At 38.6% G+C, this 72089-nt stretch overlaps 1 protein-coding gene and 2 pseudogenes across 1 annotated transcript; 2 read left to right on the top strand and 1 right to left on the bottom strand.

Annotated features, from left to right (window-relative positions):
- Positions 1-5232: 5232 nt before the first annotated feature.
- On the bottom strand, positions 5233-27957 carry CRISP1 (cysteine rich secretory protein 1). The gene is made up of 9 exons (XM_036415141.1): positions 27864-27957; positions 24871-24943; positions 24300-24375; positions 21197-21325; positions 17955-18045; positions 16714-16862; positions 9076-9173; positions 7014-7102; positions 5233-5363 (listed from the first exon to the last, which is right to left on the bottom strand). Exons 1-9 carry the CDS (start codon positions 27955-27957, stop codon positions 5233-5235), a joined length of 930 nt encoding a protein of 309 aa, XP_036271034.1.
- A 12009-nt stretch (positions 27958-39966) lies between these two features.
- LOC118705956 lies at positions 39967-40796 on the top strand (annotated as a pseudogene).
- A 14599-nt stretch (positions 40797-55395) lies between these two features.
- On the top strand, positions 55396-62096 carry LOC118706002 (annotated as a pseudogene).
- The last annotated feature ends 9993 nt before the right edge of the window (positions 62097-72089 follow it).

Raw genomic sequence — 72089 nt, 5'->3', positions numbered from 1 at the left:
CTTCAACTCCACTAGACCAGAGCCTGGGAGACCATCCTGCCCAGGGGAACACCACGGGCATTCCCAGTCCAAAATTCCTGTATCATGAAGACCCAACGTTTAGTATATTGAAAGTGAATAGAATGTAATAAACACTCAGTAAACACCATTGCTATTATTATCATCATTGTTGTTGCTGTTTAATTAATCTTACTACCTTCATGTTGCTGGCTGATGGAGTTCTTTCTTGACAATATTACTTAAGGTAGCAGGTTTTTTTTTTTGTTTGTTTTGTTTTTTTGACAGTTAGTGATTTGGTGAGGAATGTATTTTATGGGATCCTGGCTAATTTTGCCTGTTGCCAGAAAAACTGTTAATCTTTCTTTAGATAGTAATTATATATAGCATTTGTAGACCTATAGGTGATATTAACTTAGTTTACAGTGAAAACAGTTATATACAGCACTTTTGAGTTTATGATTTCTCAGTATGTTAATTTCCACATCTCCTGCACTAGTTTTGAGGATTCTTGAACCTCCATCTGTCATTACACAAGTCCACAGAGGAGTGCAGTGGGTATTCTATGATTCATATTTTTAAATTTATACTTGTATGTGTAAAAATGTATACTTTGAAGCATTTTTATTGGGCAATGTGAACTTTAGTGGGAGATGGCTTAATATTGCACTTTGACTGACGGACTCCCCTTCCTTGACTCATTTCCTGCCCCTTATGAGTGTTTCCTTTATTTTGCAAATAAATTTGTATTATATTTCAGTTCTTATCTAAAGGTGTGTGCCAACATCCATTGTAAGAGAATAATTACAAATACAAGTCTCACGTGTCTTTAATTCAGTCTATACCTTTGCACTGTCCTCTGTGAGTGTACACTGTTCTGACAACATCCTGGCATTTTGTGCAGCATTTTCACCATATTCTACAGGGAAAGAATAATAACCCAGCACGTGGTCTTACTAAACTTTACACAATAAAACTCTGTGCTTTCCCCGCCCCCCTAAAACTCCAAAGCTAGCAATACCCTTAATTATATAAAATAAATTGTAAATAATGAGATTACCCTTAAATATTCTCATTGGAAGAAAAACATTTAAGGTAATGTATCAGCCACAGAATTCACAAAATCAAACTTTGGTATTAACTTTTAGGCACAGCTGCTCTTTCAAAGAGTTGCAGGAAATGCTTCCAGGATTTAGACCCGGGTTAGAAGGCCATTCCAGCCATGTATTCGCAGTTTTACTTGGGGCATGTTATTTAATCTCCTTGTTTCTCTGTCTCTGCATTTCCAAGTGTGACCCGTTATTCATATCCAAACTGTGTTCCAGAGTTTTAATGAAATCCCCATGCCATATACAATTGTGAAGGCTAAATCTTGCAGTTTGTGCACAGTTAATAAATGACAGTTTTGATTAGGAGCAAGTATAGTGTCAGGCATTTTGATTGAAAATGGTGAATAATAAAAAATGAATAGTGAACACAAAACGCCACGATATTACAAATTCTGTATGCTATCACTTCCTTTATCCTCCAGGAAACTCTATAAGAGAGGTACTATTATCTCCAGTTGAAAATGAGGAAGCTGAGGTAAATATGTTATCAGGTAGATGGCAGCAGCAGCTGTTCTACGCATAAAGTGAAAGGAAGAACTCTGCAGGCAGAGGACACCTACACTCTTCACCACTCTCATCTTCTCCTTGTACATCCACTTAAAGGACTACTGTTTATTGCCAGCGGAGCGTGGAGGTCTTTTGTTTTGTTTTGAACTATAAACTATTATGCAAATAATTTAGCAACTGTTCAAGTAATTTTAGGCTATTAATCTTAAATTTCCTTGGCCTCCGAAGTTTAATTAACGTACATACACTGCCATCTTGTGGTCATTTCCTAGAATTATTTTTTTCATGTGAATGACTTCTCTAAGCCATGAGATGGATTAATGTAACTGACCCAGGAACAGAGAAAAAATAACATGATTTTGCAGCTTTTAATGACTTCATGCCAAAATACATATTTCTATCAATGCTGTATGTAACTGAAGGAATACAACTGACACCGCACACCTACGCAAGGCATAAGGTCTCCTGGCAAAGGGGATACTATTGCACACACTGGTAAGGGAATCTTGTCTGTTACAGCCAGATTGCCAAATGCTTAGAACGTTAATGTTTCTGGCTCTCTCAAAGATAGCTGCATCCAAGTACGCTGTGATGCATGCCATAGGTCCCTTCTGCACTTTCCCACCCTTGCCCCCCGCAACTGGAAGTCCCAACCAGCTCTGTTGTCTGATCTCTCTAAAAACTGTCTTACCGGTGGCCATACACTTCCCTGGTGCAGTATACCACTGCATAATGACTTGGAACACATATAATGTAAAATTATCCCTATAATGAGTTTAATTTGCATTGATTCCTTCATAGAGGTGCATATTTTCCCCTTGTGGTGAGAAATTTCAAGATCCACCATACAGTTTCAAATACACCATACAGTAGCAGCATTCATGATAATCATCATGTTGTACATGACATCCCCAGTACTTATCTATCTTATAATTTTTATATTTTGGCCACCTTTCTCCTATTCCCATCTCATGCCTCTGGTAAACACAGATTGGATCTCTTTTTCTATACGTTTCATTTCTGTTTGTTTGTAGTTTAGGTTCCACAAATAAGTGAGACTGAATGGTATTTTATCTTTCTACATCTGTCTTATTTCACTTAGCGTGATGGCCTCGAGAGCCCTCCACATTGTGGCAAATGACAGGATATCCCCTTTAATGGCTAAGCTGTAACCCATTGCATAAATATTTCACATTTTTCTTTACCATTTATCTATAAATGGATATAGGCTTCCCCCAAAATGTGCCCCTCCCCAATGTTTGGCTATTGTAAATAATTTTGCAATGAACAAGGGTGTGCATATAACTTTTTCATGTCATGGGTTTTTTGTGTGTTTTTTTTTGGATAAATATCCATAAGTGAATTTTTTAGGGATTTTTCTTCTTTATATAAACTTTCAGAAAATAACAGCACAGTTATAGAAAATATCCTGAAACTGAAAACAAAATACCAGGTACCAGGCTCTCTGGGTAACTATACAATATATTTCACCAATTTCTTTAATGTTCACATTTAGTGGTATTTACATGTTATGAAACTAGTGGCCTGGGGCACAAAATTCATACATGGCGGGGAGGGGGTGTTCCTCAGCCCAGCCTGCACCCTCTCCAATCTGGGACCCCTCGAAGGATATCCAAGTGCTGGTTTATAGGGATTGGGCTTAAACAGGCAGTCAGACATCCCTCTCACAATCTGGGACTGTTGGCTCCTAACCGCTCACGTGCCTGCCTGCCCACCTGCCTGATTGCCCCTAACCAGTCTGTCTGCCGGCCTGCTCACCCTCAATTGACCCCCACTTTTGGCCTGCTTGCACCCAAATGCCCCCCCTTCGAGACTGATCACCTCCAACTGCCCTCTGTGCCAGTCTGCTCACCCCCAACTGCACCCCCTGTTGGCCTGCTTGCCTCCACCTCCTCTCCCCACTGGCCTGCTCACTCCCAACTGACCCCCTACTGGACTGCTCTCTCCAAATTGCCCCCCCCACTGTCCTGATCACTTCCAACTGACCCCCATTGATGGCCTGCTCACTTCAACTGGCAACCTGCTGGTTTGCTTAACCCCAATGGCCCCACTCCCCACCAGTCTGATCACCCACAACTGCCATCCTATCCTGGCCTGATCATCCACAACTACCCACCCCTCTTGGCCTCTAGCCACCTCTGCCTCGGCCCCACCACCATGCTTTGTCCAGAAGAACATCCAGAATGTCTCCTGAAAGGTCTCCCAGTCTAATTAGCATGTTTTCCTTTTATTAGTATAGATAGAGGCCTGGTGTACAGGTGGAGGCCAGCTGATTTGCCCTGAAGAGTGTCCCCAATCAGGGTGGAGGTTCCTGGGCCCTGTGGTGGTTTGCATGCTGGCCACAATCCCTGTAAACCAGCTAGGTTGGCCTGGCCAGCCTGAGTGAGGAGCTGAGCGCTGTTTTCAAGCTGGCCATAACCGGTTCAGGGTGGGGGGGTTTCGCTGGGGTACCTGGCCAGCCAGGTTGAGGGCTTGAGAGCTGTTTTCAGGCTGGCCACACCCCCTTCAGGGTGTGGGTCCCCACTGGGGTGCTTGGGCAGCCTGGGTGAAGGGTTGATGGCTGTTTGCTGGCTGGCCATGCCCCCTAGCAACCCAAGCCCCCAGCCACTCCTTTGTTTCTTTTATTTTTCCCCCCAACACCTCCTTGAATGGAGGCCAGGGCCAGCTGGAAGCAGGTATCTGGGATTTATTTATCTTCTATAATTGAAACTTTGTAGCATTGAGTGGAGGTTAGGGCTGGCCAGGGCGGGCGGGAAACTTGGCTTCCTCCATTGCCTGGGGCAACCCAAGCCTCCTGCTCGCTCAAGCTCCATAGCCACTGCCATCTTAGTTGGTTTAATTTGCATATTTTATCTGATTGGCAGGTGGACGTAGCGGAGGTACAGTCAATTTGCATGCTTCTCTTCTATTAGATAGGATGAGGAAGACAATGTCCTCCATATTTTATGAATTATACTTTGTATATAATCAATGCTGAATCCATATTTTGTTCAACTAAGGGCACATAGGTTTTTTTCCTGCTTTGCAAATGTGTAGTTAAAGCAGTGAAACAATAAACCACCTGCAATTAGGCAATATTTACCTTGCAATTAATAAGCCTGGACTCTGTTTGCTTTGTAAATTACTTTAATGATTGATTTAATATACAATAGAAGTAAAGTTGCAAAGCGAAGAATTATTAGTTCATGTACATTTGCAGGGAAGACAAACACCAGACTTATTGGAGATGTGAGAAAGCAGGGGAAGGAATAAAACAGAAAAAGAGGAACCCAGTTATACCATCAGGTGAATTTTGTCAACCTACAAACACTAACTTGCGTGATTTAAATATGGGGCAGGTGTTAAACTGGACTTTTCACTCCAGGAGTAAGAAACAAAACAATGTTCCTTCAGGGTGTAGCAGGACAGGAGTGGTTGGCATTGGTGAAAATATCTGAGGCCCGTGTATGATTAATGAAAATTAGGATCTCAAGCATAATTAAAACCCAACAAAATTCAGCAACTGCTACTGAAGCAATGTAAGGTGGAAGATACAATGCAGCGGACATTTCATGAACAGCATATTACAGTTGTAACTCACCAGGGTTACAGTTATAAGTCACCATTTGATCTCAGTGGTACAAGTGCAAGTGGCTTTGCATTGTAGTCTGACTGACAGGACTTTACATCCAGGAACCACTTTCTGTATATGGCAGTTAGTGTATTCATCATAATAGATGCAGGGGTTAGCTGAAAGGAAAAAAGGGAATGCTATTTTCAACAATCACAGGCAGTGAGGAATGAGGTCATCTCCTTAAAGACATAAACATAAAATTGACCAACAATAGCTCATTAATATTGATTATGATGCACTAATAAAATTAGAATAGAAAACAGGTAATGAATTCAATGAGGTCAGTCATTAAAGAAAACAAGGTGAAAGTCTCCTCTGATATCAAACAGGTTGTTTTAATCACTATGTTTTGGTCAGGCATATCTGAACAGATTGGAGATGAGTCTTTTTGAGATCATCAACATTATAAACTATAAATAATAAAGTTTTATTTATGTGTTGTCTTCTGATGATATGATGCTCTACCATTTGATAGGTAAGGCACTGCTTTGGGTTATTAAAATTAATATACACCCATATGTGCTAGAGTTTATTTCTGGGCTCTCTATTCTATTTCATTGGCCTTTGTCTGTTGAATCAGCACCACTCTGATTACCATAGCTCTATATAAGCTTTGAAACCAGAAAGTGTAAGTTATTTAGCATTGTCAGTGAGGAAAAAAAATACATAAATGGTCAAAGTAAAAATTATATAAAATGAGCACATAGAATAGCAAAATTTTTCAAATTATTTCTTTACCCAGATATTTTCTTATATAACAAGTCAGTGGCCTCTCTACTATGAACAAGCACATATGTATATCAATATTTCTTGAAATCAGTTATCCAACATTATCTCACTGTCTTCTGCCATGTAGTATCTTAGAGAAATATGAAGTGAGAGATGTGTTTTTCTTTTAATGTAACATGTTTTTTCTTTGACTTCTTTAAATTGTTTTTACTACTCTTATTTCTTTTATTCTTTACTCTCCCTGGTTGTATTGAGATATAATTGATATATAACATTGTGTTCATTTCAAGTGTACAACATAATATTATGATGTGTGTATACTAGTATACTATGAAATGATTAACAGTAGTTTAGTTAGTATTCATAACCTTACAGAGTTATACATTTTTTTTCTTCTGATGAGAACTGTTAGGATTTACTCCCTTAGTAATTTTCAAATATACAATACAACATTTTTAACTATAGGCAAAATGCTGCACATTACATGTCCATAATTTATTCTTCTTTTAACTGGAATTTTATACCTTTTAATCACCTTAACTCATTCTTTCTGCACCCTATCTCATAGCTTCTGAATAACACTGATCTGTTATGAATTTGGACTGTTTAGATTCCACATATCAGTGAGGTAATATAGTATTCATCCTTCTCTATCTGACTCACCTCATCTACACTAATAGAAGAGAAACATGCAAATTGACCGTCACTTTGCAATACCCACCAGCCAATCAGGAGTGAGTATGCAAATTAACTGACAAAGATGGTAGTGGCCCCTCTCTCCAGCTGCTCCAGGTCTATGGGCAGCATGCATGCAAGCATGAAGAGGACGGGTGGGGTGGGACCCCTGCCATTCAGAGGAGGGCAGGGGATGGAGGGAACTACAAAACTTTGGTATATTGGCTTGTATCCTGCAACTTTACTAAATTCAATTGTGAATCCCAGCAGATTTTGGTAGAATTGTTAAAATTTTCTATATCTGCAACTAAATTGACTCAAATCAATAGCCAATATTAAGAAAACTGGAATGTAAAACTTACTGCAAAGTTTGTTTTCACAGTCATGTGGACAATCTCCACATGTAACTCCCTGCTCATAAGGTTTATCCATTAAATCAGGTTCATTTCCCCTTAAGAAAAAAAAAAAGTGGTCTAATAAATTTGAAGTTTAGAAAATACATATATAATGTACTCACTATTTACAATCAATTTTAAAGACATTTTTTAAAACCACATGTATATAACAATGATGATCTTTTAGATTAATTTTATATTATTAGACTTTGTAAGTTACACAATGAAAATTTACCTCTTTAAATGTGCAACAGGCAACTCTGGTGTCCTAAGAATATTTTGAGACAGTTTGTACCTTTTGAACAGTCAAGTGCTAAGTAGGATGACTTTAGAGCCATTTTTATTAGGAAATTTTTCTTTATATCCCTAAGTACTTGATAAATAGTCACATGAAAGTAGATGGTTCTTAACAATGTTAAAAGTTTTAAGTGAGTGGAGTTGATCTAAATTTGTCTTGCACTATGTTATAAGAAAATTGATACATGTTACTGTCTTTTATAGATACATATGAAGTATTATGCAAAGTAAAAGTACACCATATTTTACTCAACCTAAAGTGTTGGAGGACAGAGTAGGTAAGACTTTCCAGTCCTGAGATAACTTTAAATTATAGAGAAGACAGGTTTGCCTTCAGATATCTTAAGAAAACAATGTGGATTATAGTTGAATCATACAATAAATAAAGTAAATGTTTTGGCTGAAAGAACATTCTATCTAATATTTTTTTTCTCCTTGATCTGTATATTATTAAAAAAATACCATATAAAATATATTTATTGCTTAATTAAATAAGTGATCATGTCAGATATACCATGAAATCTTTTTGCTAATACACCATGAAATCTTTTTGCTAATAAAATTTTTCAATCACAACTCCATGCTTTCTACTACTTTTTGTATTGTCAGCAGTTCACCACAGACCACCAACCCCTTCAAAGATTTAGCACAATTTATGGCTTTGAAATGTAAGCAGATAATTATTTATCTCATCATTAATTACATAGATTAAAAAAAATCACAACAAATACTAACTACTAAAATAAAGATGTAATGAGACAAGAAATAAATCACATGGATTTATATGAATATTAGAGGCTCAGGGCACGAATTCGTGCACAGATGGGGTCCCTCAGCCTAGCCATTTATCAGGACCATCTCACCTAGTCCTAATCAGGTTCAATGGGGCCCAGGGAGAAACCACGGGAGGTTGGCCAGCCAACTGGAGATAGACCCTTGGAGTGGTCCAGAGCATGTCTGGCCCTCTGGCCTAGTCCTAATGGGTAGGACCCCAGCAGCAAGCTAACCTACCAGTTGGAGAGTCTGTCCCTTGGTGGCCAGTGTACATCATAGCAATGGTCCAGCAGTCGACCCAACAGTAGACCAATCAGCCAGGGACATAAATATATTGTTTATTATATAGGATGTTATAGAAATTGATTCCATAGTGATTTTGGAGACCTCATTTAAAGTGTAAAGGTGATAGCACATGATCAGCTAAATCATTTTCATGGGTTCATATTAATCATCTTTTTATTGTGCTAAAATACCATGGGACAAAGCAGCACACCTGCCCTTCACTGAAGCAATCAAATTATTTCTTCTAGGAATTGGCACTCACACTGTGGGTAAAATATAAACTTAATTTTTTAAGAAAAGATATATATCACATATATCAACATTTATAATAAAAAAGCTAAAGGCAAGAACATTTGGCTTTTTCTGTTTATTCTTAATCCTCCATTGTATTTCTGCCTTTGCATTATACAATTACTCTGCATTGTTGAAGTAAATCACCTATTTTTTACCATCAGCTAGCTCAATAACACATAGCTGGACTACTTGTAATATTTCTGAATTTAAGTATTCTATTAGTGATAAATAGATCTATTTAGAAAAATAAGATGTAAGAAAAAGTGTGTGCGTGTAAAGTTTTAGAAATAGCTAAATAACTGAAATGTAATATTTATTTGATTTTTATTCTCTCTTTGAGAGAATAAATCTATGTGAACCCAGATTGTAGAATACATACTCATGGCAATAATGACAAACATAAAGATATTGAGGTGACAATCTTTGGCAGCATGGTGACACATCACAGCCAATGAGGTAAGAGGAAGCCCAAACCATCTGTAAATATAAAGAGATTATGTTAGTAAAAATTAATATTTTCTAAATGATTTTAATATGAATATTGTTATGTATGATTTCAAATGAACATTTTTGCTATTAGGATACTTTCAGCATAGCTATTTAGAAAGTCATACAAATAGGAAGATTCTCATGTATCTAGTAGTTGGTAAGAGATGGCTGACATTTTGTTTTCTCACTTGGGTCAGAGGAACTAGAAATGACCTTATTTGCAAGGTTCTAATCTTCTAAGTGCTGCCCCAAGGAATATTTTTTCTCTCTCATTATTTAGAGCTCAGATAATAAACTATGCCATTATTCAGTTCCCAGACATGAAAAGACATAGGAAAAAATGGATCCAGCTCATTATAGCTGAAGGAGAACTGCAAACCTACTGACACCTGGAGCAAAGAACTATGCATGAGGAAATAACATGCAAAGTACCAATAAGAATGAGAAATTGTGGAAATTAAGACATTTGAAAACAGCTATGCATTTTGGAAAATGGAAAAAAAAAATCAGAGACATAGTCTCAGGCATGATACTTGCTTAGAAAAATAACATGAGATCTCTAAGGTTCACCCTGGATTGATCCTCAGTCTCAAAATGTACCCTGTTAATTAATCGAGGTCATTTCTACAAATTGGCAAAGACTGGGAAGAGTTGCTTTTTGTTCAAATGTCCTTTTTTTTGACAACAACAAAGAAATAAAAAATTATATAAAGAAAAATGTGTCCCACTCAAAGAAACAGAAGATATCACAAAAACCGTGAATACACACAGGCATTAGACTTACTATACATAGACTTTAAAACAACTGTCTTAAATGTGCTTAAAGAGCTAAAGAAAAACACAAAAAAGAACCAAAATAAACCATGGAAACAATATATTAATGATATATTTTAAAAATTAGAATGTCAACAAAGATTAACAACCTTTTCAAGGAACCAAAGAAAAATTCTAGAGCGGAAAATAGCATAATTAAATTCAAAATACTTACTAGAGGTGATCAATAATAGATTTGAACAGGCAGAAGAAAGCATTGACCAACTATGAGACAGATCATTTGAAATTATCATATTTGACAGAGGCTAGGGGGTTTGTGGAACCTCATCAAGTAGATCCATATACATTTTGGGAATGCAGGCAGGATTCAAAAATAAATATATAATAATAATAGTGACTCTTTCTTGTAATAATAATTTGTTGCATAAGCAGGGTGCTGGAATTATAAATGAACACTTTTTGTATGCAATTGGTTATCAGTTTAAAACAGATTATTATACTTTTAGAATATTATTTATCATTCACATGGCAGCCAAATAGAAAATATCTATAATGAACGCACAAAAGGAAATGAGGAGGGTATCAATATGTGCCACTATAAAAAGTCCACTAAATAAACAAACAAAAAAAGATGGTAATGGAGAGAATGAGGGACAAAAAAGAAACAAAAACAAAAACAAAAACAAAAACAAAAACAAAACAAAAAAACAGTTTCCAAATTATAAGAAATAAAACTCTAGCCAATAACAATGGAATATACATTTTGTCAAGTACTGGAAAAAAATCTCCAAGATAGACTATCAGTTAGACTTTAAAACTAATTTTAATATATTTAAGGTCTTAAATATAACTATGTATTTTTTATCACAAAGAAATGAAACTAAAAATAAAAGCTGAAATACTGGAAAATTTACTAATATTTGTATAGTAAAAACACAATTTTACAAGTGTGTAAAAGAGAAATTAAATGAGAAATTAGAAAACATATTTGGACAAAGAATAAAAATTCAACATACTATAACTTAGGGTTAAAGCAGAAAAAAACAGTGCTAAGATATATTTATAGTTCTAAATGGTCACATTAAAGAATAAGATCTAAAATCAATAATATAAAGTTTTAGTTTAAGAAACTATAAAAATGTAAGTTAAACCCAAGCTAGCTGAAGGAAATAACAGGTTAAAGTATAGATAAACAAAATAAAGAATAAGAAAATCAATAATGCCAAAAGTATTAATATTCAAAGAGACCAATATAATTGATAAATTAGCTAGGTTAACTAGGGGAAAATAGAATAATGAAATAAATTACATAATAAATATCAGATAAAGATAAACAAAATAAAGAAGATAAAAGCAATAGAGAAAATCAATGTTTCTAAGAGGTGATTCTTCAAAAAGATAAACTACAATACAAAAGTTCTTAACAAAATAAAAGAGTTCTGGGTCTGATTAATTCACTAGTGAATTACACCAAATATTGAAAGAATAACGAATACCAATAATTTTTAAAGTCATCTAAAAGTTTCAAGATGAAAAAATACTTTTTAACAACTGCTATGAAACCAGTTTTATTCTAATCCTGAAGACTGGCACAGACACTACACAAAAGAATAAGCTACAGTCTTGGGCAGTGTGGCTCAATTGTTTGAGCATTGTCCTATGCACTGAAGGGTCAGAGTTTTGATTCTCTGACAGCCAGTTAAGATGCATGCCCAGGTGGCAGGTTTGTTCCCTGGTCAGGGTGCACACTGGAGTCAACTGATCAATGTTTCTTTTTCACATCAACATTTCTCTCTCTTTCTCTCCCTTTCCCCATCTCTCTCTCAAGTCAATTTAAAGAAGAAAGTAAGTTACAACTCAATATCACATATGAACCCAATATCCTCAACAAATTAAAGTCAGAATCATACTAAAAGTAACACTATTATGTTTAAAAAATTTTTTTCTTGAAATACTAATGCTTATTGGACATAAAAGGCTAATTATTCTGAATCTACAATCTAGTATTAGATTTATTTTGCATATTATAAAAAAAGAATTATACACTGTGACAAAGGAGGATTTATTCCTCCAAAATAAGGATGGTTTCACACATCAAAATAAGTCAATGTAGACTACAACATTAATACAATGATGAGAAAAAGACACATGGTTACATCAATTGAAACAGGCATTTTATAAAATTCAACATCTTCTCATGATAAAAAATGTTCAACAGCTAAAATCAGTTTGGCTCAGTGGATAGAACGTCAGACTGTAGACTGAAATGTCCCAGGTTTGATTCTAATCAAGTGCATGTACCTTGGGTGCAGGCACATCCCCAGTGGGGGGTATGCAGGAGGTAGCTGATCCATGTTTCTCTCTCATTGATGTTTCTAACTCTCTATCTCTCTTCTTCCTTTCTATAAAAAATCAATAAAATATTTTTTTAAAAAGTGTTCAACAAACTAGTAAGAAAAAACTATTATAACATAGTAAAAGCCACATATGTAAATCTCTCTGCTAACATCAGAATCAATGGGAAAGGTGGAATTATTCCTCTAAGATCAGCCACAAAAACAAAAAAACAAAAACAGTGCTGACTTTTGCAACTGCTATGAAATATGGTGCTGGAAATTCTAGCCAGAGCAAAAAGACAAGGAAAAAAAATCCAATTAGGAAAGAAAGAGTAAAATTATCTGTTTGTAGGTGACAAATTTTATATGTAGGAAACCCTGACAATGCCACAAAAAAAATCATTGTAATTGATAAACAAATTCAGCAAATCTGCAGAGTACAACATTAGCAGAGAAAAATTAATTGTGTTTTCATAAACTTGCAGTAAGTAATCTAAAAAAAAAATTAAGAGAATAATTTTATTTAAAATAGCAGCAAAAAATACAATACTTACAAGGATGAGCAAAAGAAAGTATTGATATATAACCATAATAAAGAATGCTACCATGAGCAAAAGAATAACAGCAAAATAAACTGTGTTTTGCATACTTACAATTATAAACCTACTTTTGTCCATTCCAGTATAAATAACCCTAAATTGGTAAAAGATTTGTGCACTGAGAATTAGAAAACATAGCTGTAGATATTAAAGAAGACTCAAATGATTAAAAAAAAAATACCCAATATTCATGGGCTGGAGGACCTCATATTTTTAACATAATAATATTACTCTAAGCATTCTACAGATTGAATGCATTCTCTCTCAAAATCCCAATGCATTTTCGTTCCACAAAAGAAAAAAAAATTCATCCTAAAGCAGAAGAAAGTTGAAGGTCATATACTTTTTGATTCCAAAACTTAGTAAAAGCTACAGTAATAAAATTGTGGTACTGGCATAATGGTAGACATATAGCCCTATGAAATAGAATAGAGACCCCAGAAATAAACCCTCACATATATGGTTAAATGATTTCCAATGAGGGTGTCAAGACCACTCAGTGGGGAAATAAAAGGCTTACCACAAATAATATTGGGGCAATAAATATCCACATGGAAGCAAAAAAGTTCAACTCTACCTTACACCACATAAAACAGTAACTCAGAATGGATCACTGAACTATATATGAAAGAGGGAAATATAAATCCCTTAGAAAGTAACAAAAAGGAAAAACTTCATGAAATAGAATTTGGCAATCATTTCTTGATACTGCACTAAAGCACAAGCAAGAAAAAAAAAGAGATAAATTGGACTTTATAAAAATTTGGAACATAAATAGGACACCATCATCAGAGAAATATGCAATTCATGCAATAGAAATTTATATTTGAAAAGTATAAACTTGATAAGGAGTAGGTATCTTACAACTAAATAACAAACAGACAACAACAAAAACGCTGATTAAAAAACAAAGGATTTGAGTAGACATTCCTTCAAAAAAGATATATAGATATCTGGCAAACAAATGAAAAGGTATTTAACATCTCCAATCTTTAGCAAAATGCACAACAATGCCACAGTGAAATACCACTTCAGACCTACTACTCCGTTTCCCCGAAAATAAGACAGTGTCTTATATTAATTTTTGCTCCCAAAGATGCACTAGGTCTTATTTTCAGGGATGTCTTATTTTTCCATGAAGAAGAATATGGTACACATTTATTGTTAAAAGAAAATAAAGGAAATGTATTACCTGTATACGGTAAGGTAGTATCGTAGTTGTCAACACAAACCAGACAAACTGAATCCTACAGTATCAAGAATTTACTCATTTATTCAATGATAAGCATGTCATCATCTTCTGGAACATCATCATAACAATCTAATTCCTGAATTTCCTGGTGAATTTCTTGTGACTCCATTTCTTTCAGAATCAATGGACCAAATCTCTCATGTTTAGCCTGGGGGTGTGTATGGTGTGTGTGTGTCTTATTTTCCGGGGGATGCCTTATATTTAGCTCAGAAGGAAACCTTATATTTAGCTCAGTAGGTCTTATTTTTGGAGGATGTCTTATTTTCGGGGAAACACGCTATATATTGTAAAATATAACAAACAAAACGCAGCACTAATAAAAAAGCAACATAAAGTACCAGAGGCCTCGTGCATGAAATTCATGCATTCAAGGGGGTCCCTCAGCCCAGCCTGTGCCTTCTCACAATCTGAGAGCCCTCAGGGAATGTCCAATTGATAGCTTAGGCTCACTCTCCATACACTCTTAGCACTGCTGCAGAGCGAGGAGAGGCTACCACCACTGCAGCTGTGCTTGCCAGCCTTAAGCCGGCTTCTGGCTTGGCAGGCCTTCCCTGGTTAGAGTGCACTGACCACTTAGGAGCATCTGCCCTCTCGTGGTTAGTGCACATCAAAGCAACAGGTCATTGGGCTGTTTGGTCGATTTGCATACTAGCCTTTTATTATATAGGATAAGAAGTGTGTGTGTTAGGTATTGAATGTTACATCTCCATATTCATATTCCAAAGTGTTAATCCAGAAGTATGGCTCTATTCGGAGAAGCCTCTGAGGAATTAACTTAGGTTAAATGGGGTTCTAAGGGAGGGGCCATGATAGAATAGGACTAGAGGCTTGGTGTGTAAAATCCATGCATAGGTAGGGGTCCCTAGGCCTGGCCTGCAATCAGGGATGATCAGGGACTTCAGCCTATCAGCTGGGGCCTTTCTTCCAGCTTCCAGGCAGGGCTTTGCTTTGTTCCTGCTGGTCAGCGCACATAATAGCAAATAGAGAACTCCTGGTTGGTCAAACTCTCGAGGGAACAGTTTTCATATTGATCTTTTATTTTATAGGATTAGTGTCCTTCTAATAAAAGGCACCAGAGAGCTCCTTCTCCCCACTCCCACCTCTCTCCAGGTATGCACAGAAGAAAGACCATGTGGCATCTAGTAAGAAGATGACCTCATATAACCCAGGAAGAGAGCTCTCACAGAAACTGACTATACTCCAGATGTTCAGAAACTTAAAGCTTCCAGGAATGTGAGATAATAATTTTGTGTTGTTTAACCCACCCAGCCTGTAATGGCTTGTTATGGCAGCCTAAACAAACCAATGCAGTATGGATGTGAACGATTTGAAAATTTCATTGATGTAAGAAATGTAAAAATTTAAAGCTGCTGTGGAAGACAGTATTCCAGTTTTTTAACTAATGAAACTATTAGGATTACCATATGATCCAGCAATTCTACATCCAGGTATATTCCCCAAAATAACTGAAAGCCGATATGAAGCGATATCTGTATACCAATGTTTATAGCCACATTATTCTCAATAGTCAAAAGGTAGAAACAACCCAATTATCTATTGATGGATGAATGGATAAACAGCAAGGTGGTATTACATATAATGAGAATATTTTTCAGCATTAATATGTTGAAACACATGCTCTAAAATTAATGAATTGAGCATGTTAAGTTAAATGAAATAAGGCAGACATTAAAAGACAAGTTTTGTGTGATTGTAACTAAGTGAGGTATCTAGACCTGTCAAATTTAAAGAGACAAAAAAGTAGACTGGTGGCTTCCAGAGGAAGGGAGTGGGAGGAATGGGAAGTTATTATATGATGGGTACTGAATTTTAGTTTGGAAAGATAAAAAGTCTGGACATGGATAGGAGTGATAGCTGCAAAATAATTTTAATGTAGTTAATGCCAGTGAATATTAATGGCACTCAATTTTAAAATGACACTTTTAGTAATATAGATATAACTAGAGACCTGGTACATGAATTTATGCACATTGAGAAAAAAATAATTAAAAGAAATATTTTAGAGGCCAGAGAGGGACCACAGAGGCTGGCTCCAGGAATCCCATCTTTTCCAGTCCTGATTGGCTGGCCAGCAGCAGCAAGCTAACCTACCAGTCAAAGTGTCTGCCCCACAATGGTCAGTACTCCTCATAGAGATTGATCAAGCGGTACACTGAAAGGTTGACTGATCGGTCGGGCACTAAGCATATTAGGCATATATATAAATTATTTTACCACAATAAAAATCAACTGGAAACAAGGAGATTCTCTATATTGTTACAATTATTTTCATTCTTTACAAATATAACTTATACATTACATTGATATATTAATATTGATGTTTTACTTCCCAGGACATCAGTTATGCAAAGAAGGAAAAATCATCTCTAAGTTCTTTATTAACGGAATCACATTTTCTTGAGTTGAAACTTATAAGAGGAATTAGTAGGTCAAGTATAAGTTTGAAAAAAGTGGGTAGAATGATTGCCCTTGGTTAACATTCACATATTTTCACACATTATCATAGTTGCTTAAGCAATATGCACATTTGCCAGTTCACAAGTTACCTGAGTGTAATGATAAACTGATTTTTTCTCATCTGTTTTTGGCCAATCACCATATTGAAAATAATAAGACTCATTGTACCAGATTTGAATCACATCTGTCCATGAGATAAGACTAGAAGTCAAATATGTATTTTCTCCACAAAAAGTATCTGAAAGAAGGGAAACGGGTTGGGTCATACTTTAAAATTTTGAAAGTACTTTACAAAAATGACTTCTTTATTTTATAAATGGGTTGCTGGCTATCTAAGCAATATCTTATAAGAGAAGGTGAGCTTAGTGGCATCTCTGCTGGCAATCTTCTTTCTCTTAGATGAGTATATTATACTTCTGGTGCTCAGGTCTGGTGAAACATTGACAGCAGGAGATGACATGCAAGGCTGAGAAATCAAACCAATCAATGTTCCAGTCTTTGTCACCTCCAAGCTGATAAGAAGGGTGAAATCAGTCAGAGCAGACTATGAGTTATAACAGGTCCTATGGTTTGAGAGGATCCACACAAAAATATTTATCATGTAAGGTCCTTGAAATAAGTACTTACTCAGTTAGCTATCCCACTTGTGAGGTGAGTTCTAATAAAATATGGCGTTCTAGAGGGATCTCCACTGCTCTGGGGGAAGGGAAGACTCGCATTGCTAATTCACTGCTCAACAATATTAGACAAATACGACCAATAACTTACAAAAATGGAGGTTTCATTAGTATTTTTAAAATTTTGTGATAAACAAATATCTCATAAATATTATTAATCTCTGCATTGGCTTTCCTAGAAACTAACAGTGACTCACCTACTAAATATGCCATGAGATAGATTCATGTTTGAGTACCTACAATTATTCTTCTGGGAAGCTCCAGAGAGAAGAACATAACTTCTGAACTATACTAGTGTTCCAAAGCTTAGGTATTGTGATATTGTGGGTAGCTGAAAGAACTGCATAGTGTGGACACCTTCTAGCTATCCAGCTGTCCATAGAGTCATCATTGTATTAATCAACTGTTCTGTAACACTGAGAGCCTTGATTCTCTCCTTCTGATAAGTAGAATCTGATATTTGAAAAATTGAAAATCCAAATTAAACAATTAATCATAATGAAATAGTATTATTATAAGCACTGGGCCACAACTCACTGTCATTTATGGGGCGAATGTAAACACAAATGGCATGACTTAAACTACCTTTCCAGGTGGCTTGGCAATCCATGAGGATTTGTGAACACAAAGGTGAGTCATAGACATTCACCTACTTGTAATTCTCCTCTTCAGTGCGTTGCTCTGCCCCACCTCACAATACTTTGACAATTCTCTGGCATTTTTTGCAGCTTCCTCTTCCCAACTCTACAGCAACAGAGTCAAATACAAACACATGAACTTAACATTTCCATAATAAGATTCCAATTTATTGTGATTAAGAATCCAATGCCAGAAATATACTCAATTTATTCAATAAATAATTGAAGATAATTTAAATAATTATACTGTTTAAACAGTCTAGTTGAAAGAGAAACAAAACTTTCAACTCATTCTTTAAGCCTTTATGATTTCAAAATCAAAATTTGGTAATACATTTCAGATGTAGCTTCTCTCTCTGAAGTATTAAGAGGTTAAGTAAATAATTCCTGGAAAACATACCAGGGTTAGCAATCCTTCCCATCACTTATTAGTATATGTCATTTAGTCTCTTGTAACCTCAGTTTCTTTCTCTGTAAAATGTAATCCATACTTAATACCCAATGGTTTGTTAAAAAACTTTAATATGATAATTGATGCAATACAATTGTGATGTATGTTATGTATCAATCTTATGTTACATGCTCAATAAATAAATGTTGGCTGTGATTAGAAGCAAGTATAGTGTCATGTATTTCCTATAAAATTGTGTATAACAAAGATTATAGCTAATACTACATGCCAGGATATGTACCCAATTCTGTATGTGATTGTCTCATTTTTACTCACAGGTTGCTTGTCATACATACTGTGATGCATTACCTGAGTCCCCATCTGAACTGAAGCACTTATTTCCTCTTAAGCTCAGAGTCCTGCCCACAGACAACTCTACTATTGTCTGTGCTCCCTAAAGTTGTGCTTACCCATGAGCATAATCCCCTCCCTGGGATAGCCCATATCCAACAATCAGCATACTTTAACTTCTAAGATGCTTCCCTCCAATTCAGGACAGCTCAGAAGGCTTGTCCTGGTTGTATAGTTTCCCATGGAATTAGCTACAGCCTCTGCTGGGACTGTGTCACAATTGCATTTCTCCGAATGCCCAAGGATGCTTCTTTCTCTCCTTCCATAGGTAAGTATAAATCTGGACATTGCTCCCCAGTAAATACCCTGCATGGTAATTTCCATTTCAGAGTCAGCTTATTTTGTTATGTAAATTAAGGGCAGCATCCATTAACAGAGTCTGTTGTTCAGACCTCTTTGAGGATGCTCTATAGGACATTATGCCAATAAGATTCTCTGTTTTTGTGATACTAGGACATCCCTGATTAAAATAGCAAGTGGATGTTTATGGTTATTGTACCAAAGTCATGAATTCTGGTTTTGACAAGTGGTTCTGTTTAATCAGGTCCTTACCCACTATACAGAAACTCTTTTTTTTTTTTAATCCCTGGCTGTCAGTGGAGATGGGTACTTCAGCCATCCTGTCTGTAATTCTATCCCTTTCTTTCTATCCAGGTCCTGTGAATTGTTTATGAAACAGCTCAATTCCCATATTCCCCGTAAAATGTTACGCAGCTTTACTGGTGTGTCTAATTGGTCACCTGGTTGCTGTCTCACAACTTTACAGTTTAGCACTAGAATATAGTCATTTTTATAGTCTGTTTTCATTATAGAGACCTTTAATCTTATATAATAAAATATAGCATTGGCTATATTATTTTCTATTTACTGTATCACTTCTTTAGTACCTCCTTACTACACTTACTTGCTCCTCTGGAAACCAAGGAGTTTGGACCATGTTCATTTTAAGGGAAGTATTTAATTAAGAGCAGGTGTCTGGGCGAAACCGGTTTGGCTCAGTGGATAGAGCATTGGCCTGCGGACTGAAAGGTCCCAGGTTAGTTTCTGGTCAGGGCATGTACCTTGGTTGCGGGCACAAACCCAAGTAGGGGGTGTGCAGGAGGCAGCTGATTGATGTTTCTAACTCTTTATTCCTCTCCTTTCCTCTCTGTAAAAAAAAATCAATAAAATATATATTTTTTAAAAAGTAAAAAGAGCAGGTGTCTGGAGCTGGCCATTTATAGATGACACTGTACTGATGCAGTATTTATGACTGGAGAAGCTACTTCATTTCTTGAGATTCAAATTAATCATTTGCAAAGTGGAAATGATAGTATCTAACTGCAGAATGATTGAATTCAGTGAATCAATATAATGGGTTCTGGAAGGGTGCCTGTCAGTGGTAAGCAAGCACAAGATGCATGTCAGTTGCAGCACTCACAGTATAACAATGCCTATGATAGCTTTTGATTTCTAGTGGAAAGACAATTCTCTCTCCTTTCATGAAATGCAAAAGAGCTGGACAACAGATTTGTCGGTATTTGTTTACCTGACAGCACCACCTGGCTTAGAATCTGGACATCTTTATTCTCAGAAGAGTTTCTTACCATTGATGACAGCTTTAAAAGACCTCAGTAACTTGTACGCAAAGGTTGCTATACTGACAACACTGACTGGCAGCATCAGCATCAACTGGAAACTTGGCCTGGTCTCCACCCCAGACCTCCTAAATCAAGGTCTCAGAGAGCAGGGCCCAGGGCCCTGTCTGTACCGAGTTCTTTAGGAAATCCTTAAGCACATTCGAGTTTGAGAAGCACTGTCCTAGGGCACAGTGTGAATAAAATCAGGCAGTTTGAATTGGAATTATTGCTCTATTATTTACTAACTGCAGGATTTGGGGAAATTTACTTACCTTCTCTGGGCATCTCTTTCTTCTGCTAGGCCATAGCTTTGCTTGTGAAGACCTGATTTTTAGTACCATATTTTCTGGCGTATAAGACGACTATTGAAACGAAAAAAAGTCAGCCGAAAATCGGGGGTCATCTTATACACCGAGTATATCCTGAAAAAGTCTCATATATGCCGCTAAATGAATTTTTCAACTCATCCCGCACCAATCACTGCAAGGCTGCTCGGTCCGCCTCTCTAACTCAGCCAATCCAAGCAGGCTTTTTATGCATGCAAATTATACATGTTCTGTACCTGAAGCTACACTGTGTTCTAGTAAAAAGCCTGCTCAGATTGGCCAAAGTCAGAGAGGCAGTCTATTAAAAAAATAACTGGTGTTGCCTGGGAAGTGGGGGGTAGTCTTATACAGCGAATATAGGCCTAAGCCTATGTTTTAACTGTAAAATTAGGGGGTTGTCTTATAAGCCTGAAAATACGGTGTATTAAAAGTGAATAGAATTAAATAAAAACTCAGGAAGCACCATTGCTATTATTTTCATCATTTCTGTTGCTTTTTAATGAATCTTACCATTTTCAGCATGTTCGAAGCTGGTGGATCCACCTCTCTCCTGAAGGTGTTATGTAAATCAACAATTTCGTTTTGGACAGATAGCAATTCAGTAAGGAGTGAATTATATAGAACTTTAGCTGCATTTACCTGTTACCAGAAAATGATGAATTAGTCTTACTTCTTTGAAGTGGAATTTTTCATGTTCAATCTATTACTTGCAGACCTATACACAATTTTAATTCATAGCTTATATTGAATAAATAATGATCAACAGCATTTTACAATTTTTTATCTCAATGTGTTACCTTCCATTTTTTCAATGCTAGTTTTGAGGGTTTCTGAATGTCAGTATGACATTATAGAAGTTTATAGAATAGTGCAATAGTTTGTGGTGGGGATTTTTGAAATTTATAATTGGTACTTTGGACCACATTAAAGCAGTTGTTATTGGGCAACATGAACCACAATAATCTTGATAGCAAATATGCTTCTGACTGACTTTGCTTCCTTGGCTCATTCCCCACAACACTTCCAAGTGTCTTCTTTGCTTCCCAAATAAAAACCATTTACATGTTTGTCTTATTCATATGAGAAAACATTAATATTTGCATCTGTAAGTATAAAATAGGATTCAAGCCCTGCTGGTGTGGCTAAGTTATTGAGTGTCAATCTATGAAGCAGGAGGTCATGATTCCACTAGAGACCCAGTGCACGAAATTCATGCATGGGAGGGGAATGTCCCTCAGCCCAGCCTGCACTCTCTCCAATTATTGACCCATCAAGTGATGTCCGTCTGCCCATTTAGACCCAATCCCAGTGGGATCTGACCTAAAAGGGCAGTCAGACATCCCTCTCACAATCCAGGACTGCTGGCTCCCAACTGCTCACTTGTCTGCCTTCCTGATTGCCTCTGACTGCTTCTGCCTGCCAACCTGATCATCCCCTAACCACTCCCATACCAGCCTGATTGATGTCTAACTGCTTCCTGCCAGCCTTTTTGCCCCCAACTTCCCTCCTCTGCCAGCCTGGTCACCCCTAACTACCCTCCCCTGCAGGGTTGATCGCCTGAAACTGCCCTTCCTTACAGGCCTGGTCCTTCTCAACTGTCCTGTCTTGCAGGCATGGTGCCTCCCAACTGCCCTCCCCTGCTAGCCATCTTGTGGTGGCCATCTTTGTGTCAACATGGGGGCAGACATCTTTGACCACATAGGGGCAGCTATTGTGTGTTGGTTGATGGTCAATTTGTATATTACTCTGTTATTAGATAGGATAGAGGCCTGGTACACTGGTGGGGGCCAGCTGGTATGCCCTAAAGGGTGTCTTGGATCAGGGTGGGGGTTCCCTTTGGGCATGGGGCAGCCTGAGAGAGGGGCCTGTGGTGGTTTGCAGGCCAGCCATGCCCTCCCCTCCATGATCCAAGTAGAGGCCCTGGTATCTGGAATTTACCTTCTACAATTGAAACTTTGTAGCCTGGAGCTGAGCCAAGCCCTCTGCTCACTCTGGCTGCTGCCATTTCTGTTTGTGTACCTTCTATAATTGAAACTGTGTAGCTTTGAGTGGAGGCCTAGGCTGACTAGGGAAGGCAGAAATCTTGGCTTCTTCCATTGCCTGGGAAACCCAAGCCTCCCTCCTGTGTGGCTATAGCCATCTTGGTTAGGTTTATTTGCATACTCGCTCTGATTGGCTGGGGTGTACTGGTGGGTGTGGCTTGTGGCTGTAGCAGAGTGATGATTAATTTGCACACTACTCTTTTATTAGGTAGGATTCCTGGTCAAGGTACATAGCCAGGTTGTTGGCTTGATCCCCAGTAGGGGGCGTGCAGGAGGCATCTGATTAATGATTCTCTCTCATTGATATTTCTCTTTCTCTCTTTCCCTTCCTCTCTGAAATCAATGAAAATATTTTATATAGGATTCAAATCAGCTAAAATTTATAATTTGTGACTTTAAAAAATTGTTTATCTTTATCTGCAACTCATTAAGAAGAAAAACAAATATCCTTAATATTTTAGGTTACCATTAATTGCAATAAAGAGCAGCTTATTTATATTACACACCTAATTTATCATACCTAGCATATAAAACTATAAAAAATATCTTCTATACCAAAGCTATTGATTTCTGATCATAATAAAAATAATTTGGGAAACATTAAAGATGTCATATTTTCTTCATATCATTGAGGTATTTAGAGGTACATTTTAGAGCACCACATATATGGAATTTCTTCGTAATTATACCATTGAGAATTTTGTTTCTGTTTGTGATTGTGGAAGTTCTTGTTTTTAATAAGTAGTGAAATTCAGGCCTTATATATTCACTCCATTGTTAATTACTCCTTACTCTTCTCACTTTGCTGTTGGCATCATTAATTTCATATTTTCTTTTAATGTGTCACAATCTTGTTATAGTTACAAATCAGATAGCTCAGTTTGGATATTAATGGAATAGTTACCTTTTCTGGGTCAACAAAACAAAAGAGTGTTTTTGTTTTTGTCTTTTTCTATTGGTCATGAAAAATACATGGATAAATTTTAAATAAGTAATTTTTGCCCTGCATTCTCAACTTTTTAATTACCCAGTGGGACTATGATAAAACAGGCATGGCCCCGTGGAATCAAACTACTTAGGTGTATTTTAGGCTCTGCCATGTCCTAGTTTTCTGACCTTGGCTACATAACTGAACCTTTCTCTATAATAAGGGATTATGAATAATACTTGCTGCTCTGACCACTACAGGTAGGTGGTTGGAGCCTGGGCCTGTGCACTGTAGGATCTCAGGTTCAATTCCTGGTCAAAGGTACATACCTGGGTTGCAGATTCAACCCCAGGACCTGATCAGGGCACCTGCAGAAGGCAACCAATCTATATGTCTCTCACACATCGATATTTCTCTCTGTCTCTCTCTCCTCTTTCCACTCTCTCTTAAAAGCAATGGAAAAAACATATCTCGGGGTAAGGATTAACAAAACAAAATAAAAGAATAGTACTTGCCTAATAGGACTAGGGTGAGAACGAGGTGAATAGTAGACATAACATCCTCACATAGTGCCTGTAACAAAGTGAGTGTACTACAGGATTAGCTCTATTTCTTCTAGAAAATAATTATGAAATATACAAACCTCAGGTATTCTTATAATCAAACCAGGCAGAAAGCCAGCTGCAGCCGCCAAAAACAAGAAGTGTTTCATTTTTATACTGGAAAGAAAAGTAACATAATTTAGATTACTGTCAACTTCTGAGATAAAGTTTTGTAATTAGACTTTTTTAAAAAAAAAAAACACACCACCTTCATTTATAGCCATATATACATATATATTCTATCTAATAAAAGAGTGATATGTAAGTTAATCATCACTCTGTCACAAAGATGGTGGTGTCCATAGCCACAAGATGGCAACGCCCTGTCCTCTCAGCCCTAGCACAGTCCTCCAGTCCAGGGGTGGTGGCTGCTTTGAGCAGGCAGCGTGAGCAGCCTGGTGGAATGCTTGCTTTGTCACCATGCCTGGCTCATGCCAGTCCCCTGGAACCAGAGCAGACATGGACAGAGACAGTGGGGCCAGCCCAAGCACAGGCCCAGAGAGCAGAAAGCGAGTCCTTCTCCTGCAGAAACAGTGTGGGTCCCTGCTGCCTCTCATAGAATCAACGGTGGTCCCTGTGGGCTCCTTTGGAAGTGGTGTGTCTCCCTCATACCTCCTGTGGAAGCAGCACTGATCCTGGTACTGCACTGTGGTTCCTGCCCGCTCCCGTGGAAGCTTCGGGTGGCCTACTGTGACAATATCGTACAATGGGCTACTATTTAATAGTATATATATATATATATATATATATATATATATATATATATATGTGTGTACTTACTTACACACACATTTCTATATTCATACGATGTTATTATTTATGTTAGGCTCCCTAATGAGGCTGTCCTTAATATCTATTGTTGCATTTTCTGAGGGAAGTTTTTTTTTTGGATGGTATGTATGCTCTTTTTGTTATGATGTTTTATGGTATACACTAACGTGCACCTTAATTATACCTTGGCATAGCAGGATGATGCTCTAACCAACTGAGCTACTGCCCAGGGCCAAAGGCAGCTTTTCTGAACAGAAGTGTTTCAGAAGCAGCAGAGGTATTATCACCTCATTGGCTTTCGCATTTACTTACACTTATTTTACACCCAATAGGCAATTTTAAGTCAAACTCTTAAAAATATTTTCAGATAATAATACTAGACACTTGACATAGGATTTAAATTTATTTTCTTATATGGATGTTTCAGAATGTATTTTCATTAATATATAAACAGAACTTCGATATTTGCAAGCTATAATTAGTTGAAGGAAAGATCAAAAGTGAGAAAAAAATTGAGGAACACTGTGTTCTGCCCTCTGGCATGTCCCTAGATAGGCATTCTGACAGATTAAATGATTAGACCACATTGTTTTTGAAAGTACTTACTGGAAGAATAGTCTCTACCTTGTCTTAGCCAAAGACTTCATAAAAATAGACAGTACAAGGAATGTAGTGTCAATATTTTTATCTTCTTTGCCTCAGTAATTTTGTCAATTAAAAAATTACTAAGGTAGAACTTACATTTAGTAAAGTACAGAAGTATTAAGTGTACAGATTGATAACTTTGTAAATATGTACATTCCCATGCAACAACCACCAAAAACAATATATTTAACAGTTTCAGCAGCCAAGAAAATTACTGGTTTCCCCTTCCATTCAGTAACTCTCCAGAGTAAAAACCATTTTGATTTCTATAATAATGGGTTATTTTTATCAGTTTTGAAACTTCATATAAATAAAAAATATATTTTTGAATTAATAATCTCTTTTGTTTGATATTCATCCATGGTTCATATGAAGTTTATTTATGTTAATAATTAGGTAGTATTCTACTGTATGTTACCAATATAATTTACTTACCCTTTCTATTAGTGAACATCTATAATAATAAAAGCATAATATGCTAATTAGACTGGACAGCCAAATCACCTTCTGGACCTCATTATGGACAAAGCCGCAGCAGTGGGGCCCAAGGCAGAGGCAGTTAAGGGTGATCAGGCAGGCAGGTGTGTGGTTAGAAGTGATCAGGCAGGCAGGTGAGTGGTTAGGGACACTCAGTCAGGCAGGCAGAAGGGTTAGAAGTGATTGGTAGGAAGGCAGGCCAGCGGTTAGGAGCCAGCAGTCTGGATTGCAAATGGGATGTCCGACTGCCGATTTTAACCCTGAGCCAGCAGTTGGATATCCCCCAAAAGGTCCCGAATTACAAGAGGGTGTAGGCCAAGCTGACGGATTCTTCCCTCCTCCCCAGCATAAATTTTGTGTACCGGGTCTCTAGTTGTAAATAAAACTTCTATGAAAATTTTATGCATATGTCTTTGTACATATTATCTTATATACTTTTTTTGAATATATATTCAAGGGTAGAATCATTGAGTCATATGGTGTACAAATGTTTTCCTTCAGTAGACACCATCAAATCTTTTCCTAAATGAGTTATAAAAAAAATTAGACATTTTTTTCTCTCATCTTCATAACTTCACCCATATTTTGTATTCTCAATCTTAAATTTTATTTTATATTTTGTCCATTATGTTTGTGTAATGGCATATATCACAGCTTTTAATTTGTATTTGTATAATAATGACTAATGATATTGCACACATTTCTATATCTTTATCAGCCATTTGTTACCATTTTTGATGAAATATCTGTCAAATCTTTTGCCCACTGTTGTAATTAGGTTAATTGTATATTATTGATTTGTAGGAATTCTCCATATGTTCTTGATATGAAGTATTTATCAATGTATATATTATAAATATCTTTTCTTAGTCTGTGGCTTACTTTTTGAACTCTCTTAATTCTATACTTTATTAAACATAAGTTTTTAATTTAAAAGTGTCCACTTTAATCTTTCTTTATGTTAATGCTTTTGTTGTGTGTGTGTGTGTGTGTGTGTGTGTGTATGTGTGTGTGTGTGTGCTCATCCCATTTAAGAAATTCTATTCATCCCAAAGTTATGAAGCATGAAGTTATTTTCTTCTAGAAGCTTAATTCAACATTGATGAAATGTTTAAAATGAACAAAGCTGGATGACTTATACTATCAGAAGTCAACACTTATTACAATGCTATAGTAAAAGAGACAGTATTAATGGCTTAAGTATAGATAAATTAACCCACATGACATAACCTAATACAGAAACAGATTCCCTGTACACAGCTACCTAATTTATGAAAATCTATGAAATCCAACCTAAAATTTGAAAATAACCTGCCTTCAGTTATAAAAAAAAGATAGGACCACAACCCGTTTGACTATAAATCTCGTTATCTTGCCCGAAGTGTCATATAGTTCATAAAATAAAAGATGCCCACCTTGGCACTTTAAGATGGATATATCAATAACTACAAGGTAGTCTGCCTAGCCACAAGAAGTTCATGAGATTAATCTGAATAAGTTATACTGTTTTATATTTCTATAACATGTCTAAGTTTATGAGTTCCTTTATTAAAGCATGGAAATAATATTTAGATGATTATTGATGGTGTAGTAAAGGTAAGACTACATGTATTTCTCATTTATCATTCCAATGGTTTTATTAGATAGGCATGTATCATTAACCTCACTTTTCAAATAAGTAAACTGACACTCAAAGACATTCTATAACTTACCCAGGTTGACACAGTTTGTAAAACTCAGTGACCCAAAGAGAACCAGATCTATGACATAGAGTGAGTGTGCTCTTGCTTTGAAGCAACACTCCATGGAGCTATTTGCTCTATGGGGAAGTCAGTGCAAGGAAAGTGCTTATAAGAAATTCAGGAATTTATTGCAGACAAAGGGCATGAGAGCTCAATAATCAGAGCAATGTTAGGGCTTGTGAAGATTATGGATCATGATTGTTGCTGCATTTACAGTTTACAATCACAGCCATGTTTTCAAAGAACCTCATCGTTCTTAAAAGTTCATTGCTAGAGGCTAAGTCCAGCAGCAGATCATAATAAATGAGAAAAGTCATCAAAAGGCTGGCCGAACAGCTGAGGGCAATTTTTTTAATAGTCCTTTACTGTTTACCAAACCTTACCTTTGTTATGTGTATCTGCATTGCTAAATGAAAAAATGTGTGAATAAAAAGCAGTGGGTCCAGACATTTGGTGAGGCACTCCACTAGAGAGAGCTGGTTTCCACCTGGCTTTCCTCAATGCCTTCCAAATTTATACTTCTTGTCTAGTCTCTCTCCATTTATGTTACAGTCCCTTCTCCAGGTTTCTGAACCCTTGCTTCTAAAGGACTGCAGAAGTCCACATTTGGGACAAGCTGCAAAGATTAGCTACATGATGAGAGAATCCAAGATGGCTGCCCAGGTAAACACCTAGCCGCAGCTGCACACAACAATTTCAATAAAATACAACTAAAATATAAAATGGACATTACCCAGAACTACAGGAAAGTTGACTGAATGGAAATTCTACAACAAGAAGCAAGGAGAAAACCAGAAGGAAGTGCGGAGAAGCTGTAAAAGTCAAAGGTACGGAGACACGTGGCATGCGCAGAGAGGATGGAGCCGGAGAGGAGGGCGGCTGAGTGCCTGGCTGGCGTTCCCTAGCAGGAAGGAGATAAAAGCTTCAACTGTGTTTGGCCCCAGTTCCGACTGCCCTGAACCCCAGTTCTAGGCCAGACCCCAGGGACCCAGGCTCATCTAGAGAGAGCTGGGCTGTAAGGCGAAACCCCGGGGGAGCGGCAAAAGGAGGTCCTGGAGGCATGCACATTACACGCAGAGAAGGGACAGTTGGCTGTGCAGCGGGATTGCCCTGACGGGAAGGAGACAGGGGCTCCAGACTGCTCTGAACACCACCTCCAATCCCACTACCAACTAAACTGAACCCCAGGCTCATTGGAGGAGAGCCTAGACTGTTTGGTAGCAGGCAAAAATCGAGGGCACCTTTCTCTCAGAGGCCCTTGCAACAAGTACTGAAGGACCCTGAGAACCAGGAGCTGCATAGGGTGGGGCTGACGGAAGCCAAAGCTATAGGCTCCACCCTGAAACCCCGCCCCATCTGTAGCTGCAAAATGTGACAACGAAATAGATCACAAACAAAAGAAATGGAGGACAAAAAGTGACTGGATATAGAGTTCAAATCTACGCTTATAAGGTTTTTCAAGAATTTCCTAGAAAAGTTGGATAAGACCTATGAAGATATGAAAAGAGATCAACTAGAATTAATAAGGAATCAACAAGAAATGATAAGGGATCAACAAGAAATAAAGAATACATTGTCTGAAATAAAAAATATTATACAGAGTCCTAAAAACAGAATGGAAGATTGCAAGAATCAAGTCAAAGATTTGGAACATAAAGAGCCAGAAGATGCTCCTCCACAGAAGCTAGAAGGCAAGAGAATCCAGAAAATTGAAGATAATGTAAGAAACCTCTGGGACAACTTCAAGCGAACCAACATCAGAATTATGAGGGTCCCAGAAGATGAGAGAGAGCAAGGTATCGAAAACATACTGAAAGAAATAATGACAGAAAACTTCCCCCATCTGGTGAAAGAATTAGACTTACAAGTCCAGGAAGCGCACAGAACTCCAAACAAAAGAAATCCAAAGAGGACCACACCAAGACACATCATAATTAAGATTCCAAGAGCAAAAGACAAAGAGAGAATATTAAAAGCAGCAAGAGCAAAGCAGGTAGTTACCTATAAAGGAGCACCTATACGATTGTCAGCTGATTTCTCAACAGAAACCATTCAGGCCAGACGGGAATGGCAAGAAATATTCAAGGTGACGAATAGTAAGAACCTACAGCCAAAGATAATCTATCCAACAAAGCTATCACTCAGAATCGAAGATCAGATAAAGAGCTTCACTAATAAAAAAAAAAGCTAAAGGAGTTCATCACTACCAAACCAGAATTATATGAATTGCTGAAGGAGGTTCTTTCAGAAGAGAAAGTAAATAAAGATAAAAATTATGAACAACAAATTCGTAACTATCAACAAGTGAATCTAAAAACCAAGGAAATTAAAAAAAAAAATCTGATGAACAATATTAACTGTTTAATATAATAGAATTAGAGGTATAGAAGGGGAGTGAACTGATGATTCTTGAGGAAAAGGGGAAAGGGGGATGTGGGAAGAGACTGAACATAAACTGTGCACCTATGGATGAGGACAATGGGGGGTAGGGAAAGGCAGAGGGTGGGGTGGGAACCTGGTGGAGGAGAGCAATGGAGGGAGGGGGGAAAAAGGAACATTTATAATAATATGAACAATAAAAATTTATTTAAAAAAAAGATTAGCTACATGAGTCAGTGTAGCCACAATCAAATAGCAAAAGCTCTAAAAGGGAAAGTGAACACTTTTTTTTCAGTATTAATATGAACCATGCTTTTTTCTAGACACTGCGGATCCATAGAATAAATAAACATAGAAGTCACAATCTCATAAAGTGTGTAATCTAGTACCTGGCAAATAATGCATACAGTGCATTTATGGAAACTGCACTACAAATACTAGAGAATCTGGGAATTAAAAGGTAAAGAGTCCATTTCCATTGCTCCATAGGAAAACTACCTCTAAGATAGGAACATTCCAATATAAATTGGTCCAGAAGTGATGTGGAAGCTACTAACTGCCTTGAAAAGTCCACAAATACTAAGAGGATATCATACCAAGTAGTAAAATAATAAATACTCTCCATGGCATTTGTGCTAGATGATGATAAATAAATAGGACTTTTAAAGCAAAAGACATTGTTACCCACACAGAAACCATATGTGAGAGCAGAAAAATCACTTCAAAACCAGGTATATTCAGTTGTTTTTTACTTAGTTTATTATTCTGAAAACTTGGCAAATGTCTATATATATATCTGTGCATTGCCATTTATATTGATACCTCTGTCTACATGGCTTGCTTGTATGTTTTCTTTCCATTTTGATAAGGCCTTTCTTCTTTGGAAGAAAGGCGACATTATTATTTAATAAAAAAATTTCCTCAGATCTTTCCTGAGAGAGGTCAATTGAATATCAACAAGAGAACAAAACAAAATAAGGTAAAGAGTGCGTACTCACCAGTTATTTTGTGTTGTGTGTTGAGGTGGGGGTATAAAATAAAAAACAAGAAAAAGGTTTCAGGCTCTTGAGACGGAGTTTTCTGGCCTTGCCAACATGCTCTTAATGAATGCCTGGAAAACAGTCTGCGGCATAGGAGTGCTAAATGTCATTTAAAAATCACTCACCAATAGCCGCAAGCATATTGTTGGAGGAAGATGGCATTAAGCTGGAAGCATACCAAGCTCAACCAGAAATTGTTATGCATTTTGCAGAAAGAGAATTTTGTATGATCACTGAAGGAAAACTCACAAATTACTGAGCAACTTTTTTTCTCCTTTAATGTAAAAAAGAAAGCTGGAAAAGAGTTGCATTACTTCCTCAAACCAGCATGGTGTATATATTGGAAATGTATGATTTGTCAGTTATGCTTGCCACACTGCTGCTTATCAAGAAGAGTGTTGATTCAACACCAAGTCAAGTGTTTGCGGAAACTTAATTGCTTTGGTTTTATCTGTTGATCCTGTCAATTCCTGGCATTGCTCTATCCAACACAATGCTGTCTGTATTTATATCATTGATGTCTTCTTCTGGAGTTGCCATCCAGCCTCAAATATGGTTTTTATAAAAATTGGGAAGTGTTGGAAAGCAAAGAATAACTTGATTTCCATGTGAGCCCTAAGCATGGATGCCAGTTGGCTACTTCTGCTCACCTCTTTTATTTTCATACATTGTTCTTTTTATGTTTAAGCTTCTTAGCATAGCAAGAAATAATCTGCAACGGTTTTTTTTTTCTAAGACCAAAAACCAAGACACATTGGTTTAGCATATGACATAACAACATGATAGAATATTTTTGATTGGAACTATCCCAGAAAACCCGTTGTTGATGGCTGAAGAAAAAATGTTCTCATAAGCATATCATGTTTGTTAAAATACATGCATGAAAAAAAAAAAAGAAAAGAAAAAGAAAACTGAAACAGGATAGTAAGAAGCCAAGAAAACTCCTTGGCAAGTAGGATAGGGGAACTGAGACAGCTGATTCAAACTTGCCCCATCCAGTACCCTGACTCACCTGCCTCCTTCGCCCTAACACAACACTCTTTTTAAAGCATTAAGCCCTTAGGACAATGAGGTTCTCATCAATATCAAATAATCTTAGGAATAAATTTCCGGTCTGCTGACCACAGAGACAGAGTTTTGAGCAAACAAGAGATAACATCTAGGCATCAGTTGTGTTTTAGCTCAGGCCCAGAAAAGCAGCAAAACCAGATGAAGTGATGCCATGTCTGGCATCTGGGCCAGTTGCAATGACCAATCACCTTTTACTTTGCACCAACCAATCGATAGAGATCAGGACTCAGACCTTATAAGCTCATGTTGTGTTGGATCAGCATATTAGGGACACTTGGAAAGCCTATGATTATTCTATTGAAATCATCACCTGAGAACATCCTCTAAAAGCCTTGCCTTTAGAAAACAGATCACACTCCTTAAGACAAAGGACCCAGTGCCTGCTCTCTCTCTAGAGCAGTGTTTCCCGAACTTTTGACATATGTGTACCCCTTCTATAATTTTTGTCAAAATTTCGTCAAAAAAAGAAAATAAAATAAAATGGATGTATTAGGCGCAGCTAAGCATGGTGCAGTGTATATCCCCACCAAACTCCGGTGCAACGCATACCCCCACCAAACTCTTCCCGTACCACTGGGAGTATGCATACCACATTTTGGGAAACACTGCTCTAGAGCATGCCTGTGACCTCTGTCTTTAGGTATGTATCTTTGTTTTCTTGCAACCAGGTGAGCAGTGGCGAGTTGGTAGCTCATCCTGGGCTCACCCCCTGAACCTGTTTCCAAGGGGCCTTATTTTGCCTCTGTAACTTGTTTCCTGAGTTCTCCAGCCCAGCCAGCTTACTTTGTCTGCTTCTGTGACTTTCAATAACACCAAAGCAGCTCTCTGAACAGCCTGCTCAAATCTTCTTTTCCAGTGTACTTTCGTTTTGCAAGCTAAACAAATTTCCTCTTATGCTAGAGTTCTTGGTTCTGCATTCTTTCTTTGCCAAACTCAAGAACCAAGAGGTGACATTGCCCATAACAGAATCTTAAAAAAAAAAAAAAGATGTCACTAGAACTTGGCTACCAAAAGTTGAAAACACACACACATATATAAACACAATAAAAGAAGAAACCAGCATCTACACTAATAAAAGAGAAAAATGCTAATTGACCATACCTTCACTACACCCACAGCCAATCAGAGCAAGTATTCAAATTAACCCTAACAAAGATGGTGGTTAATTTGCATAAATTGAGGGAAGGAGGAGAGAAGACTGAAGGCAGCATAGAATGAAGAGTGAGGGAAAGTGTGGGTTGGGCAGGCAGCAGTAGGAGCAGCGATGGTGGTGGTGGCATGCCAGGTGGCCATGGAAGGGAAAGCTGTAGTGTAGAGGGAGGAAAAGTGCGGGGGGGGGGGGGGCGGGGGGGAGGCGCATGGCGGGCAGTAGCTGAGGGAGGGAAAGTCTGAGGTTGTGGGCAGAGATGGCGGGAGGGAAGGGAAAGCACCAGGCAGCGGCAGGAGGGAAAGCTCAGGGCATTGGTGGTGGTGGGAGGGAAATCACAGAGGGTGGAGAGGTGGCAGCAGCAGGAGGAAAAGTGGGGGGTAGGTGGTAGGGAGCAGAGGTGGCAAGGAAAACGCAAGGCTGGGGAGGGGGGCGGAAGCGGTGGTCGTGGTGGGAGGGCAGCCCACCAGAAGCCCTGTTCTTGCAGGAATCTTTCTGCAACGGGTTTCTAGTCTATATCTGGAACTTAATTATAAAATTATAAAAGCAGTTGCATACATCATGGCTATAACATCTTGCGGGAAAAATTCAACCTAGTAACTGATCAAATCAGTCCGCTTGAGGCTGATCGTTGCTTTATACTGCTCAGTAAGATTGTGTTCGTGCTGCAAAGTTCTCTGTATCGCAGGGCTATACATCTCTAAACTTGCCTGGAAACTGGGGCTCACACACTTAAAAATTCTCTAGACCCTACGAAATCCAAACATCTGTCATCCACAGAATAAAGTGAAAGTAATTTTTTGTTGTTGTTGTAAATTTGAATTCCAAGAAACCTGAACATCATACCCCTTTGAATACTTTTTTTCCCTCTTGTCCTACAATTTATAGCTTTTCCCTTCTTCCCCTCTAGGTTCTTTCATTGATTTCATAATTAAATTGACATAAGACAGATGCACAGGAGAAAAAATGGGAGCCTCCTAAATGTATGAGACTCATAAGTAGCCAGGCAGTTGAGAAAGGGATGGATAGGGTCAGGGGCTTCAAAGGAGAGAAAGATGATTCATTCATAGGACAAGAAGAGCAGAGGTTTGATAAAGACAAGTTTGACCACCCAGAAAGACAAATGAGTCTTTCTGATGTAAAAAGTTATCTCTGGTGTTAGTTCCCTTCCTGGCAGAGGCTTCCCCATCTAAACTTGTTGAGGCACTTGAAGGAGACACAAAGCTTCGCAGGGATCTCAACTGCCTTGCACTCAAAGCAAACCACACGACAAAGTGGCACATTTTGGGGGGTATACCCTAATCCCCCTCACTTCTATAATCTGGAATGTCCGTACACACTCCTATATTTAATTTTGTTTTAGTCTTTTCTTCTTGTAATAAATTATATGAAAGCTTACTGGCTTAAAATAATAAATATGGCCTCACAATTTCAGAAGGTCAGGCATTTGGGATGGCTTGACTGAGCAGTTTTGGCTTTGAGTTTTTGATTGCAACTGAATGCAAGGATCTGTAGGCTCCAGGCATTTATCTCTCTGATGGTTTAGCTGCTTTGTAATTGACTCATTATGACCTGCAAATTGGTTCTGCTTGTTGGTTGGAACACTCTTTATTGGCCTCTCCACAGGAATGCTTGAATGCTCTTATGACAGGGTAGTTACTGAGCCCCAACAAGTGATCCAAGAGCACTAGGCACTATAGAATCTTTGATGACAAAGTTTGGGAAGTCACCCCCTATAGTATTCTGTTGGTCCTCAGGTAAGAAGGAGGTTACACAAAAGCATAAATAATGAGGCAAGGATTACTGAAAATGTCACCATCATCCTAGGAAGTAGAGCTCATCCCTCCCAACTTCACATTCAACAGTGGTCTGGGTGGAGACATCTGTCCATTTCAATAAGCATTCAGAAGAGACTTGAGTTCTCAGAGCAAGAAAGAAATAAGAAAGAAATAAGAAAGACAAGGGCTGCAAATCTATTTTCAAGAGTTAAGGGATAGCAAGCAGAGGAATACTTTAAAAGATGACAGACGAAAGACTCAGGTCCCTTAGAGAATCAAGAAAAGAAAGAGACAGAAGTTAGGAAATGCTGAACAATTTGAAAACCACAGGAAGAAACAAAAATTCTTAAGTCTCCACAGAATAACTCATAAATTTTATATATTATTGGTACACGACAAATTTAGATGAGGAAGGGGGCTCCCCAGTTTCTGAATAGTCAGTGGGACAGTAACTCTTTTTTAAAAAAAAATATTTTTTATTGATTTCTTACAGAGAGGAAGAGAGAGGGAGAGAGAGTTAGAAACATTGATGAGAGAGAAACATCGATCAGCTGCCTCCTGCATACCACCTACTGGGGATGTGCCCGCAACCAAGGTACATGCCCTTGATCATAATCAAACCCATGACCCTTCAGTCCACAGGCTGATGCTCTATTCACTGAGCCAAACCTGTTTCTGCAGGACAATAACTCTTTCCATCTGAATGAATGAATAGTCAGTGAGCTTCACTCGCCAAACTGGAGGACTTGTGAAGCACACTCCCTTCTACTTCCCTAATTGACTGCCTCTCTTTTCCATCAGCCTCCATCAACTCTGGAAAAGGGAGAGACCTTCCTATCTGGGTTATGCAGCACTAGTGTTGGTACTTTGAAAGTGTAAAATCTAGAACCTAAATAAAAATATGGGCTTTCACTTCCAGAAAAGAGTGACTTAGAAGTAAATTGTTAGTGACTCATTTTAAGCATTTGGTTTCTTTCCTTCAGGTGGAACATTAGCAACTCCTGAAATAAACCTCTAATTGGTTGTGTTTCAATAATGACAATATTTGTGGGATCACTTTATACACTACCATCTCCTACACATTTACCGAAATGAAATATCTTAAATAAAATAATTTTATTGTCATTATTGTTATTTTTAGTATTTATTATTGTTATCATCTGAACACCACCTGGCATTATAATTGCATTTGTGAAGCTCTGTATTTCTGCTGTGGCCAGCAAGACCGAGTTCCCCTCAAATTTAAGAAATTATTAATAGTATGGAATTTTTAAGTGGGAGACGACAGGGAAAGCAAGTCCTATGGATGTTTCACAAAGGGCTTTCCTAAATCTAAGAGGAGGAATGACCTGGGAATTCCTGTGTGTAGGAGTGGAGAGTGAAATGTGCTGTAACTTGAGCAGTGCCAAGGAGAAGTACAGATGGATGAAGAGATAGCCAGGCAGATGGTGCCAAGCACAGCAGCTGCTGGGAGTGATTGCTGAGCAGGTGGTGTGATGGCATAGGCCATAACAGCCATCAGCGGGAGAAGTCTAAGTTCACGTTAGAAGATTCTGGAACAGCTGTCCTGAACCTGGTACAAAATGAAGTCATTAATTTCAGTGACCATTTGTTAGTGTGCACTGGTTGTTGAGTGTTAGCTAAAGACAACCAATGGTTATCAATCGGGAGTATGCCTCTCTAGAAATACAGTCATTGATTGCATATTTCCAGTAATCTGATCGAGTAAAACAAATATTACTAGCTGAGTGTATCCTTTCAGGAATAAGAAGGAGAGACAATATTTCACATTGGGATTATTATTGATGTGTTTTTTTTTTAAGTACTACTATATTACATAATTTATTAATCATTATAGCAAGTGTTCCTTAAGGTATGGAAGCCTTCAGCTGTATAACAAACGCATGGGATAATGGCTGAAAAAGTACATGCTCCTGGGTTCTTTCCTATAATGCTTCACTCACACATTCTAACAGTAAAGTCCCAACTCTGTAACTAAAGGCCTTCTGTAGGGAGTCCCATGCACAGTAAGTGTAGAGTCTCCACTATAAGGACACTGGGTGAGTGGGTGGTAGGGTGGGTATAAGAGAAATGAAAGTTTATGTGAATAGGTAGAGTTGCAAATGAAAGGACATATTTGTCTTCTGTATATGGAAATTCAAATGGGATACTTATGAATTTCATTTAAGGTTAGATACAAACACTTAAATGCTCTTTCTCCAGGTTTCTGCCGGCTTTCTCTGCTGGACTGTGCTCTACAGACTATCTAGGTTTACTTTCTGAACAACTTCTTTACTCATCTCTTAAAGTGGCTCCACTCATACTTGGGTTATTTGCTATAATTCCCAGGTCTGCAAATGGCAAGTGTAATGACGGGAGAGATAAGTAAATATGGATCTAACTAGGAAAAAAGATGGGGAGTGGGCCTGAAGAATCAACAGATTGTTACTGGGACCTCCATTTATGTATGTATGTATGTATGTATGTATGTATGTATGTATTTAAGTCTGTGTGGCTTCATGCACTGACCCAAAGAAATTTTTGAATAGGAATTTGCAGAACAGAAATAAAAAACTGTTGAAGACTGAATTGGCAGATAAGCCCTGACTCACTGATGGAATGTAGGTTACAGATTGCATTGGGCAAATCTCAAGACCCCCTGGGGTTAGGGTATTGAGTAGCACTGGGAGCTGATTGGTTGGAGCTGAGGACATTTCTGAGGTTTGATCCCACATCCCTCAGTTTGCTCTCACAGGAAAGTATTCAGGAGGTGGTTCTACCTTAGCGCTCAGGAGCAGAAACATAACTTAACTCAAGATGTTATTTTTAGGTTCAAGCTACTGTTTTCTGCTGCCTTGAGGAGTTAGTGATCCTCTGGGGGAAAGGTTAGGTCTCTGGGGTAGGGAGGAAGTGGGGAGGATGAGAAGGGGAATGATTTTTAGAACTTGAATTTAAAACTAAATTTAACGAAAGTCATATTAAGTTTCAAGAACAGATTAAAATACTCATTGCTAAAAAAAATTGAATCTTATTCTTCAGGAAATTAAAAAATGAAAGATTTATTTAGGTAATTGGATAATTCTGCAATGTTTTACTTTTAGACAAGAATAGTAAAGTATATTGCCCATATTAAAAAAAAAAAAAACAGAAGAAGAAAAAGGAGAAGGAGAAGGAGAAGGAGAAGGAGAAGGAGAAGAAGAAGAAGAAGGAGGAGGAGGAGGAGGAGGAGGAGGAGGAGGAGGAGGAGGAGGAGGGGAAGGGAAAGAAAGCTATTCATATAATTCAAATAAAAATCATCAGCCCCTCATCCAGGCTGGCCAGACACACATCCTGAAGAGGGTATGGCCAGCCTGAAAACAGCCCTCAGCCCCTCACCCAGCCTGGCCACACCTCCATGGCTGGATCCCTGTAAAGGGGCAGTCAAACATCCTTGAGGGGTCCCAGATTGGAGAGAGTGCAGACTGGGCTGAGGAACACCCTCCCCACCCCTGTGAATAAATTTCATGCACCAGGCCTCTAGTTAGGATACAAATGACCAAAAGCTCAACCCAATGCCAGGCTAGGGAGCTGAGGGAATGGGAGCTGATCAATCCGTGGCAGCAGTGACTGGCGAGCAGCTGAAAGGTAGACTTCTTGGCTCCTCCTCCTGGCCCTCAGACTCCAATCAATAGGTGGTGGAGGTGGGGCAGAACTGGGGACTGTCCCCCTTAGTAGTCCTTCAGGTTCAATCTAAAGAGGACAGGCCAGGCACCAACGGACCAATGCTGCCAGCATAATCCTGACAGCGCTGCTGGCCTCCTGGAACTTGGCCTCGAGCTCTATGGCCGCTTTCCCTCCCTAGATGCTCCACAAGGAAGAAAGGATACCGCCAACAGTGCCAGGGATGACCAACCGTGACTGTTCTCCCCATGCTTCCTCCAGGTCACTCAAGCCTGCCCTGCTCCAGATGAAGTGTGATCACTGCACATGGAAGAAATGTAGTAAAAAAAATAAAAACCGATTACCAAGGGCTGCCTCCATGAGCTCTCAGGAGTCTCCGAGCGCTGGGCACCCTGACTATTTTAGGTGCTTCAGGTGAGCGGGGGATGCAGAGGGGTCAGGAAACCTCCCTGGAGGTCAGGCCATTGGTCTGATCTTGTATCCATCCATCCTGCCATCTGCTCACAGCCACCTCTGCAGAGAATGGGAGAACAAAGAAAGGAAACCCCAGAAAGAATCCAGGGTCCCAGGTACTCTGCCCCACCCGCTGACACTTTTGGTTTCTCCCAGAGTTAAAGGCGCTATCGCAGAGACCCTGGGCAAGAACCTGGTGCAGCTGCCTCTCTAAGTTTGCCTGTTCGTCTTTCTGTCTATCTCTGTGTCTGTCAGGCTGTCCCCAAGATTGCCTCCACTTCTAGAACTAAGCTTCTGGTATAGCCACAACCCGTGAACCTTCATCCCTTTCCTATTGAAGGATACTTGCCCCCCACAGGCTATACCCTTTCACCCCCTCCTCCCTACCCTGTGACCACTGGGTACCCGGAGCAGATGCAGCATCCTGGGCCCAGACCAGTGCCAGCACCCACCCATGTGCCTGCCCCTGTGCCCGGCTTCACTCTCTTCCCTCACCCGGCCCCAGTGCCCTAGGGTCTGCTGCTGAGCCCACTGCTAACCTCTTGCCACTGCCAGAGTGTCCTCTGGCCTCAAATTCTTGGTGCCAATTGACCAGATTCTGATTCACCAGAGGGCTGCACAAGTGGAAACGCTCCTAGGCTGGGAGACAAGTAACTGGTATGAACTGCGTTCAGGGTCTGGACAGCCTCTGTGTCAGGCGGCTAAAGAAAACAACTGCTGTGCACGTCTGTTCTGCGGGCCCTCCGGCTCCTTCGCATCTATCTGGTAGACTCCGGGGATTGAGAGATGGAAGTACAGTCACCACCAGGTACCACCATTGGCCATACGCTGCAGACCTGGCATCCCTTCCTCCCCAAGTTCTCCATTCAAGACACCGATCGCCATATAATCCTGTGAGTGGTGGGGCCCTACTGGACCTGTGGCTATGGCACAGACACCAACTCTGTGGTGAAGACTCTATATGAGCCCCGCAATGTGGGCCGCATCAGTTAGCAGGGGGGTGAGGGGGAAGGAGTGAAAAAAAAGGAGAGGGAGAGGGGATCTGCTCCAAGAAGCCCTCCTGGATGCAGATGACTCTGGCTTGCAGTTCCTGCTGGATCTGGACATGAGAGTGAAGGCTGTACTGCTGGGAGCCACATTCCTCAGTGACTATATTCTCTGAGAAGTGAGGAGGCACTGGTCACTCTGCCATCACCAGTTAGATGGCATCTTAGGCTGAGGACTATCACCTCAGCCAGAAGTCAAGATGGTCACCTGGCCAGGCCCCTTCTCAGAGGCAGCCCCTTTCCTCTGTGTGCACTGCAGAGGACAGACAGGGATGCCTAAGAGGCTGGGGCCATGGTGCCCCTTCCCTACCCTACTCCCCTGGCCTCCTTCACCTTCACCTGTGGCCCCCACAGAAGGGTATGTATGAGAACCCTTCCCATACATACCCTCTCACCACTGTCTCCGGCCATCCCTCAGCACACAGGCATATCGCTTTCAAACTTGCCCTACTCACTTCCTCTCATCCCCTTCAAGGGCCTCTACTTTGAATGGGGCCTTTAGAATCCAGGGCTCTGGGGTTTTACAACACAGCTGGGGTGGGAAAGGGCAAATAGCACCAAAGATGGCTGATATGACCATGTACCTTTGCCTTAGCTTGACCAATTAGGTCAGCTCAGAATGTGTCACTCAGTAGGGATCCCTACTTCCCCAGCAATGGCTCTAGAGCCTTGGCTCCAGTGCCAACTTTCTCTCCCCCTTGGCCCTCCTCACAGCTGGTGCTTGCTGCTGCTACATGTGCCTTACTTAACCACCCCTTCCTTCCCTGTTCCTACAAAGGAGGCTGCATCTTTGAATGTTATATTCATATAAACTTTGTAACAAACAAACAAACAAAAAACGATGACCAAGAGAATGCCACAGTCAATGTCCGGAATCCGGTTCAGGAGAATGGAGAGAAGGGAGAATTCCATAAATTGGCAGGTGCCAAGATATTTCTGAGTGACTGCCTGACGTGTGACTGCAGAGGAAGGAGTCCAAGTTTCTTAGCAGTGGTAAGGACCAGCAAGCAGGCGGGCAGTAAGGAGTGAGGAGTTCCAGACTATGAGAGAGATTTCCCACTGTCCAGGGCAGACATCCCTTGAGGGGTCCTGAACTATGAGAGGGTGCAGGCTGGGCTGAGGGACCCCCCTCCCAGTGCACAAATTTTGTACACCAGGCCTCTACTATATATACTATATATATATATATATATATATATATATATATATATATATATATATATATAATTGATTTCAGAGAGGAAGGGATAGGGAGAGAGAAAGATAAGAACATTAATGATGAAAGAGAATCATCCATCAACTGCCTCTTGCACATCCTCTAACTGTGGATCAAGCCAGAAATCTGGTCATGTGCCATGACTAGAAATTGAACTGTGACCTCCTGGTTCATAAGTCAATGCTCAACCACTGAGCCACACCTGTCGGCCCCAACAGAATATTTTAAATTTGGTATTGGTAGTAATACACTTACATGCAATTTTAACTCATTTATTTTAGCCTAGCAACTAAAAGGGAAAGAGATGACAGGACAATGATAAGAGTTTGGAGATAGAAAGTATTTATTATGAGTCCTGTTTGAATAAGATGAATAATTATAAAAAGATGCAATTTTGTAATGAAATGAATTAAATCTGACAATTGAGTTCTCCTTTTTCTCATTTGAAACATCTCATCAAAGCAGGGTAATCTTCAATAGCTAACAAAGGGCTACTGTCAACTCAATGATCTCTTTTATTTATTTGATCTCAAATTTATCCTTCAAGGGAACTAGCCTTGTTGAAATGTAAAAATCTGGGGAAAGAAAGTAAGAAAACAAAACTGAATATGGATGTTATTTAAGAAAAAAACACAAAACATAAAGGGCCCCAAATAGCCTCACTTGTGCTGGAAGCCTATGATACAAAACCTATTCTGTTTCCCCGAAAATAAGACAGTGTCTTATATTAATTTTTTCTCCCAAAGTTGCGCTAGGTCTTATTTTCGGAGGATGTCTTATTTTCGGGGAAACATGGTAGATTTAATACCTGGCCTATTTGCAATTTTAAATTTCTCCAGAAACGAAAAATTAATCAACCAGTCTGGAATTTTCTGGTCAATACTAGGGTAATCTGTGATAGGGGTCCTATCCATTCTCCATGAAAGAAGAAGCAATCTGCATGATATAACCTTTGCCTATCTCTTCACCCCCAAAAGATTTTCTGGCTTCAAAGCAATTCTTTATTTTCTTTTGCTAATAGCTTCATTGCTCCACCCTTCATCCTATAAAAGCATTCCATTTTGTCTAAGCCATCAAGTGCCCTTTTAGTGGCTAATACTGCACTATCCTTGAATCTTTTAATAGAGCAAATTATATTTTTAAGTTTATTGGGCTGAATGTTGTTTTTAACAGCATGTAAATCTTGGTATTTTAGAAAGAAAGACCAGACTTCTAACAAAAATAGGATTGGAAATCTCAACATAATCCCTTTATAAAAATGTGTTTAATTTTTAAACAAATAGACAATAGAAAGGATAAAAGTGGGAGCAACTAAGAAAAATATTGACACATAAAATTTCTGTGATATTTTCTGTCAAAGGCAATCTGGAAAAGACATATGGAGTGGTGGCAGATGCTATGTAATCAAAAAGAAAAAAAAAGCCTTTATCTACATATTTCAAAGGCATTATTAAGGGTAGAGCACATACATTTAAGGAGAGACAGAAAAGAGAAGTGAAGTCCTGATGGCTGAAATTCCCCTAATGGTAGTCACTTAAATTTAAAAAGTACAGTACTTATTGAATGCTGGACAAACTCTCACTATTGGCTTACATATATAGAAGTTGCGTTCTCTATGAGCCAAAAAATAATTAAATATCAGCTATGATGTAATCATTTTCATGGCTTTCTCATTTTCTTAAAGTCATAGTTTCTTTCTTACACTCTTGCTATTTTTTACACTCGTCATCCATTTTAAATTATATGATAAGAATGATTCATGATTTATTTTAACAGCTATTTATAGAGTCTTCAGTCTGTGAAAGTTAATATACCAGGTTCAAGTGCTCTATGAGATAGAACATTTCTCAAAGAAAAATATGCAGTGTAGATAAAAATAGCAGGTAGTTAGTATAGCAAAAGTTGTATCTTAGTTTGTGCTGCATTTTAAATTTAACTGTGCTCTGTTCAGAGTAGATATGTCAAAAGATTTGTTGACTGAGTGAATGAATGGTTCAAATTTATTTATACACATTTTGCCACATTCTCATTAAAAAACAAACAACCAAAAAAAAAAAACAAACCCCAAAACAACAACAACAAAAACTAGCATGCAACATTTTCAGTTTGGTCACAGTGAAATTTTGACTTTGTATAGTCTTATACAGAAGATCAATACATAAATACCTGAAATATATTCTTTCTGATGAAGAAAAAAATCATTCTTTCTATTTTGGTTTCTGCAACTTTAAATTGAATAAACCAGCAAGAAATTTGATGCATACTGCTGGTGGCAAAAACAGCATCAGAATGTTACTGGCAATTTGACCTCTAGGTAGCAAACTTGGTACTTGAACTCTGGCTCAGAAAAAAATTCAGAGCCAAGAATCAAATACAAGCAAAAATTTATTAAGAAAGTCACAAATGTAGGCCTGGCAGTGTGACTCAATGGTTGAATATTGAGCCATGAACCAGGAGGTCGAGTTTGATTCCTTGTTGGGGCACATGAACAGGTTGCTATTCGATCCCTGGTAGGGGGCATATAGGAGGCAGTGGCTCAATGATTTGTCTTATCGTGGATGTTTCTAACTCTCTCTCTCCTTCTCCCTTCCTTTCTCTGAAAAAAAAAATGTTTTAATTAAAAGAAAATCACAGAGGTAGAAAAAGCAAGCTATGAAAGTGAGATAGAACAGTAAGTCAGGACAACTGAAATACAGAAACTGAGACAGATAGCTACCCAAAATGACAGAGCAACTTACAGCAGGTACGGAAGGCCACCTCCCTAGAAATAACATCTAGGCCTCAGTTGCATTTCAGCTATGGACCCAGAAAAGCAGCAAAACCAGGTGGACTATACCAGGACTAGATGCAATGACTAATGACCCCCTGCCCTGACCCTGGCCAATCAGTGAAGACCAAGATCCTGAAGGAGCACACCTAGAAAACTGATGAATATTCTGTTGGAACCCTCGCTGGAGACCTCCCATAAGGTTCCTGCCTTTGAGAAATAGACAAAGCCTCAAGACAAAGGACCCAAGTGTGCTCTCTCTCTGAGAAGCAGTCCCTGACATTCTCTTTCTGTCTTCTTCCCCCACAGGCATGCTTATCCTAAATGCTAAAGGACCCCTTGATGCTTGCAACCAGGAAGCCATGGGCAGTGGGCAGTGACCGTTTATCCCAGGCCAACCCCTGACCCTGATTCCAAGGCCCTCTTTTCCCTGACTTCCCAGCCAGCTAGGGCTGCCCAGCCTAGGCCCCCCCATTGCTTCTTCTATGCTAAGCCCTTTCTTGTTTAACTGTCCCCAGCTTTAATAAACATTCCCTCCTAGCCACCTGGACTTCTATTGTAAAATTTTTTCCTTCATGAAGTTAAGAACCCACACACTACTGGCTGGTCCTAGGCAGACCCGCCAAGAGTCAGGTTTCCTTTCTGGTCACAAAAGAAGTGAGCCAGCTGGGCTGTGTGAGCTCAGGGAACAAAAGTAACAGAGGCTAAAGTAGGGCCCCTAAAGCTTAGGAGAAAGAGAAGAGCAAGGAAAATACCCTCGGGGAAGGGGCTAGGGAAAGGAGTGGGCATGTTCCATGTGCTCCATAGAGACAGCCACACTGGATCCTCTGTCTCGAGGATATTTATCTGAAAGTCTCAGGGGAGGATCCCAATAGAATATTCATCAGCTTTCCAGATGTGTTCTGGGTCATGGCCTCTACCGATGAGTTCGCAGCAGGAGAGGGGATCACTAGTCATTGCAGCTGGTTCTAATGTCAGCCATGGCATCAACTTGTTTGATTTTACAGCTTTTTTGGGCCTGGCACTGAAATATCACTGAGTTGACCAGCAATATGCTGGGGGAGGAAAGGTTGCCCTGGGAACTAGGTCCTTGTTTTTCCAGTTTTGCCTGTTAGGCACCTCGAGCTTTCAGCCCTGATGACCTTCTGTAACAAGAACAAGCACATAGTTCTTGTTCTTCTCAAGTCTGTCTAGCTGCCTACCACAATACTATGGCTTATTCCAAATATTCATATTATAAATTTAATCTTTTTTTTAAACTAAAACAATAAAATGTTTTAGTGTGGTATTAGATTCTTAAAACCAACATTTTGTATAAAAAACTAATTGATGATGCTTTAAAATATTTTTACAGAGAAAGGTAGGATATTTTATAGATTAAAATATTTTAAAAGATAAAGACAATTGTACTTTATTAATAGAATTCTGAGCATTTTTTTTGTTGAGAAATTATACACCCAAGAATTATATATTCAAGTCTCAGAATCCCTTAAATGATGCTCATAATATATATCTACTAATAGATGATAGATAAATCCCAATAGGTATGTTTTGATATTTAAAATATTGTATTTATGGGTTAAATATATTTTTTGTTGTTGTTGATGTTAAATATCTTTTTGTTGTTGTTCTTAATCCTCACCCAAGGATATTTTCCTATTGATTTTTAGAGAGAGTGAAAAAGAGAAGGGAGAGACAGAAACATCTATATGAAAGAGACACATTGATTGGTTGCCTCCTGCAAGTACCTGAGGCTGGGGGTTGAGCCTGCAACTGAGGTATGTGCCTTGACTGGAATTGAACCCAAAAACCTCTAGCTGATGCTCTATCCACTGAACCATACCAGCTAAGGGTTAAATATCTTGAAACTGTAAAATATTCTGTGTACTAACTTTACCAATTATTTTCCATGTCTCTCCACAATTTTATCTAGAAATCCCATGCTCAGATAAATATGCTTTTATTGTATTTTTTCTGATCTTTGGATTTTGCAGTAGATAATAATTATTTTAATGTGCCAAGTTATAAAATTATATTTTAAAATGCTTTTCTTCTGATAAATATGTTACTGATGGTTCCACTGAATTCCATACTCAGAACACACAAGACAGATAAAACATTATTAATATATATATGTTTAAAAAGAAATGCCTGTGTCATAAGCACAATATCTTTATCTGAGGAGCAGAAAGGAGATGATCTGCCAGAAGAGCAACTGGAAGAGGAAGCCTATAAGGCTGCTTTCCTGGAAATGATTCTTAGCATCTTTGTATTTAATTCCTACAAGAAACAGCTCTAACAATATTCCAACCACTGTGAGGGAACAGAGCTCTCAGTCTGCAAATGGAGGCTGGAGACAGCTTTGTCCGGGGTTAGGATCTCTGGAAGGTCAAGGAAGGGACATAAATATCCCTCCACCAAGAACTGGGCCAAATGACATACTGACTCTGGAAATGGATTGGTTACTTTTTTATTTATTTATTTTTTTTTTTTTAATTCTTCACCCAAGGACATGTTCATTGATTTTGGAGAGAGAGGAAGAGAGAAGAAGAGAGACAGAGAAACATCCACATGAGAGAGAAATATCAATCAGTTGCTTCCTATTCATGCCTCAACCAGGGAACCCAAAACCTAGGCATATGCCCTGGCTGGGAATCTAACCCACAATTTTTGGTGTATGGGATGATGCTCCAACCAACTTAGTCACATTGCCAGGCTGGTTATATGTTCTTAAGACAACAATTCAGAAGCAGAAATGTAAGAGCTGGTTTTCAATGAGAATCCTGAGGTATAAAGCAAACAAACAGTGAGGAAGGAGTATGCATGGAGAGAAACCCACAAACTAGCCAAAATATCCCTTACTCAAATAAGGCTTCGACAAAATAAAATAAATAAATAAATAAAAATTAATGGAAGGATCCCAATAAGAGATCACTCCCAAAGCCTCAAAGTAATATAAATAAAAGCATAATCCAAGAATAACTTAAAATAAAACTGAATTAGCTTCTCAAAAAATAACTAGCATTCTAAAAAACAAATGGAAGGTTATGAAGCAAAAAAGTTGGATATATATCAAGTTGAATATGGAAAAAGAACACATTAGTAATCTCAGCAACAAGAAAATACAGTTTCTCAAAGATAGATCCCTCATTTGCAGAAGGAATCTTTGGCTACTTCAAAATTGAAGAAGTGGAGATTATTTTATCCTGAAAGAGTCTGGGATTTCACAGGGTTATTACCCACTAATTGATCTCTGTTTAGGATTACTCTCCATAAAGCCTTGAATCTTCATGGTAGAAAAGCAAAAAGCATTAACATTAGATGGCAGTTTCCTAAGTAAATGACTCCTCTTCCCCCTAATCCAGACCAACCATCCCAAACCTATCAATATTTGGGAAAGTCTGAATTGGTATGAGTTTCCTGAGAGGAACAGAGCGAGCAGGAAAAAAGAGCGGCATGTATGTCAAGCATTTAAGCCAATGTCCAGTAAAATGCCATTGCCTTTAGAGTCTTTAATACCTAAGGTCCCAATTGTTATCTACTTGAAATAGTCATGAATCATAGCTTTCTACCCAACTCTGACCATCTATTATCACTTGCAGAGTCCTCCAGGTTAAATGGGCCACTACTATTTCATCTAGGAAAAAAGAAAAAAAGGCATCACTCAACTAACCATTGTATTTATTGCAACAGCTTAACTGGTTACAGAACATTCGTTAAAGCATTTTATGCATACATAACTCTACTTAATGCTAAGTAAGAAGAAAAATGTAGGTGCAGCCCATTTAGGCCCTCAGGGTGTGGGTTGTGTGCCATGTTGGAAACATTCGTGAGCCAAGAAGCTGTCAGCACCACACTTGCTGGTGCCAAGAGAGGTCTGAGCAGACTGCTCAGTGTTGGCACTCTTCCTTCCCTGACAGTAATACTGATGATGAAATGGACACCACTGCTGTTGTCCTGGTCCCTGTCAGAACAAGAAATCACAAGTAGGTTTGCTTGAAACAGCCCTTCAGTATCTTCTAGGAAACAAACACAAAATATTCTTAGCTGGTGTCGGGGAAAGGGGGTCAGAGGCAGGCTGAAGCTAAGAATAGAAGACACAGTGTTTTATCCTCTACAGAGAGTATTCTTTCTAATAGTAAATAAAATTAATGGGAATTTAAGAAGAAATTCAACTTTTTAACATAATTCTCCAAATTATATGTTCCATTCTACCACTAGCTATCCAGAGCAAATATCAAGTCAGATGTAACTTTAAAATTTATGCAAGTAGTCAGTGTGTATAGCCAATGAGGAAAAAAACAACCCCCCAAACATGTGAGTAAAGAATAATTAAGGCACGAATCAAGTCTGACCCAATCTGTTATATTAGAACTGACCACATTCTGTCAAGACAGGCATTCAGCAACAAGGACATTATAAATAATTATTCAGCAATCAATCAATTGTAAAGTTATTACTGAATGTATTGCTATTAATTTTAATGATTTAATTTATACACATTATAAGGATATGTTTTGCAAATTTTTTTCCTTATTAATATTAGGTAATATTTATTTGCTTGCATATTAACAACAAAATAAAACTCTATTACAGGGAACACAAGTCATGATATTGGTTTTCCTTCCTGTATCTTCAGGTGACTGAGATTTTGTGTGAAGCTCTGAGAGTCCAAATGCTATCAATTTTTATTAGGTACTGTAGAGTAAGCTGTAAAAACATTATTTTTTTAGAGAACATCAATGAATTTAGTACATATATGATTGAAAACTCATAAAGCCTAGCAGGAAGTGAAAAAAAGAGAGGAAGAAATGTTTAATTAAATTATTTGAGAATCTGTATTTACATTTATTTGCCTTTAGACAAAGTTGGTTGAGGAATTGCCAGCTTGATACCTGTATCTTCTATAGATGTAACTACCCCTAAAGCAAAGGGTGCTTCATTCCAGGCAAACCTTGAATGATAAATGATGGATGAGAGATTAAACTTTGTCCTGACCTTGCCAGTTAGGGGCTGAGAACAATGTGTGGTTAGCAAGTTTCCTAGAGATTGTATTAAAACACACACACACAAAAATAAACAACCCTCTAAGAATGAAAATTCTCATTTAAACAATATCCAGATACTGATAATATTGTACTTTTCAATTCATCGAGAAAGATGCCTGTCACTCTGAATTATGATGGTCTTGAAGTATATGTGTTGGGGTGGGGAGGTGGGTGCCTGTTTGGTCAGTGTATATATGTGTTGGCCACATGAAACTGTTACAATTACTCCCATTTAAAATCAAGATTCAATGACCATCAACTTTTGATAGTATGTTTTTTTCTCCAGCATCTCTCATATTCTGAAATAATATATAATTTTTAATTTGAGAGTAGTCAAAAGAATTCTGAATTAAATGTAGACTCAGGTTCAAGCCTTGGATTTGCCATTTACCACCTGGGTAATCTTTTATCTTTCTTTGAACCTTGTTTTTCCATTTACAAAATAATGTTACTCTGTAACAGATGATCAAACTATCTTCTTGAACTGAAGCCCATGATTCTGTGATTCTTAGTTTCTAAGTTCTAATGTTATGGCTCAGTTTCTATAATCAACAGGTATGTCACATATCTGTAAAACCAGCTGAATGATTTTTTGGGATAAGATTAGTCTCAACTAATTCTCAGAAAACAGAGATAAGTTTATTCTACAATAAGCATGTCAAACTCACAGCCTGAGAGCTGCATGAAGCCCACAATGAATATTTTTGTGGCACAGCCAACATAACGGTATGTAAGACACATTTTAATAAAAAATGTGTAACTTAATTTTTACAATATCCTGTTATACATTATATATATATATATATATATATATATATATATATATATATATACACACACTATATATATATATAAAAGCCTAAGTGACCAAATGACTGAACAACTGGAACAACCAGAATGATAGGAACAACTGATTGCTATGATGTGCACTGACCAGTAGGGAACAGATACTCAATGCAGGACCTGCCCCCTGGTGGTCAGTGTGCTCCCACAGTGGGAGCGCTGCTCAGCTGAGACCCATCCCTGCAGCCCACCATCCCAGTGGCAGGTCTAATCTCCAGAGAATGGGCCAGACACTAACGAACCAATGTTGCTGCCATGATGCTGACAGCATCCCCAGCCTCCCTAGATGCTCCACAAGGAAGAAACAACATAAAAGAGGCTACCAGGTGGCTCCGACAACAGACACAAATGTCAGCAGGACAATCTGGATCCCGGGCCGGCAAGGATGTCCGTCCCACTGCCCACCCAGAGCTCTGAACATGTCCTGCTCCCTCCCGCTGGGGATCCCACCCATTCACCAATTTGTGCACCAGAGCTCTAGTCATTAATAATGAACTACAATGTTCACTAATGGCTGAGTATTATAATCGTGTTACATGCACCTTACGTGCAGGCACACCGTTTCTCTCCATTAATACTAGTTGCAAATATTTTAGTAGCCAATTTCCCTGTCATTAGTCTTGGACTGACTTGTTTGGTGTATGCAAAAGGAAATATTTCACTTTCAGAGAACAAGAAAAATAGGTTTATTTGCATTTTGCTTATTAATTTGTGCAGTTATTCAGTGTCAGGTAAGTAAATGTTCAAGGAAAAAATATTAATTTTTAAAAAATGTTCTATTATTTTATGTTAATGATTACTTATTTATTTCAGCCCTTTGTATTCAGCATGTCTATCAAAATAAACCAACATTTCTATGAAAATTGAAGGTTTTTTTTGTTTGTTTGTTTGTTTGTTTTTTTGGTTTTTTTTTGTGGCCCACATAAATTTAAACCTTGTTAGCATTTGGCCAGTGTTAGCATTTGAGTTTGAAATGTTTATTCTACAGCTTGGAGTACCCACTATTTGTGAGGTATTGTGGTAAGTCTTGGTAGGGTTTAAGCATCTTAGTTGAAAATTCTTAGAAGGGGATTGCCGGAACCTGCCGGCAAGGAACAGTACCTGAATGAGGGGGTGAGGATGAGAAAAAAGACAGACAAGAACAGTTGGGGTCAAGAGGACTGCGACTGAGGACTACAGCCCTGAGTTTATTTCTCAAAGACTTCTTATACAGTTCTGTAAGAGGAAGTGTTTCCTTTAGGCAAGTATTGTAAGCACAATAGGTTTCGAAGCCCACCCGGGTTTTTAACCTTATCACCCTGCCAACTTCCTTGCACAAACACTCTAACTTAACCATAGTTCCTTCTGTGTCAACAGGCTCCCAACTATTATATTTTTTAACCTATAGAATAAGCAAGGATATCTGCAGTTAAGCAAGTATTAGCATTCCTAAAAACAGCAGTAATTTCTCACTTAGGTTAATACAAAGTGTACATAGAGAGCTGTGTCCCACACTTATGCCTGCATTCAGGCACATAGGACCCTTGCATTCAGGGCAGCTCCCCACATCTCCCCTTTTCTTTTTATTTTAAACAGGAGTACCTTTGTGGGCTTTCAGTTGTAAATTAGTAGAATGCAAAGCTGCTTTTATCATTAAAATATTCTTGAATAACATGTGAAGGAGAAGCGGAGCATAGCATAAGATAATACCTATAAGGCCTAATAACCCTAACACTACAATAGCAAGATGTTAGAAACTAGTTAAGGATGGTACTTGACCCAATAGTAGTTGGACAAAATTTTTTACGCTCTTTGCCACACCAGTGTCCAAGGGAGGATTTTTGATGTCTAATACCTCTTTATGTAATTGCAACAGGTCCAGTGAGACATTCTCCACATGCCATATACCGAATAGGTGTTTCTGTATTCGTCCCCAAGCGTGCTGGCTATTGTTATACTGATTGGAGGTAACACAGATCCACTGATACTCAGCATGGCACCGAAGTTGATTTCTAAGCTTTAAACCTTGAACCTATTCTCCCAGGACTTGAACCACATCATATAAGGCATTTAATTTCTCCTCAAATTTCCTATCTATATTTTCTTGGATTCCTAGCGCTTGGGAGACATTCTTTGATAGATCATTAACATAATGCGCTGTTTGAATGGACTGTGTCAAAGCAACAGCAGCCACTGTTGCTGAAGCAACAAGAACAATGAGTGGTGTAATTCCAGCAATCAATAATCCCACAAATCTTTTGGTACGGGCTAGTGCTGTGTTAACCTCTTTCCATATCTGCAATCCCTTTTCTTCATACCAAGGTCCTGTAATATTAACCGGTATCATAGTTACCAGTTAATATAGCACTACAGCTGATATAGCACTACAATTTTGGTATCATCCTCAACTGAGGTAACACAGTTAGTGAGATTACATTTGATACAAGAAACATTATATACAGAGTCATGGACAGTAATATGAACATTCCCCACAAGCAATGCATAAGGCTCAGGAACACATGCAGTAATTTTCGTGATCTTTAGATTGGAGCTGCCCCTAGCTATGGTCAAAAAGAGTCCCATACTAGCACTTAGTTTCCACAAGTCAGTCTGATAAATCTTATGGTCTAATGTCCATAGCCCTTCTACAAATCTTTGCAAGTTGTCTTGAGGGTTGGACTTGTTTACCGGTATCCAATCATAAATGCTGAGATTAAGTCCTATTATTGGTATTTGAGTCACATTGTCCCCATAGCACTGTCTCCATGGAAGATGTTGTTGGGTCGCAGGAGGCTCCTTCTCACAGGGTAGGTATCCTACAGGCTTTGAGGCAGTAGTAATTTGAGCCTGATTTCTTCCAAGATATTGCATAAGCACAGTCCAACGGGTACCATTTCTACTGGTGAAAATAGTCCCATTTATAGTTACACATCCTTTATTATCAATCCCCTTGCTCAGGCATACAGGGACATTGTCAGTCATCCCAAAGTAGGTATAATTTCCCTGACTTGTGGTTTTAATGTGATGGCTAGATGGTAATAGAGCCTGCGGGTCATTCGCATAAACCGGAACATTTCTCTCATTCCAAGACACTGGATGCAAGCGCGGAGGATTGAGAACGTAGGCCCAGTATGGATCAGCAGTAGTAGGCTGTACTTGCACTGAGAGAAGCGCCAACATGGCTAAAAATAAAATGGTGGGTGTAACCGGCTCTCCAGTGCTAGCAGCCATCCGCTGGGTCCTCCAAGTAAGGTTCTTTATTTCCCCCCAAGTAGGCAACTCAGCCTTTTTGCTGGTCGCCATAGGCTCTGGGTGCTCAGCTTCACTCAGACGTAGCCTCTTCATTTTTTCCTTTAGGCTCTGGTCCTGTTTGGCGTACCAGTCTTTCCGAGAGCCAGCACAGACTTTCGGCATCCTGTGGGAAAACACAAACATGCCCTCCCTCCCAAATTAGCACCGGATCTGGTCCGAACCATTGCCCAGTAAGAGGATATTTAAAATTAATTCTGGTCTTTCCTGTTTGATGGCTTGTACCCAGTATGCATCTGAAGATCCAAAACCCTGACTCCTTCGTTGGTGACCAGTTTTTGTTTGCCCAGTTCTTACTAGTGGAAGCAGGATGAGCTGTGCAATTTGTTGCCCGGAATTGATGACTGTTGTAGAGTTTGGTCATAACCTTAATCTCTCAGGTATAATCCTGATCTACTACCCCTGGAGCTACTAATAATCCCTTCATGATTGTGCTACTTCTTCCTAATAATATCCCCACCGTCCCTGGAGGGAGGGGGTCCATACACCCCCTTGAGGAAAGCTTGCATTCCCATCTCAGGAGTTAGTACTGTGTAGGTGGAGGTACTGAGGTCCAGGCCTGCGCTCCCTGGGGTTGTTCTGAACAAGTCACAAACAGATTCCCTCCATTCGTTTGGGACTCCCCCTGTAGGGACTGTCCCTAGATTGCCCCGTAACATTGTTGCGGGGCTTGGGGCTGGCTCCTCTTCCAGTTTCCCTGAAGGGGAGGCAGACGGTTCCCTTGCAAATCAGTAACTGACTTGCAATCCTTTGCCCAGTGTTTTCCCTTCTTACAACGAGGACATATCCCCAGTATCTTTGCCTCGCTGTTATGGCCTCCCTGGCTACTAGGACACTGGGCAACTCAATGTCCCATCTGTCCGCAACTGCCAGGGGGACCAGCAACTCTAGGCTTCCTCTTTTTCTTCTGTTGTTGCTGGAACAGGACCTCCTTGACTGATTTCCCTTGTAGGGCAGCAGCCAAAGTGATGCCTTGTACATACGAAGGTCCTATGTCCACGCATTATCTGATAAACTTCCTTTCTAAATGGTCTCAGGGCTGCCTGACAAGCAGAATTAGCATTCTCCTAAGCCAATTGTTTTTACAAGCATCATGCCAGCATCAGTGTCATTAACAAGCTTCTCAGTAGCTTCTAAAAGCCTAGAAACAAAATCTTGATATGGTTCATTGGGACCTTGTCTTATTTTTGATAAATCTTCAGTCTTTTTATTGGAGCTAGGCAGTCTTTGCCACACTCTGAGCTGCCGCATTAATTTGAGAATAAGCTCCTGGCACATAGTGCAGCTGCTGATCAGTGGCCATATACGCCCCTTCTCCGGCCAACATGTCAAAATCTATAGGGTTGTTCTGTGCCCTATTGATATCTGCAGTGGCTTTACATTGCTCCACAAATTCTGTTTTCCACAGCAGATATCCCCCCACACACACTTAAGCAGGCTCTACCCAGGTGCTTCCAGTCATTGGGGGGTAGCGCCTGAGTAGCCAGCGCTTCAAGCATCGCCTCAGTGAATGGAGCTGTAGGTCCATACTGAGTGCATGGTAACTTCAGGTCCTTGAGCTGTTTAAATGGAATGGGTTGGTGTACCAGCTGTTGATTTTCCTCAAAGACTGAGTATAACCTAAACCTCCCAAGTCCTCATTGGCAGCCGCCACCTTCTGAAGGGCCCCCTGTAAGGGGGATGGACCTGGAGCCCAGGGAATATCCCTGTTGAGTTGTGCTGGAACGGCTAATGGCTTAAGGCCAGGTCACTCCTGTAAGGCAGCTATGACTGGCTGGGGAGGGTCGAGTGGAATCAGCGGTGGAGGATCTAATCCCGTGACCACTGATGGTGGATATGACCCTATCTTTTCCATTTTGGGGACAGTTAAAGCCTTTAGACCCTTAGGGCTCTCAGATGGAAGTCTTCCCAGTACTTCTTTTAGCATCCTATATATTAACTTCTCTAAGATCTTCATCTAGTCCTGCCTTCCAGTCCGGCTCCCTCGTTCCCTGCTTAGCACTCATCATCAGCATCCAGGGCCCTGGGTCATCATCATCATGATAATGAGCAGCCGCGTCCTCTAAATCTTTCTGATCTTGGGGTATTAAGCCATCAAATGGATCATTATAATGATGTTTCTGAGCCAGCAAAAGTTCCTCTTTAGCCTATAGCCTATTGATTAGGATTTTCTCGTGGAGGGGGTGGCATTAATTCTCCTTGATCTTGTGGGGCAGTAGGGGTAAACTCCCCAATCTCTTTTATGCTGATGTACTCTTTCCCCTTATAAGACCCTCAGACCACCGGTGTCCTTCATGCCTGGGATCAAGACAATCCCTAATTAGATCCATAAAGAAAAAGTATCTACTGGGACCTTCTTAGGTCCGTGGGCAGAATAGTAATCTTGTAATCTTTTTCCCACTCTTTTCCATGTTTCAAGATCTACTGTCCCTTCCTCTGGGAACCAAGGGCAACCTTCTTCTACAAAGCTTAAGAAATTCTCTAACTTTCTCTGCTCTGCCTTCATGCCTCTAGAACGAAGCATACTCTTAAGAACTTGCACGAACAGCGCACTGCTATTCCCTGTCCCATATTTCTTACTCCCGACTAGTATACTCCCTGCCCCAGTCCTACCTTATTCTGGACGCGTCCTCCTTGCTCTCCGGAGAGTGTCCTCTACCTTCGTCCCAGGTTTTCAGGTCCCTGTTTCTGGCGCCACCTGCCAGAACCTGCCGGCAACAAACAGTACCTGAATGAGGGGGTGAGGATGAGAAAAAAGACAGACAAGAACAGATGGGGTCGGGAGGACTGAGACTGAGGTCTGCAGCCCTGAGTTTATTTCTCAAAGACTTCTTATACAGTTCTGTAAGAGGAAGTGTTTTCTTTAGGCAAGTATTGTAAGCACAATGGGTTTTGAAGCCCACCCGGTCTTTAACCTTATCACCCTGCCAACTTCCTTGCACAAACACTCTATCTTCCTCTTAACCATAGTTCTTTCTGCGTCAACAGGCTCCCGACTATTCTTTATAGAATAAGCAAGGATGTCTGCAGTTAAGCACGTATCAGCATTCCTAAAAACATCAGTAATTTCCCACTTAGGTTAATACAAAGGGTACATAGAGAGCTGTGTCCCACATTTATGCCTGCATTCAGGCACATAGGACCCCTGCATTCAGCTGAGCTCCCCACAGGGGATGAAGACACACATAGAAATAACTAAAATCTGATTTAAAATATAAGCATAACAAATTCTCTTGGAGTTCATGCCTAGCCAGTATGGCTCATTGGTTGAGCCTTGACCTGTGAACTAGGAGGTCAGGGTTCAATTTTCAGTCTGGCATACATCTGCTTGTGGGCTCAATCCCGAGTGGGTTGTGCAGGAAGCAGCCAATCAATGACTCTCTCTCATCATTGATGTTTCTCTTTTTCCCTCTCCCTTCCTCTCTGAAATCAATAAAATATATATTTAAAAAATTTTTTCTTGGAATTCAGAGTAAATAAAAATTGCCTTAATAGTCGAAGCCAGTTTGGTTCAGTGGATAGAGCATCAGCCTGTAGACTGAAAGGTCCCAGGTTTGATTCTGGTCAAGGGCATGTACCTTGGTTGTGGGCACATCCCCAGTAGGGTCTGTGCAGGAGGCAGCTGATGGATGTTTCTGTCTCATTTATGTTTCTAGCTCTCTATTCCTCTCCCTTCCTCTCTGTAAAAAAATAAATTAATTAATTAATTAATTTAAAAAATAATATATATATATATTTAAATTGCTTTAATAAATAGAATCAGAATCTGCTTTATGCTATAGGTTTAAAAGAGTAAGAGAATTTCAAGAAGTGGAATATTTGGGAATAGGATGCTCTTATTACAGAAAAAACATTGGTAGCATGACACAGTTTATAAAACACAGAACATTTTAGGGAGAAAGTTCATTCTACCTGAAATGTAAGCTTGTGTGGAGTGTGTTTTGCATCTGAGGTAGGTAGAGAAAGTTTTATCTTTATTTGAAAGAAATTATAATTTGAAGTTTCTATTTTTATTTTTAAGGGAACAGGTTGTTGACAGAGAAAAAACAGGTGAAAGAGAATGCTGCAATCTTTATTTCTGTATTCTGAAGTGGCTCAAATAATTATCTTATACAAAATAATGAATAATTTTATCTCTTGTGTAGAGTACTTTTTATGCAGAATTATGTGTTATATCCTGTCTTTGCTGAGAAAATGTGCAAGCTTGTAATCAAACAATTGATATAGAATTAATATAGAATATGTCAGGACATGTAAACCATTCTGGGAACAATAGTCATGGAATGAAGTGAGCAATCATCATTATCTTATGAATTTATTATTTGTGATAGATAAAAATAAAACTCTAAAAATAAAATATTTTCTTTATATGTTTTTTCTATAGTTAAAAGGATTCTATAAAATTTCTATAATGATGAAATAAACACATTTTATTATTAATTCATTCTTTTTTGTTAAAAGGTAATTTGGAAGTTGGGAATTTCATTTGTCCTTTTCATTTTTTTGTGAGTTTCTATTTTTTCTTCTTCCTCTCTCTTTCCTTTTCCTTTTTGCCATATTGAAGATGTAAATTGTGTAACCAAGCTATATTTTGGAGAATTCCCATGTTGCTTCTTTGGAGACTTAATATTTTATCACCTTTGCATCATTACACAAATTAACCACAAACAATCTCTTTCTCTGGGTTACTTTTGCAATTGTAAATGGTATAATTCCTTTGTGGCTGTGATGTGATAATTGCCTTTCATTGAAAATTTAGTGTGGGGGACCTATCAGACAAACTAAAAAAATGAACTATTGGATTTTTGAATTTTGGTTTAATAGTATAGAAGTCTTAAGTGATTGCTCAGATCTTCAGAAGAGCTAAGAAGAGCAGGAAAAAAGTAATAGATGTTGTAAGTTAAACACACACACACCCTCAAAACAGCATTATTATGAATGAACATACTTCCCTTCTAATGTGAGTCTTGTGCTGGCGAGAGGTGACAAATTGTCAACATTGGGGAAAAGAATCTCCCATCCAGAGAGGGGTGGCAGATTGACAGTGATGGGGCTAAATCCTTCCTTCTCACCTCCACCAGCTGGTGGGCACCGAGCAGGAAGGAGAAGCTTGGCAGCTTCTGAAATGCCTGCTCAGGATTCACGTTCTGTGACCTGCTCAGCTCCTGGCCTTTCTGCAGAGCCCACCACCAGCAGGGGAGTTAATTACTGCCAGTCTGTAACGTGGATGCCCCCCTCTCCCTTCCCGGGAGTAGCTGACCTGAGGTCACTTCTTTCACAGCTAACTCATGTCCCAGCTGTGAACAGCTATTAACCAGTGAAGACTTGTTCCCACAATGATCAGACGGAGAAATGCATTGGAGACCAGAGAGAAGGCTTCATAATGAATTCCTGAGTCATCCAAGTCTCCACCAGTCTTGCTAGAGTTCTAAAATGAGATTATAAAAATCTCTGCACACTCATGTCCTTGACCATGTGTACATTTTTGCTCTCTGTCTGGTCTCCATTTCTCTCTGCATAAGCAGTTGTAGGCTTTACTTAAGTGTTGCATTTCCAAGTGCTCATGACTTTGTGCAGGGCTCGACACACATCACTCATGCCTTATTTTCCAGGGTGAGCGGGTAATTAACATCTTTTACAATTAGCCAGGATTTGTTGTGCTAATTTCATTCCCCAATGAAGGTGCTAACTTGGCGTGAAACTGTAATGTGTTGGCTGATTTAAATCTCCACTGATGGGATGGAAATCACATGTCATGCCTTTAATGTTGAGAAAGTGAACAGTGTCCATTTGTAAGAGATGGTATTTGAAAAGTGATGTTGGTGTGATTGAATGTGTGAACGTATAATGAAGTCAACCCAGATAGCCCCTTTCTGATAAAATTGTATTAAAATGATGTGGCAGCTCCTTGAAAAGAGATTCTTAAGAAAGATGTGCACTCATCTTTTAAGAGTAGTTGTCAGTCACAGTGTCACTGGGGGCTAAACGGGAAAGAGTTATACTTGTGTTTTAAGCACCAAATAGAAGAAGACACCATACTGATATGAAGGGCCTTTTCCTAAACAAGCTGTAACATATAGCTTTAACAACTTAGGGAGCAAACTTCTTTAGGAAATTTTCAGTTGAGCAATTGGCCACATATATGAGTAGATTTACTGTAATGATTCCCTTAACTTGGTTCCACTTTAAGCATAAATCTTTAATGTTTAGTCTGAGATTTCATACTCAAGAAAGAAATCCAGTCTCTATTGGAAGTTATGTTTCTGAAAACCCTGAGTTATTCCTGTTGTTTTTCCCTACTTTTCCTAAGTTTCCAAATGAAAAAGTTTTGTTGTTGTTTTTAAGATTTTTAATCTAGCAGAAATTTGGAGTACAAGTAATCAAAGATCATCATCAATGATGGGGAAAACTGACATTATGTGCCTCTCATTAAGTTGATTTAGAGTAAACATTTTAGGTAGTATACTTGGGCAAAATTAAAGAATCAATTATCAGATGCTCATCAGGATGAATATGCTACCAAATAACTTATACTAAATAATTTTAAAGTATTATTTGAGAAGATCAGCTCAGGAAAGACAAAGAATGGCTTAGAAATGCATCAGATTAAAGGAAACTAACCAGATATTAAAATGAACACAATGTGTGATTTGGTATTGGATTATTGTTATGGTAAATTGTTATAAAATGTATTTTTAAGAAAATGTAAATTAATTTTCAAATATTTATAATAACTAATGTGTACATCGATGGGTTAAGTATAAGTACCTAAAAGAAAAGCTGTTGTGTCTACGTATTAGATAGCAGTAATAAAAGTCTTTCATTAATAAAGAAGACAACATAGAAAATTTGAATATCAATTTTATATTAGACAATAGTATTTCATCATTTTAAATTTCTTTAATTTTACAAGTATACTACAACTATTTATAACAATGTAGTCTATGAGGATACGGTATATGCTGAAATATTTAGAAGTGAAGGATCATTAGACCCGCAGCTTCTTCTGAAATTATTAAGTTAATAAATACCTAAATAAGCTGTGTGGCTGCACATGTTGGGGACAGCTTTGAAATGCAGTGGGATTTAGCGGGTTTGTCCTGTCCTCAGTGGTGCAGGTTAAAGCTGGTGCCTGCAAGCTTCCAGAGGTGAAACCCTCCCAGCTCAGCAAAGAGGTTGAGGTAGCTAAAGAGGAAGCCTTAGAAACTGCAAATTATAAGAGAATGTCTCACAAATAAGCCGAGACCTGCTGATACAGCTGAGTCAGTATGCAGCTGGAAGTAGATGGCAGATACCAGAATGTTTTGGAGGAGTGGAAGGTGAAGTAGTTTTTATTGGTGCAAAGAAACATTTTATGGTTGAGAATGGTAGATCTTGTTACTGCCTGCATTTGGCAGCTTCAGGTTATACCACAACACATATGGGAGAGGTGTGCCCAAAGGCTTTGGAGAATTTCACTCCTGAAAATATTCTTTCCAAATTATTGCCGTGACTACACAAATTATCTCCTTCTACACTTCCTTTCAGAACACTCAAAGATCCAATTAGTGAGTGGTATTGCTTTTCCTTTTCATCATGATCTTGATGGCTTATCCCTTTATACTCAACTACAGGCCCAGTGCATGAAATTTGTGCATAGGGGTGGAGGCTGGGGAGGGGAGGGGAGGGATGGAATCCCTCAACCCAGCCTGCACCCTCTCCAATCTGGGACCGCTTGGGTGATGTCTGACTGACTCACAATCTGGACTGCTGACTCCTAACTGCTCTCCTGCCTGCCTTTCTGGTCTCCCCTAATCCCTCTGCCTACCTGCCTGATCACCCCTAACCACCTCTGCCTCTCTGCCTGATCATCCCTAACTGCCTCTGCCTCATCCCACACCTGGGACCCAGGACTCCCTTCTCCAGCTGGTCATAGGTACCAGGAAACCAGCCTTCCCTCCCTCTGGCTGGCTGCAGACACTCAGGACCCAGTACAGCTTCAGCTGGGCCAGCCACAGCCACAGGGGACTATGGGCAGCGACTTCACCTGGGCCACAGCTGCAGGTGCCTGGGACCACGAGGTAGGCAGATTGTTCCTCTCCCAGACCACAGGGTGGCTGGCCCCATTCCTCTTTCATGGCTCATTTGTGCCTGGCTGGTCCCCATTTCTCTGTCACAAGCTCATTTGTGCCTGCCTGGTTCCCATTCCTCTCTCTCCAGTATTGAGTGTCTGAGCAGTTATAGCATGACTGCAAGAGGGCAAGAGGACATGATAACCATTTGCATATTAGCTCTTTATTATATAGAATTACTAACTGGCCTATTATAGCAAGTGATCAGCCTTGCAGATAATCACAGAGTAGCTGGAAATTTAACCATTCAGATGACAATAAAGATTGATAGAATTTATAAAAACAGAAATCCGGCTTTGCTGATACCAGCTTTGGGAGAAAGTTGGGGCCAAACTGGTCTGGTGCAATACAGCTAATCTTTTAGTGGGATCAAAAGCAAAGGCTAGCAACATTGTACAAATACCAAGCCAGAAGGAACCTACAGTACTCTTTTTTCCCTTATTTATTTGTTAGTTAGTTTGTTTATTTATTTATTTATTTGTTTATTTATTTATTTATTTTCTTAATCACCATTTACTCCATCTTCTACCCTCCTCTTCCTCTTCCTCTACACCCCAACTTCTCCCTCCAGCAATCACCACATTGTTATTCAATCACACTTCAGGGTTTTAGAAATGTTGTTGCTACATCATGTTCATTTCAAATACGATGTTCATTGAATTCCCAGAAATAATTATAAGAATCAGAGGAAGAACAGGAGTCCAAAGACTAGTCTGTAAGATGCAATGTATACAAATGGTAGAAAGACTCCTTACTTTAAATGTAAACACACACTAAGGCATTAATGAATCAGTAATATATTAAATGAAATATATGTATCTGTATATATATATTTCAGAGTCCAATAAATGAATACTGTATGTTCTTCCATCCGTTTATGTCTTCCTCTGTCTCTTCTTTTCAGTGTCCAGAAGTTTTCCATGTACAGGTATTTTACCTCCTTAGTTAAGTTTATTCCTAGGTAGCTTAATTAATTTATTTTTTTTTTGGTTTGGTGGTAAATGGAATTGCTTTTTTAGTCTCTCTTTCTATAAGTTTACTATTGGTGTGTAGAAATGCCAAGAAATCTATTTTGTATCCTGCTACATTGCCAAATTCATTAATTAAGTCTAATAATTTTTATGTAGACTTTAGGGTTTTTTATGTACAGTATCATGTCATCTGCAAATAAGGACAATTTTACTTCTTCTTTTCCAATTTGGATATCTTTTATTTCTTCTTCTTATCTGATTGCAATGGCTAGTACTTCCAGTATTTTGTCAAACAGGAGTGGTGAGAGTGGGCATCCCTGTCTTGTTCCTGTTCTTCCAGTTTTAGTTTTTGCCCATTGAATATGATGTTTGTCATATATGGCTTTTATTATGTTGAGGTATGATTTTTTCTAATGCTGAGAGTTTTTATCAAGAAAGGGTGCTGGGTTCTGTCAAATGCTTTTTCTGCATCAATTGATAGGACTATGTGATTTTTATCTCTCATCTTGTTTATGTGATGTATCGTGTTTATTGATTTGCAGATATTGTAACACCCTTGTGTCCCCAAGAAAAGTCCTACTTGGTCATGGTGTATGATCTTTCTGATATACTGCTGGAGCCGATTTGCTATATCATGTTCATGGATTGATAGAATTAACATCATAAAATGTTCATACTACCCAAAGCAATATATAGATCCAATGCACTCTCCCTTAAAATGCCAAAGGCAAATCTCACACACCTAGAACAAACTCTCCAAAAATTCATCTGAAAAAAAAAAGAATTCGAATAGCTACAGCAATCTTGAGAAAGAAGAACAAAGTAGGTGGGGTCATAATACTAGATATCAAACTGTATTACAAAGCCACTGTTCTCATAACTGCCTGGTACTGGCACAAGAACAAACATATAGACCAATGGAATAGAATAGAGAACCCAGAAATCAACCCAAACCACTATGCTCAATTAATATTTGACAAAGAAGGCAAGAACATACAATGGAGTCAAGACAGTCTCTTCAATAAATGGTATTGGGAAAACTGAACAGATACATGTAAAAAAAATGAAACTAGACCACCAACGTACACCATACACAAAAATAAAATCAAACTGGATACAGGACTTAAACATGAGATGGGAAACTATTAAAATACTAGAGGAATCTACAGGCAGCAAAATCTCAGACACATGCCAAAGTAATTTCTTCACTGATACAGCTCCTAGGGCAATGGAAACTAAAAGAAAAATAAACAAGTGAAACTACATAAAAATAAAAAGCTTTTGCTGAGCAAAAGAAACAATCAATAAAACAACAAGAAAGCCCACTGTATGGGAGAACATATTTGCCAATGTTATCACAGATCAGGGTTTAATCTCCAACATCTACAGGGAACTCATACAATTTAACAAAAGGAAGATAAACAACCCAATAAAAAAATGGGCAAAGGACCTAAATAGATATTTTTTGAAAGAAGACAGAAGGAAGGCTAAGAGACATATAAAAACATGCTCAAAGTCACTAATAATCCAAGAGATGCAAATCAAAATGATAATGTGGAACCATCTCATACCTGTCAGAATGGCTATCATCAACAAGTTAACAAAGGACAAGTGCTGGCGAGGATGCAGAGAAAAGGGAACCCTCGTGCACTGCTGGTGGGAATGCAGACTAGTACAGCCACTGGGGAGAACAGTATGGAGTTTCCTCAAAAAACTAAAAATGGAAATCCTATTTGACCCAGTAATCCCAGTTCTAGGAATATATACCAAGAAACTGAAAACACCAATCAGAAAGGATATATGCACCCCTATGTTCATAGCAGCACAATTTACAATAGCTAAGATTTGGAAATAGCCTAAATGCCCATCAGCAGATGAGTGGATGAAAAAACTGTGGTATATCTACACAATGGAATATTACACAACTATAAAAAAAAGAAACTTTTACCATTTGCAACAGCATGGATGGAACTGGAGAGCATTATGCTAAGCAAAGTAAGCCAGTCAGAGAAAGCTAAATAACACATGATATCACTCATATGTGGCATATAATGATCAACATAATTTTATGAACAAGAATAAATCCAGAGACAAATAGCAGGGTAGGGGGTATTAGAGAGCAACCAAAGGACATGTATATTAACATAGCCAATGGACACAGACCCTGGGGCGGTGGGGGCTTGATCAGGGTGGGAATGGCTGGGGGGGGGGAGGCATTAAGTGGAAAAAAAGGAGACATATGTAAAAATTTAGACAATAAATATATGATAAAATAAATTAATGATGTAAACTGTGGCTTCTTGTGTTTCCTGAGTGCTAGAGCACTAGAAGTCTAATTAAGCAACTCTCACCAGGATGCTTATCCCTGATATTATTCCATGAGAAAGTTGGATCTCACTTAGAGAGATGTTTGTAAAATTACCAAACCCCCCAAATATAAAGAAATTTTCATAAGAAAATTTCTCATGAAAAAAATTATGGCAAGAGAGTGAGCAAAAGAATTTTTTCTATAATTATCAAGAATTGTTTGAATCTCAGATTTCATTGTCAACCTTTGATAAAAGGAGACATTGAAGCAATATAGGTTGTCCCCCCAAAAGTGTATACACACTCTTTGAATAATTATAAAGGCAATGTGTTTTAAAATACATTTCATTTTTAAAATTTAGCTGTCAACTGCTAAAGTATGTATATATTTGGGGGGATACCCTGTATATTCAATTAGTATGTTGCTCATATTTAATGTACCCAGCTCTGTATAGCAAAAATTTGAAATCATCATTCAGCTTTCAAAATAAACAAACAAACAAACAAACTCTAGTATACAGCATCTGCTAGTTTTTGTGGTATAAATACTTTCCATGGCCAATTTCAAGCTACCGACATGAATTTGCTGACTGTGAAGTTGAAAGAGATTTACATGTTTTTCTTGTGTGATCCTATTATAAGTGTTCATTGCATATGATGTGTATATATGGGTATTTGATATAGATAACAGGTGCATTTGTATGTATATACATATAAAAAGAAGGCTTGAAAGAATATGCAAAAAATACCGTATTGATTTGCTCTTCGGAGAAGAATGAGTTTAAGAAAGGTCTAAGTGAAGTGACATTTCCATTTTATTCTGTATATTTTTATATCTCAAAGAATATTGTGTTGAAGTATAATATATACATGAAAAGTGCATGGTAAGTGGAGAGTTCAGTTTTCACAACCTGAAAACACCTATGTGGCTACTATTTAGATCCAGGAACAAAGTATTCTCATGACCATTCTTATTTCTGCTAGTCATTCTCCAACACCCAGGAGTGAACATTATTCTTTTGAAATTTATATCCATGATAGAGTACATATTATACTAATTATTTAACCCAAATAATGTAGACATTGATTTCAATTAATGATAATAATTAGAGTAATCATTATTGGTGGCACAATAAACCTTTTATATATCATGAATTCCTTTATATCGAACTCCTCCCATGTAACATTTTTGTGAGATTCATCTTTAAGCATATCAATATTTACAATAAAACAAAACAAATATTCTATGTGTAGTTGAAGGTCATTCACTCTTACTACCATATAGAATTATATTGTGTGAATGTAATTCAATTTATTAATTATTCCACTGTGGATAGACTCAAATTATTCTACTTTGATTAATCTCCTCCTCATTTTACCCTGCCATTACCTTGGCAGCTTAAATTTAATACCAGTCCATGCACCTCTATGCTGTCCCATTGACCCCTTGGATGCTTTGGAATAGAGGCTGTTTCTCTCAGATTCCCAGTGAGTATTAGATGTCACTACTTCGGAGACATGAGGTCAATGTCTCTGATCCCACAGAATGGATAGAAATCAAAGTGAGCTACCCTGTTTACCAAAAAATAAGAGAGTGTCTTATATTAACTTTTTCTCCCAAAGTTGCGCTAGGTCTTATTTTCAGGGGATGTCTTATCTTTCCATGCACTAGGTCTTATTTTCGGAGGACGTCTTATTTTCGGGGAAACACGGTAGTACTGAATGGATGGAAGAAAGCAATCTACAAAAAATAGAGAAGCCACTCTATTTCCTAAGAATTATGAAAGATGGACATCCCAACTAGGTGAAAATGCAAATTTTACTTTAGGCCATTTGAAAGACTAGTAAACAATGATTTTTGAAGTCATATATCACTAGATAAATTGTATACACAGGAGCTTTGCTTTTAGACTTAAGTAAAAACATAGCTATTTTACTAAGGAGGAATGGGTTGGTGATTTTAAGCTATAATTGGTATGAGGGACTGCTTTTAAGATATGATAAGAGTAGGGAAAGCAGATTTGGAAGTATATTGATTGTAGAGTGATGTTCAGTTATGTAACCTGGGGCCTGAATTAGCACCACTTGAGGCCAACACACAGGAAAGGATATAAGAGCAAGAGAGTGCATAAGAGATTCCAATTACTTTCCAAGGACAGATGTCAACTTCAGTTCCCTGAGGGCCCAAGGAAACCTCTGGCAGATGTTGGCTAGTCCTGGTGGTCAGCACAAGCAGCAGAGAAGTAAGGAAGAAAAATGATAGCCTGACATGGAAAAAGAATCGGAGGACACTGTTTCCATGAATAACTCTCATGTCATTCTGATATTCCTACGTATTTCTGGGGAGTATTGGCTGTAACTACTAAAGTTCTATGCTAACGCCATTGAAAGACATGAACCAGTGCTATTTGGCAATTAATGCAATATTTTCACACATATACCCATAATCTGATAAAGTTATAATTATTGATATTTAATCCACCCCTCATTTTTAATGAAAAAATGTCTGTATTAAAAGAATTGGGAATGCTAAAGTGGAAATATTGCAATTATTGGAGTACTAATGAGAATACATAAATGAGGTGAAATCATAATATTTTAATTGTGATTTTCCTCAATTTTTGTTTAAAATGGAAAGTCCAATGAGTCTTCATGAATTTAGCCACAATTCCAAAACCTGATAACTATGATATTTTTATATTTGACATGTGCTAGTAAGATTGGGAACCTAGAGTGGTGTCAGAGTATTCTCTCTATAGAGATTCTGAAATGATAGATTATCAAGGGTATCTTTTCCCTTCAAAATTGATGAAATTTATTCCTTGAAAAAGAATATGTGTTCTACAGAAGTCACTCTTTATCCTACAATACTTTCCAACCCAAATATGGGAAGAGAGAGATTTCTCAAAAATATCAATACTAGATACTTGCAGAAATAACTTTGCATAAATTGATATAAAGGAATAGCCTACTAGATATAATCATATTTATTAGAAGTATTCCAACCAAAGATATTTTATAAATCAAAGATATAGACATATAAAATACTTCTTTTATTTAGAATATAGCCTTATGATAAATATTGCAATAAATTTAACTTATTCAATTAACTAATTTATATGTAAATATGAAGGAATAGTAAAATGATCTAGACATGATCTCTATCACAAAGGAGATAGTAATCTTGTACCAGAGAAAAACACTTCAGGAAATAACTCTGAAAAGTTTTCTGAGGTTCAGAAATGCTGTATGCACATGTCAGGTTAACACATATAAGGCAATGTATAACTCAGCTATCTACACTATAAAAGAGAAAAATAAAAATTGACTGTCCCCCACTATGCCAACCATCCAATCAGGAGTAAGTATGCAAATTAACACAACAAAGATGGTGGTAGCCACAGAGTTGGAGTGAGCAGGCAGCTTGGGTTGCCCCTGGTTAAATATTTGCTTAAGCTAGTGATGGAGAAGCAGGAAGGGTATCATAGAAGACATAATGACCATAATATATTTTAAAGAATGAGGAATTTTATACACTGAAAGTAAGGAACAGTATTTTTAAAAAATGCAAGGACAGTCTTGGAATTCTGAATGTCACTAGATGTGAGGAGTTGACAGTAATATTAGGAGGAATAGGCCATTGTGAAACTGACTATTGTATAGAAATGAGGAATCATTAGTATGCCTAAGAATGGCAGTGACTTTAGAAAATGTCTTGTCTAAAAATTAGTCTGGTAAAACTGGTGTGACAATATTGTAGGAAACTATTAGAACAAGAAGCAAAAATAAGAGGCAATTACAATATAACCAATCAAGATGAAAAATGTCATAAATTTTTTAGTAAATGACACTGAGAGAAGTGGGGGTTACTGATAATTTACCTTGGCATTTAGAATATATGTGCCTCCATGGTCCAAACATGAAAATTAAGGAGTATAAGTCCAGAGTCCATCTGTATTTCTAAATCAGAGGCCAAAGTTGACACAAAGGAAAGAAAAATTGTGCTAAAATTCTAGGACATGGAATCTACAATTCAGTAGTAATTTTAAGAAATAGATGAGGGTTGGTTGTTAATTATCTAGGTTTATGTAAGGTGATTTTAGAAATAGCAAAAGGAATATCCAAGCTGAATTTATAAGCCTGGCAGAAATTTTGTGAGAGAAGTAGCTGGAAGCTGTGATTAGGAATTATCCCTTGGTATTTGGGTTAAAACTGGTATTCATGACTTCATTATAAAGTCACTTTAAATGAACTTTCCACACAAAGTTAAGTTTGATAGTTAATCTCCAATCTGATACTTACATTGGTTTATAGAATTGTAAATAGATCCCCTGAGCAAAACTTAGAGACCCGACTGGTGTGAGCAAGCTAGGCTGTTATCTAGTAGAGAGCAGGAGGGTCTACTGCCTGTGAGAACTTCCTGGATTATTTTCTTATTCCCACATAAAATCAATCTTCAACTCCAGCAGATTCTATCATCCAGGTATAACTAATTTTCATTCAATTCTTCTCTTCATGGCAGGAATCTTCTCTGAGTCATCCTTGTCTCTCATCTGTGTTGCTCCAACTGCCTCTTGATTTATCTTTTATTTATTTATTTTATTTTAACTGACACTGCTAAATTCTTCAGAGGCTGCTGTAGGAGTAAGTAGATTATTTCTTTATCAGGTATCAATAATAGTTACTATGACAACAGATCTCTGACAAGTATTCAATTTATTAACACTTTGTAACAGGTGGCTTTCTGTAATGGCTGTGGCTTCCTCCAAACTTGAAGTGATGAACAATATTCTGACATCAGAGCTGGAATAGAACAAGCTTGGCTGACTAGACTGCTCTGTTGGTGGACCTTGGTGCATATGATTTATTTCGTAGTTCAGATTAGACAAACAATGCTTTATTTATTTATTCACTTGCATACTTACTTATGTGCCCCAATCACTGTGGTATTGACAAGTATTCAGTTTATGAACTTTTTGTAACATGCCAATGTTACTCAATTCTTTTTTCAGGGATCCAGCAGGAAACTGATTGAAAGTGGTTGGTGTATACAAACAATGCCTATAGAATAGTAAATCTAGTTAATCTATCTATCTCTCTCTCTCTCTATCATCTATCTATCTATCTATCATCTATCTATCTATCTATCTATCTATCTATCTATCTATCTATCTATCATTTACCTATCCATATGTTTCCTAACTACTTATCTTTATGCACATATAAGAATGTGTGTGTGTGTGTGCATATGCAGATTAACTTCAGATCATACTGTAGTTTCTTAAACTCCCTAAATTGTAATCATTCACCTATGAAAGAACTATGAAGTTTTGTGTAAAATGGGTTTTTATTTGTGAAAGTTTTTGAAATTAATAGTCTAGGTTATAAGAGAGTGAGTTTTTCCTTTTATATGGACTAGAGGCCTGGTGCATGAAATTCGTGCATGGGGTGTGGGTGTCCCTCAAGCCCAGTCTGGATGCTCTCCAATCTGAGACCCCTCCAGGGATGTCTGAATGCCTGTTTAGGCCCAATCCCAGTCAGACTTCCCTCTCTCAATCCAGGACTGCTGGCTCCCAACTCGCTTGCCTGCTGCCTTCCTGATTGCCCCTAACCACTTCTACCTGCCTGCCTAATCACCCCATAACCACTGCCCTTCCAGCCTTATTGATGTCTAACTGCTCCCTTGCCACCCTGTTTGCCCCCAACTTCCCTCCTCTGCTGGCCTGGTCACCCCTAACTTCTCTTCCCTACAGGGTTGATCACCCACAACTGCCTTCAATGCAGGCTTGGTCTCCCCCAATTGCCCTCCCCTGATTGCCTGATCGCCCACAACTGCCCTCCCCTACTGGCCATTTTGTGGCCATCTTGTGTCCACATGGGGGCAGGATCTTTGACCACATGAGACCAGCCATCTTGTGTGTTGGAGTGATGGACAATCTGCATATTATTCTTTTATTAGATAGGATAGATGCCTGGTGCATGGGTGGGGGCTAGCTGGTTTGCCCTAAAGGGTGTCCCAGATCAGGATGTGGGTTCCTCTGGGGAGTGAGGCAGCCTAGGCAAAGGGCCTATGGCGGTTTGCAGGCCAGCAACTCCTCCCAGCGACCCAAACAGGAGGCCCTGGTATCGGGGGTGTATTTATCTTCTACATTTGAAATTTTGTAGCCTGGAGTGAAGGCTTGAGTCGGCCAGGGCTGCAGAAGCCTGACTTTCTCATTGTCTGGGGCAACCCTAGCCTCCTGCTCTTCCAGCTCAGTGGCTGACACCATTTCTGTTAGTATTTATTTACCTTCTATAATTGAAACTTTGTACCCTTGAGTGGAGGCCTCAGCTGGCCAGGGTGTGCAGAAAGCCTGGCTTCCTCCATTACCAGGGAAACCCAAGCCTCCCTCTTGCTCCCTGTGGCTGCAGCCATCTTGGTTGAGGTTAATTTGCAAACTCTCTCTGATTGGCTGATAGGCATGGATGGTGGGTATAACAGAATGATGGTTAATTTGTATATCACTCTTATATTTGATAGGCTATGTACTCAAAGGAAAATTCGTTTGGAAGTAAATTATACAAGCTTGAGGAATTATAGAATTGGTTTATCTATCTCTTTATAAAAGTTACAGTTACTACAGAGAATCTAAAAAGTTTTATGTATGAGAAAACAGATAAAAAGAAATAAAAGTTTAAGCATTTATTACTTGCCGACCAGGTCAATCTAATTAACAGTTCATCTCCTAAGCTTATTTACAGTGCTAGCAGCTAAACATAAACACATGGTCATCAGACCTCCCTAATTACCTGTTTTCATTGTCTATGGCTGCTCCTTAGTTTCAGATATGGTTTCTTTTTTCAACTCTGCATTTACCTTGCCCTCTTTCTCCAGCTGTTCTAATGTATTCAAATCTGTGTTTAAATTTATTGTATTCATTGTACAGCAGAGCCTATTTTCCAGTTGTATATAACTGTGTAATTAACTATATGGCCAAACAAACTCTCAAACATTATGTAACAAATCAGATACTTAAGAAATCCCACAGTGATTGGGACTTAGAACCTTGGTAATTTGGTTTCCAATATTTG

This window comes from Pipistrellus kuhlii, unplaced genomic scaffold, assembly GCF_014108245.1.
Source record: "Pipistrellus kuhlii isolate mPipKuh1 unplaced genomic scaffold, mPipKuh1.p scaffold_m20_p_5, whole genome shotgun sequence".
Taxonomy (NCBI): Eukaryota; Metazoa; Chordata; class Mammalia; order Chiroptera; family Vespertilionidae; genus Pipistrellus; species Pipistrellus kuhlii.
This window is presented reverse-complemented; position numbering and strand designations above follow the sequence as displayed.

Coding starts and splice junctions, on each gene's coding strand:
- CRISP1 (XM_036415141.1), bottom strand. CDS start 27,957: ATGGAGTGTTGCTTCAAAGCAAGAGCACACTCACTCTATGTCATAGAT. Junction 24,376..24,870: donor CAGTGCTGCTTCCACAGGAG/GTATGAGGGAGA, acceptor TTTTCTTTCCAG/TATAAAAATGAAACACTTCT. Junction 5,364..7,013: donor CTGTGAAAACAAACTTTGCA/GTAAGTTTTACA, acceptor TTTTCCTTTCAG/CTAACCCCTGCATCTATTAT.